Source organism: Pangasianodon hypophthalmus, chromosome 8 (genome assembly GCF_027358585.1).
Source record: "Pangasianodon hypophthalmus isolate fPanHyp1 chromosome 8, fPanHyp1.pri, whole genome shotgun sequence".
In the NCBI taxonomy this organism is placed as follows: domain Eukaryota; kingdom Metazoa; phylum Chordata; class Actinopteri; order Siluriformes; family Pangasiidae; genus Pangasianodon; species Pangasianodon hypophthalmus.
In genome coordinates this window covers 17,475,879-17,542,885 of record NC_069717.1, presented here as the reverse complement: position 1 = coordinate 17,542,885, position 67,007 = coordinate 17,475,879, and the positions used below count along the sequence as shown (strand labels likewise).

Sequence of the window (67,007 nt, the reverse complement as noted above, 5' to 3'; positions counted from 1 at the left end):
TCAATGTAAAATGCTTTACATAGCAACATGATAGTTAATAGAACCAGTTCACAACTTTATAAATTTATAAATTTTATACTCTAGCTCCCTGGGTTAGCACCAGGATTTTCCAAATTCTGCATCACTAATTGATAGAAATCACATCTTTAATTTCATCTATTGCAACTTGCTGGACCATTTTATTTACATTTATACCACAGCACAACAGCACACCCTGCCATGTTCTATTCTATATATGAGTAACGCACATAGTCACACACATACTCAAATGCACATACTTTTGGTTAACACATATAGGCAAAAACTATGCGTCTTAATATAACCTTAATGTTTTGATACACATAGTAAGCTATCTGTCTAATTTGGAGTAACATTTTATATGTTCATAATTTTGCTTGCTTCCACCTCTCCTAAGCAAGTCAGTAGGTGGCTTGGCAACACTAGATTGACCCTCGGTGTGAAAGTGTATGTGGGTGGGTGTGAGTGTGAGTTTGTATGATGCCTTTGTAATGGACTAGCATCCCATTCAGTGTTTATTCCTGCCCAATAAACCTTGCCCATTGTTTCCAGAGGAAACTCTGGATCTGCTGAGACTTTTATAGCAGTTAAAGAAAAAAAAAAGAATGAACATCATTAAGGTTCACATTAACATCTCTATTTTTGTTTTATTTTATTTCTATAGTGAGACTAAATTGCAGTAAAAATTACTGATAAATCTCCTGATAAGTTTACAGTAACGTCTACAATTTTGTTTCACTTAGTTTTGTTGTTTTTCCACCTGATTTTTTTTCTTTTTTTAAAATTTACAACTAGACTATATTAGGCTACTTCTCAGTACCTGAGGAGGGTGTCAGTAGAGTCTAGCCAGAACTGGGAAAAATGTATTGGTATACTAATTATACACCTTCACAAATTTCAATAGGTTGTTCTTAATGTCATCCAAAAGCATGTTACATTACTTTTATCTTTTCATATTTATGAGATTTGTTTTGTGTTGTTTTGACATACATTCAAAAATCATTTGTTTGCTTCTACTGTAACTTCTGAACCATATACATATGCTCTTTAAGGTCTTTAAGTGTTTATTGTGACATAAATGAACTGTTTTGATAGTTCAGTTTGTACAGGAGCAACTTATCTTCAAAATCTGTCTGAATTTGTCGTCAGTTTGACTGCTATTAATACATACCCTTTTATATACCCTGAGCATATTTTTTCTAGATTCACCAACCATATGCTGATTAAGCATTGTTTTCAAAGATCAGATTATCAAATGGGACCAAATGTTACATATTCACCACATTGTTGTTCCCATGGAATATAAAACTATGCCATGTGTATGTTGTAAGTCTGAGTTTACAGTTGCAATAAGTGTCTAATGTAGGCTTTCAGTTTATCCGAGTGTTCATCCAAGTAATACAGAGAATCGTCTGTATCTTTATGCTGGAAAGAGAGAATCGTCTGTATCTTTATGCTGGAAAGAGAGACACGGCCTGATGCAGGGCACAGGAGCCCAAACCAGGCAACTGGCTTTAGTTGCAACAGAACGCAAACCAGACGGCAAGATTCCTGAGCAGTGCCTCCAATCCTGGAGTCTTCAGGAGTTGCATCCTGGTCACCCCCATCATCACCACTTATCACTGCTGTTTGACCTACAGTGACTGCCACACATGCTCTCAGGCCAATAAATGGCTCTGCATTCAGATGTCCTGGAGGAGGAATTGTAGCAGATTTATAAACTGTGGCAGTAGGCTGATTCTGGACTGGTCAGATTAAAATAATCAAGAATGTGAGTCAGAGAGACCACGCGAATTAATACTGGTCATTTAAAATATACTTAGCCACAATATTACTCAGGGCATATAATATATAAATATAAATTTAATCCATATATCATGATGAACAATGTGGTGATATTAAAAGTATTGTACATGTTTAGGAAATAACATTTACAAAATATGGTTTTATACTTACAGAATTATACAATGTCTAATTCTCCCCCTCATACACACACCCATCTGCATATTGGGGCCACCTAGTCTACATAGGGGACCTTTTGCCATTGTTTCCCAAATTATTTGCCAAGAACTGAATTAGCATACAACACCTTTGGGTGAGTTGGGGGTCCATCCTTCCATAAAATCCATTGTGTTTCTCCATCTGATCCTCCATTTGATTTTATATATATATATATATATATATATATATATATATATATATATATATATATATATATATATATATATATATATGACCCCAGTACATCATTCATAAGTAAAAGGGAAGATGAAGCTGTGATTAATTCAATATCCAGGCCTAGTCTGTATCAAACAGGTCTCTTGAGGCCAAGTGATACTCACCACACAACAGATGCTGGACAAAAAAAATCAGGCATTTTTAATGGGGACATAAAATATTAACATGGTTTGTAGTGTCTTGGCATGGGGTTTGCTGGGCTGAAGAAACCCAGCTTGCCTCTTTGTATGAGAGGGAATGTGTGTGTGTGTGTGAGAGAGAGAGAGAGAGAGTGTGAGTGAGAGAGTGAGAGAGCGTATCCTATGCAACATAAACAAGAGATATTGAAGAAACAATGCTGATAATTATTCAGGGTTTTACATAACTAATTGTTGTATCATGTAGTGTCAAAATCTTTTAAAATGCCAGTTTATAAAATTAAAGCATTTGACAAAGAGGGTGAATTTAAACAATAGCAATAGGTGAGACTATAATCTGAAACAAAAAAGGGAAGGAAGAGAGAGAGAGAGAGAGAGAGAGACTCATTATCCAAAGAATTTGTCATGTGTTTACAGCTTAGATTTGGTTTTGACAATGTTTTCAGACAATAATGAGGCAAGTTAAAAAAAAAAAAAAATTAAAAATGCTTACATTTCCTTGATTCCAAGCAGATCCAGGAAGATGAACAGGGAGCTTAACAGAGTTGCTGATTGTGAGCATTTGTGTAAAGATACAAAGGTGCTGAAAATGTCCTCCAAACTGTAATTCTTTCCTTCCCATGTTTCTTTGGGGCAACTGCAGCAGTTTATAACCACCATTTTGTGTCTCCCCAGACCCCAGAAGGTGCAGGGCCCAATTGCAATGAAATTTAATGTGGCCACAAGACATAAATCATCTTTTACGCATCCAGACGAGCAGGTAGGGATATTAAGAGTATCTTGGGCTGCTTCTGGCAGTGATATAAATAATTTATGGCTCCCTCACTCAAAGCCGGGTGTTTATTTTGTCCCATGCAGAGTGTATATTCCTCAGACAACGTTTTAGAGGAGGCCCTGTCACTTGCTGTAATGAACCCTCCTGTGAGAGCACAGACGGCTGTGGTCATCACTCCCTGACCAACACACACACACACACACACACACACATGCACAGTATCTCTCCAGAGAAGCTCTATACAAACACGTAAATTAACAATGTACAGTGTGCAATTTTATTTCATTATCCTTATAAACTCAAAATTGACACAATATGAAATGCATGAAATGTTCTTGGTTGTTAACATTTTATTATTCTTAGAGCTTATTTTATTCCATCTTTTTAGACACATTTTGAAAACCTTAAAATAAAGGTCAGTACAAGTGTGCAATGAACTTCCCTAAAATGCCAGAAGATCTGAAAGACTTTATTTTTTCATGTGCATTTTTAAAATTTTTCTTTTTTAAATTGCTGCTTTTGTAACACATTATTATTTTATGTAAAACCTTGAAATTTAACTGGAAATGAAAGTTTCAATTTAATGCTAAGTATAATATTAATGTACTTTAAAAAAAAGGCACCTACACAAACACCTGCTCACTCTAAGCTCATGAGGATTCTGTTCTTTGCTCTTTGACTAGCAGAGGCCCTCTCTGTCTCTTCCTCCACTCATCCATCATAGACAGATAGAAAGGATGTAATGAAAGGGACCAGCTGACAATCTCATAACAAATCTATACTGAACCTTTAAGGAAAACCTCTTTTGTAGCAAAATATACTACATACTATACTATATACTATACTCTTGGTAGCATAATATACTACTAAGATTTTTCTGTAAAGATTCACTTGATATTTAAGAGTTCCTAGCTTCCAAAAATGGGTTTTATTTGGAATGCCTTCTGTTTGGGAAACACACTATTGTTGGGTTCTACATAGAACCTTTATGGGTTCTGCCAGAGGGACAACCAATGAACCCTTAAGGGCTCTAAATTTTTTAGGAGTGTCCTACAGCAAGTTAAGATCTACAGTATGCAGTGCATTAATTCACTAACATACAGACATAAACAGTATTTTAAAATATCAAAAAAAAATATTAGAGTATTATTACAGGCATTGTGCAAATTAGTGCTTAATTCAATTAATGCTGTGAACAACAATTTAAAAGATATACTGTAAATGTATTTTCCTCTTCTATTGCTCTTTACTCAAAGTATTTTAAACTTTGACACCTTGATAAAAGCATCTAGAATTCCACCCATAGTGATTCAAATAAGGGCTGACCATCATCTTCCTGTCAATAACAAACTTATTGAGATTTTACAAAAAAAATAGTCTTTAACTGTCCTTTTTACAAATTAACTCAGTATTTAGTTTAATCTAATATCTATGACAGTGCTTGGATATGTATCACTATCTACAATTTCATTTTCCTATCCTTAATTTCCTAACCCTTAATATGTTATTTGCACATTTTAAGTGATGTGTGTTATTCTCTGGTGAGGTGTACCATCAGGATGTGTTACAAACCCATGTGACAACTTTGATACATGGTCTTCACTAGTTCCAGAGGAAACCACATCGGTAGTCTGGAACAAAAGAAAGTGGGATGGAAGGTTACATATGTAACTGTGGTTCTATGCCTGAGTGAACCACCTGGGTCGCTTGGCTTCATAATAATGGCCAGAGGACTAACATGACATAGTGGGAGCTTTTTATAGGCTGCATGAGTGAGTTGTTCTGTCATCCAACACAGAATGAACAAATGGAAAAACACCACTACTTGATGGAAATCTACCAAAATCATTGACACCAAATATTTTAAATAAATGCAAACAAACTGCCATTCTTGAAAAACATCTTATTGTTTTTCATTTGCTCTCAGTCCCCAGGAATTCTGTTTTTGCTTTAACCATGTCCTGTTTCTGTGGGACACAAATCTGCATCAAGATTTCTACATTGGCACTCCCTAAATGTAAAATTTCTAAATTAAAATTTTAATTAAACTTTAATAATCCCTTTGTCATACATTATCATGAGAAATACCAAAGAACAAAAATTAGTTGTGGACCTGCACAAGTCAACCGGCATTGTGTTGTGTGCTCAGATAAAACCAAAATGAAATTTTCTGGTTATGTACACTATAAGGATGTTTAGTGACAAAAGGAGTCTGGATACAAGGAAAAGCACCTCATAGTCACTGTAAAATGGACTGAAAACCTGTTGTCTGAAATGAAGAGAGAAGTCCACATACACAAAAATTTACTTTGTGAACTTAAATTGTTCTGCATGGAAGAGTGGACCAAGATACCTCAACAAGTGTCTATGACCTTGTTAGATTTGGCAGGAAGAAACTGAGTGATGTTATATACAGTCCCCAATGAGAGTATTGGAATGGCAAGGCCAATTCTTTTGTTTCTGCTATACAAGATTCAAGGTTCAAGATCCAAGGTTCTTTATTTGTCACATATATTATATACATGTGATGTATTAATGTAGTGAAATGTTTTTCCATAGTGCCTCATCCCACAATGCAACAGTGATACATAATAAAACACAATATAATAAAAAACAGAATATAATGAATAAAATAGAAAATAGAATAGAATAGAATAAAATCTATTAGACAAGATATAGATGTTATATGTAAAAATATGTTTAGCAGCTTGGAGGAATCCTTGCAGCTTTCAGAGGACGTAGTGTGCAAAAGAGTGCAAGAGTTTTTGTTTGTCCATAGTGCAATTGTTTGCGTATGTGTGTCTGTGTGTGAGGAGGTAGTATGCAGACTTCTCAAGTCTCCTCATTCAGTAGCCGGATTGTCTGAGGGCATGTGTGCCAATGTCCTTGGCCGTGGTGCTTCCGAACCAGGTGGTGATGCTACCGGTGAGAAGACTCTCCACAGCAACAGTGTAGAAGGCCTTCAGCACCCTGTGAGAGACCCTGAACCTGGCCAGACGTCGTAGATGGTAGAGACGCTGATGCGCTCTTGTGGCCAAGCTGTATGTGTGTGTAGTCCATGACAGGTCTTCTGTTAGATGGTATTTGACCCCATGGTATTTGAAGCTGCTCACCCTCTCGACCGTGGCCCCATTGATCAGCAGGGGGCTGTAGTTCCTCACCTGCTTCTTCCCGTAGTCAATAATCATCTCATTAGTCTTGGTGACATTCAGGGAGAGATTATTATTCCGACCCCATGTGGAGAGGATATTCACTTCCTCTATGTAGGCCTTCTCATCATTGTTGGTGATGAGGCCTACAACCACTGTGTTGTCGGTGAACTGCACCAGCCTGTTGGAGCTGTGTGTAGCCATGCAGTCACTGGTGTACAGGGAGTACAGCAGGGGCAGAGGATGCAGCCCTGAGGAGCTCCAGTGCTGAGGGTGAGCGTGGAGGAGGTGTGGTTTCCCATCCTGACCACCTGGGGGCGTCCGGTCAGGAAGTCCAGGATCCAGTAGTAGATGGAGGAGTTTAGTCCCAGATTCTGGAGCTTTCTGGAGTTTCCTTTCCTTTGGTCCAGGTGGGAGAGGGCAGTGTGTAGGGTGTAGTTAATGGCATCGTCAGTGGACCTGTAGGACTGGTATGCAAACTGTAATGGGTCTAGGCAGCTGGGGAGGAGTGAGCAGATGATGTTTCTAACCAGCTTTTCAAAGCACTTTATCACTATTGTAGTGAGTGCTATAGTATGGTACTCATTCAGGGAGGCAGGACGGGAGGTTTTGGGGACAGGAATGATGGTGGAGGACTTGAAACAAGTAGGGACAACACTCTGGCTGAGGGAGAGGTTAAAAATGGTGGTAAGGACTGGTGCTAGTTGGTTAGCCCAGACTTTTAGCACATGTCCAGGGATGTTGTCCGGACTCCATGCTTTTCTAATTAATTTAGAAAATTTTAATGTGTTAATTTTGTGTAGCACCTCCCTCACATCCATTTCTGAAATGACCAGTCTTTCCTCCTCTCCAGCTAGACCTGATGGTTCATACTCATGGTTGTCCTGGTCTGTGCTGGTAACCTCAAACCGTGAGTAGAAGATGTTCAATTCGTTGGCTAGGGAGGCACTGGCATTATTAATGGTGGGGATCTTGGGTTTGCAGTCTGTAACAGTTTGCAGGCTCTGCCACAAACGCCTGGAATCTGAAGGCATCTGTAGCAGAAGACATTTGTGTTTGAGATCAAAAGATGAATATGAGAGGATAGATCAGAATTTCAGCTTTCTTTTCCTGATATTTACATCTAGATGTGTTAAACAACTTAGAGCCATAGCACCTTTGTTGGGAGACCACCCAATTTTAGATGAGCAAAATTATTGGGAGGGATAGACTTAAATTAAATTAATGTAAGTAACACTTGGTTGCATATCCCTTGCTTGGAAAGGTTTGCTCTGTTTGATTTTTCCCTCTTTTCTCAGCTTTAAAATAGCTTGCTTCTCTCCCATAGAAAACTCTCTGGTCTTCATGTTGGTTTATCGCAAAAAAAAAAAGCTGTCTTCACAGGCAAAACCCAGGGCTCAAACCAAGAATAGACATTCAGAGCTAATAATTGTTTTAACAGTCAATCTAACAGGGCATACCTGGGCAGCAACACCTGTCAGTCACATGTTCCAATATTTTTGATCACTTGAAAAATGGGTGGGTTCAAATAAAAGGTACCATGTTCTAAGTTGTTTAACACATCTAGATGTAAATATCAGGAAATGAAAGCTGAAATTCTGATCTATTGGTATACACTTACACACGCACTCATACATAAACACACACACAAAACAGAACATTTCTGACAAAAGTCATTTGTCAGCTGTGCAAGCAGAATAGTACTTCTGACTACCTGTCTAATTTTCTCAGATAAAAATGGATATTAAAGAGAATTGAGAACCATTTAGCAAACTACATGAATCACATTTTAAATCCTGTCTCGTGGTTTGAACATGACCACTGTAGCTGTGATTTACTAGAAAAAATGATTCCACAGCAGTCACTATATGAATTAGAGGCTAGTAGAAGGTAAAGATACACCCCAAAGTGGCAGCACCCTTAAACAGCTACATTTAAACAGTGACTTTTTTTCTTCAGCATATTGTCTATATTCATTTAAAGAGCTAAAAAGTGCATTACTGAACAAAAGGAGGTGTAGAGAAAATCTTTACTTACTTTAAACTTACTTTAAAATGTATATGTACTTTTTTTACTTTGAAAATTGTATGTCCTTTAAGAAATAATGAAAAAATAATGTGTTGATAGGGACTAAAGAGTGTGGACTCTATTTTTTTTCTCCTTTTACTTTTATTTGATCTGTAGATGACGCCTATGGTTTAATTTCATATTTTATATGTGCTTGCTTTAGTTTTGTTTTTGTACAGTTTGTAATGTAGTTGTTCTGTGCAGCAGATGCATTATGAGCAGTGTACTGTACCACCAAGAACATATCCTTACTTATCTGTGTATGTTAAGACTATTCTTAAATACTTTATGATGTCTAAGCAGTTGAGAATGTGTAGCCAGGGGCATCCCAGAGTTCAGTGAGCTATCTGTTTCCTTCTGGGAACACTTAAAAGAGCCGTGGGTGCCACTACCAGGCAATGTGGGAACTCCCTGTCTCTTTTTCTCTCACTGTCTTTATGTCTCTCAGACTTCCTCCATTATTCCATCCATCCCCATAAGAATGAAACCACAGGAGTCTTAAACATTTTGTTCACAGAGCCTGGCACATCCACAGTGTAAGTGATTGGTTGTTCTTGGATTTTCGTGGAACTTTTTTTGATCTGTTGTGCAGTATAGTTTCAGCGAAATGTCTCCTGAGACAGAATGAGAGGAAAAAACAGAAAGAGCTGATTGTGGTATAAGCACACAGCAGCACATGCTTCCATCTTACAGGTAAGAGCAAGCTAGGATACACATAATCTATACTTACTCACAAAAGCTATGAATGGTTTTAAATAATTGTACATTGTACATTTACATGTAATAGTGGGGCAAGGGTGCTGTCCTAATTTTTTCAATTGTATCTATAAATATTGATGCAATATATAATAATGCAAAAAAAAAAAACCTCAGTTCTTAGATCAAGCTGGTAAGAGCTTTTGACCATGTAAACAGGGGTGAGGTTAGAAATCAACGTTAGAAAGAGGAAAATTGGTGCAATTGCATGAAAACACTGATTACAAAACATACAGTATGTTTATACAAACATATAGTATGTTTCATTTAAAAACACCTGAACAAGTAATTTAACAAAAAATTCATTCAAATATTAAAAATATGTGAAAGCTGCTTAGCGTGTTCAGTCTGTTGATATATTCCTCTTTTTATTTCACTTCAGGATGATTTAAATAATACATGTCCTAGAATACTAGATATTAAAGAAATCAATTAAATGAACACTGCTGTTTGTCCAGATGTTCTGTATCCATGGCACCCAGCAGTTAACTGATCAGTAGTTCTGATCATTAAAAGATGCTCACCATACGGTACATTTCAAGCCCGATTGCCCTCGCAACCTCCTCAAACCTTTTGACACATTCAGCTTTGTCCCATATGGCAGTTCTTTTTTGGTCTGGCTGACCAATCAGATACTCCTCCTTTGCCCTTATCTCCTAGTGGGAGTTGGTGGCAGAGCAGTGGGTTGCACTGGTAACAGAAGAACGGAGATGTCAGGACTTGGTCTCAATTGCAGGCATTTTGTTGTTCTTCATGCCAATACCTGAGGGACCATTAAGCTGAAAATAATTGGCTCCAGTTCTGCTCAGGCCATTGATTCTTTGTATCAGTGAACACTCTGACACAAGCACACACACGTTACATATATATATATATATATATATATATATATATATATATATATATATATATATATATATATATATATATATATTAGTCTCCTCTGAAATTATTGGAACAGCAAGGCCGATTCTTTTGTTTTTTCTATACACTGAAGACATTTGGATTTGAAATGAGTAGATGAATATGAGACAATCGGAATTAGATCAGAATTTCAGCATTGATTTTCTGATATTTACATCTAGATCGTTAAACAGCTTAAATCGTCTCATATTCATTATTCGATCTCAACCCAAATGTATTCAGTGTATAGCAAAACCAAAAGAATTGGCCTTGTCGTTACAATACTTTTAGAAGGGACTTATGTGTTCACTGACATTGTGATCTCAGTGACTTTGACAGTGGAATGGTTGTTGATGCCAGATGGGCTAGTTTGAGTATTTCAGTCTCTAGCATTTAAACATAATGGTAAGAAAAACAACAAAGATCAGCATGTTATCATCAGAATGGTAAGAAACACAATCTTTTTTGAATTTCACTGTGGCACAGTACTCGTGTGACTCATGAGTAGTTAACATTATTCATCATTCTTCACCAATAGAGGTCAGTCTTTCTCTGTCCCAGTCAGTGCCATATTCAGTTTATAGTGTATTAACTGATCTAAAAACCATTCTGCCCTTTATGAAAAGAATTAACTAACATGCAAAAAAAAAACAATAACAAAACAAGAAAAACCCTTACTATCCTGCATGCAGGCATGTCAAGTAATTATGGGTCGCTCTTTCCGCTTATTTAAGAATGGCATTAATAACCCTATCCCTGTGTGGACATAAAACAGGTCAGTGATAATTGAATGTGTTTTTTATATTTTCTTGCGTTATGTACAATTAGATGGCTTCCCAGATATTGGCCATGACAGAGCCTTCCAGGAGCAATGAATTGTCAGATTAATTGGAGTTAATCACATGTCATTGTACACAGTGGTGAGGAATAGAGGCCATGGTTAGTCATCTACTACCACAGAGAAGCCTTAAGTAGACAAGAATGAATGAAAAGTGCTCACATGGTGCCTTCATATTTGCCTGTTTATACATTATGTTACAATTTTTTTTTAATTAGAAATAATGAAACAAAGATACTGTCAAGCAATTATGTTTCCAATATTAAATTTGATACATCTATATCTTTATCTCTATATCTAATTTTTCCAATGTATATTTAGTACATGTTTTATGATAATACATAGTTCATGTCCATAATCTGTCTGGACTGTGTCCATGCTGCTAGGATATGCTTTTTTGTTGTTAATTACAAAGCTTCTGGGCATTGATATCTGCTGCTAATTGTGGCTGGAGAGAACTGAATTGAAAATGGACACTGTGGCTACACTGCACTCTTGTAATGGGGAGAAGCTGTATAATAGTTTAGACCTCTGACCCTTTGCGGTGACTACAGCTCATTATGATGATCTGTGAGTGTCACTGTAGTATCTCTGCATGTGTGGGTGTATGTATGCATGTGTGCTGGGGATGTGGAAGCCATGGGAGTCTGTGCTGACACCTTAGCCCACATCTACACATAAAATACCCCTGTTTTTTTTGCTAATCTTTCTTCCTTTTCGATAGCACAGTCTATTCATGCCCAGTTATTCTCCAATGCCTTAACCACTCCCCCCCCACCAAACCCCTCCCCCCAACACCCCCCCCCTTTCTTGGGCCCTTTCTCATTCCCTCTGTAATCTCTCCTGGGCATTTCTTGGTGTGCTTCACAAGCAGCATTGAGACACTTCTCTCTCTTCATCCCTCCATTTGAATGCCCCACTCTGCATAGGGCTGAACCCCTCATTCCATCTCTTTTCTTCTCTTCTCTTACCCCCTATACCAGTCTCTGTACCTCTTTGTCAATGGCCCTTTGTCCATGTTCTTACCTTTATCCTATTCTTTGTCTTACTCCTCCTTTCTCTCTGTCTCACTCTGTATAACAACGAACTTCATATTTTTTAGTTAACTGTTGCCAGTTCTGAGTGTTTTAGAACTCTCACATATCTCACATTACCACTGCTCTAGAGCCAATATTTCCTGCTCCAGTACATACAAAGTCTGCCATTAAAAGATGCCAGATTCAAGGTTTCAAGGTAAAACCAGCCACTCTCTACTTATAGAGATTTATCAAATATGAGAGATGCATCATGAGACTGCAATGTATTGATGAGTTTTGCTGTGTGACTGACATTTCAGCATTTCAACATTTATTCAAGTATTGATTAGGTAAGGTACACCATGACAAAACTATGTGTGTGTTATACATAAGCTAAATAACACACTAAATATAGTTCAGGAGTTTATTTCTCATTTCAGTTTTAAGGTCAATTGCAGGTAAATGTTCACACCATATAGGGCATTCTGTACCTAATTTAAAGTTCATAGTTATAACTATCACTTTGGGAATTACACTAACATATAATAACAAATTCATAATTACTCTCCCATGCCATGACTTGAGAATGAAAATATTCATTATTTAGTGTATCTTATCCACAAAAAATTCAGTATGGATACAGCTTTTTAATTCAGCCCAAACAGGAGAACACCTGATGCAGCTTGCTTAATCGGTCAGTCTCAGGATAGCATTGATCCTAGAATATTAACATGAGTGTGCACCACAGACCTTTTTCATTTTAACCCCACAGGTAGAGATTAGTAGAAAGGGACTGTGCATTAGTGAGAGCAGTGTGTATAGAGCAGAGGCTAATTCTGCACAGTGAATAGAACAGTTTAGAATACAATATTAACTCAAATATGAAACAACAGGAAGTAAATACTGTTTTACAAATGTTTTACAAATTAAAAAAAATTAACAATCATACTTCATGTGACAAATGAGGATGAGTAATTTTTGAAAAAATGAAAATGCTGAGATGTTGACATAAGAGAGATTAGATAGCAAAAGATAATGGAATTGTTAACTGGATATGTATAAAGCATATTCCTTGACTAATAATCCCCTGTTTGTGGCATTTTCTTTCTTTCTGTGGGTCTATAGCACCTTGTGTGTAGAGTTTTCAAAAACTGATGTTTTGATTTAAAAAAAAAACTTAGAATAGCCAAAACATTTCCTTTAGGTTACTGAGGTTATGGCTAGGTTTAGATTTAGCTGTATTAATAATTTTGACAATGGAAGGTCCTCACAAGGATAGTAAAACAAATGTGTGTGTGTGTGTGTGTGTGTGTATATGTGTGTGTGTGTGTATATGTATGTGTATGTATGTGTGTATCCTGGTTCCTACTCCCTCTGCGCTACCATAGATTGTCTCAGCCCCTCATTGACAGATGGGATCCCAGTAACCTTTCCGTGTGTGTTACTGGGGATGCCCTTGCTGGTTAAGAGGGCTTGCTCCTTTCTACTCAACATGCTGCTGCCCCCTTACTCCCACCACAACAGAACATATGAGGCCGAAAGCCCCATTGCACAATAATATTGTGTGGACTGTACACATTTACCATTGAGGACTCAGGGCAGACTTTCCAGAAGTAAGTCCATTTATCTACAGTATATTCTTCATGTACGTTCACACTCTCATATACTGCTACTTATAATGTTTACATCTTACAGTGCATTCAGAAAGTATTAAGACCCCTTGTTTTTTTTTATTTTGTTATGTTGCAGCCTTATGCTAAAATGCTTTAAAAAAAATATTTCACTTTATTTTTTCATCAATCTACACACTATACCCCACAATGACAAAGCAGAAACCAGATTTGTGATAACTTTGCAAATTTATGAAAAAGAAAAAACTGAAATATCACATTGATATAAGTATTCAGACTCCTAACTTGGTTGAAGCACCTTTGACTTGTGATTACAACCTCAAGTCTTTTTTGGGTATGATGCAACAAGCTTTGCACACCTGGATTTGGGAATTTTCTGCCATTCTTCTCTTCAGATCCTCTTAAGCTCTGTCAGGTTGGATGGGGACCATTGGTGGTCAGCCATTTTCAGATCTCTCCAGAGATGTTCGATTGGGTTCAGGTCTGGGCTCTGGCTGGGCCAATGAAGGATGTTCACAGAGTTGTCCCTATGCCACTCTTGCATTGTCTTGTCTGTGTGTTTAGGGTCATTGTCCTGTTGGAAGGTGAACTTTTGGACCAGTCTGAGGTCCTGAGTGCTCTGGAACAAGTTTTCATTAATAATATCTCTGTATTTTCACTGTTGGGAGGTTATTGTAAAGATGATGAGCAGTGCCTGGTTTCCTCCAGACTTGATGCTTGGACTCGAGGCCAAACAGTTCAATCTTCATTTCATCAGATCAGAGAATATTGTTTCTCACAGTCTGAGAGTCCTTTAAGTGCTTTTTTGCAAATTCCATTCAGAGAGGCTTCCATCTCACCACTCTGCCATAAAGCCCAGATTGGTGGAGTGTTGCAGTGGTGGTTGAACTTCTGCAAGTTTGTCCCATCTCCAGTTATGATCTCTGAAGCTCAACCAGAGTGACTATCGGGTTCTTGGTCACCCCTTTTACCAAGGCCCTTCTCCCCCGATTGCACAGTTTGGCTGGGCAGCTAGCTCTAGGAAGAGTCCTGGTTGTACGTCTTACATTTAAGAATTATGGAGGCTGTGCTCTAGGGTACCTTCAATGCAACAAAAAAGCATCTGTAGCCTTCCCTAGATCTGTGCTTCGACGCAATCCTGTCTCTGAGCTCTGCAGTCACTTCCTTTGACCTCATGGGTTGGTTTTTGCTCTGATATGAATCTTCAGCTGTTAGACCTTATATAGACAGGTGTGTGCCTTTCCAAATCATGTCCAATCAATTGAATTTGCACAGGTGGACTCCAATCAAAGTGTAGAAATATCTCAAAGCTGATCCAGAGAAATAGTATGCACCTGAGCTAAATTTCAAGTGTCATAGCAAAGGGTCTGAATACTTATGTCAATGTGATATTTCAGTTTTTTTCTTTTTAATAAATTTGCAAAGTTATCACAAATCTGGTTTTTGCTTTGTCATTACGGGGAGCGTAGATTGATGTGAAAAAAATCATTTTAGCATAAGGTTGCAACAAAACAAAAAATGAAGGGATCTGAATACTTTCTGAATGCACTGTATGTAATTTCATAGACAGTCTTTGCACAGTTGTGCATAACCTGATGCTGATCCTGTTATTCTGTGTTGCTAGTGTGTACTGTATTGTTACACTTGTGACATAATTTGCATTTAATAATATGCATTAGCTTCTATGTTGTCTAGTATTTTAGACCCTAGTTCTTGAGGAACGATATTTTAGAACATTTTGTGACAATGAAAATTGACTTGAATTTGCTAGACAGATAGAACAAACTGCATTTCTCTACCAAAATTGATGTTCTTTTATGCAGTGTGGCTCTGCCATGCTTTATACATAGGGACATTAGATGTAAATGGAAGAGTGAAAAAATAAAGTTTGCTGTAAACAGAAAGGTAATTGACTACTTTCGCTCATAGGGCTCAGAAGAACCAGATTCAAAGGATGCATGCACACAACAGCTGAGCACATCTCTCACATTCTCACTCCTTTTTTCTCCTCTTTTCCAGGACTGTGCATTAGTGTATTATTGATCTAAGGGGAGGGGCTAAATAAAACATAGTCCGCATCTCATTGCCAGTGAATGCATTGAGGCCGGTGCAAGCACAGTGAGCAGAACAGAACCAATGGAAGATTGGCTCCAATAAGCTATGCAGCGCAAGGCATGATGCACTACTTCATAAACAGGTTGCAAATGCCACAGATTACAGCCTGGTACAGGCCAAAAATCTGGTATCTGAAGCTTCAAGGCATTGGCACACACATACTGTAGCAGCCCTCACCTGCAGTGGGCATGTACACATTTTCCACACATTCTCTGCAAGTGATATTTATTGAAAGGGAACCAGGGTGTAAAGGGGAAAGAGAAAATCAATTCTGGTTTCCCCAGCTCTGGTCAGGGGAGTGCAAAGCAAAAATGCTGCTAAACTCCAACCTAAGCAGCAAGCCTCCTCTGCATTGATTTTTTATTTAGCTCCCAGCAGTAATGGCGTCTCTATGGACTAAAGCAGCCTGTCAACCTAGGAGACCAAGCCAGGAGAACAGGCTGTTAACAGAATTAAACTCTTATTTAGTCTCTGTGGCAAGGAATACACACAAATGCATCTCTCTTTCTCTCTCTCTCTCTCTCTCTCTCTCTCACACACACACACACACACACACATATAGATATGCAAGTACGCACCCCCCCACGCACACACAGCCTCCAGACAAGACATCCCATCCTCTATGCTGCAAGAGTAAATGCTGCCAAACAGCCTGAGTGTGTGCATATGTTCAGTCTGTGTGTGGCCTACAGGGGGATAGACGGTCTCAAACAAAACGCTAGATCCGAGCATTAATCCATTTGTGATCAAATTTGTCCATGTGATTCCATGCACTACTACTATTAAACTACTACTCTTGGGTGACCCATTTAAACTGGTTCAACATTTGTTTTCTCTAAATTTTTGTATGTCACAAAAGTCAGGACAAAACAGAATGTCACTTATGAAACTTTAAATGAAACTTTAACATGTTTATTTGGAGAAATGGATTATGATTCCCAACAAATATTTTAATGGAAAATTTGTATTAAATTTTCTAAAAAAAAAAAAAAGCATTATGAATGTTAATTAAGCAGGCAAGAACGCAAGAAGTGCAGATTGAGATTGATAGGTTTTTAATAATCTTAGCACTCAAAACAAAGACAAGACTCAAAAACAAGGTCAAGGTGCAGGCAAAGGTCAGGCAATCAACAAACAGAATTAACAAGATCAGACAAGAGCAAATTGAGGAAACCAGAAACAAGATCAAAACCACAAAAGCAATCAATAATCAAAAGGCTTGGTACCAACTGGTGAAAATCAACACAGAGTGTATACTTCGCAAAGTGAGTGTCAACTAAGAGTCCTTATATACTGTGTGCATGGCTGAGATTGTGATTGAGTCCAGGAGTGAGCAATCAGTAATCAGGTGAATGTGAAAGTGTTTGAGATGGAGGTGTGTTGTAGACAAACATGATCTTGGAGGTCATGTTTGTAGGCCACGCTCCGCTGTTTCAAAAGCTGAGGGTAAGCCAGGGAGGGGTATCAGATGGAGGGACTTGGAAAATCGGTCTATGATTACCAGGATAACTGTGTTGTGCTGGGTTGGTGGCAGGTCCAGGATGAAGTCGATGGCTAGGTGTGACCATGGTCATTGAGGTGTTGGTAGTGGCATGAGTTTATTTATTGACAGAATGTGAGGTACTTTGGCCTAGGCGCGAATGGAACAGGTTGAGACAAACTTGTGGGCATCTTTCAGCATGTTTGACCACCAGTATTTACCTCTAACTTCCTCCCCACTGGACACTGCCTGGGAATTCTTCCGTCTGACGCATTTTCAATCTCTTGGCCGAGGTCCCAGGTTAGAGCTTCTATGAAATGGGATTCAGGGAGGATACATTCATCTGAGGCCTCATGAGTCAAAGTGGGGTACAAGCGGGACAAAGAGTTAGCCTTGATATTTTTGGATCCAGGATGATAAGATAGGGTGAATTCAAAGTGAAAGAAGAAGAGCACCCAGTAAGCCTGAAGAGAGTTCAGTCTCTTCGCAGTTTTAATATACTTGAGGTTCTTGTGGTTGGTGTAGATAATGAATGGGTGCAGGGCCCCTTCTAACCAATGCTGGCATTCCACCAGAGCTAGTTTGACAGCAAGGGGCTCCCTGTGGTCCTGATGTCATAGTTTCATTCGGCAGGGGTTAGCTTCCAGGAGAAGAAGGCCACTGAATGGAGCTTGGGCTTCTCTTCAAACCACTGTGAGAGTAACCACTGTGTAGTAACCTCTACAACAAAAGGTTTGGATGGGTAAGGGTGTTTCAGTATTGGAGCTGAGGTGAATGCTTCCTTGAGCTTCATAAAGGCTTGCTCAGCTGACGGGGTCCACTGCAGCCATTTGCTTCTCTCTTTTAGCAAGGCAGTCACTGGTGAAGCTATGATGCTGAACCCTTAGATGAAATGACGATTGTAGCATTTTTAAACGAACAAGCAGCAAGAAAACAATAAAACAACGAATCCTCGCTCACAGACACTGAGGAGCCGAGTTAATTACCCCCTGCCTAATTTCAGCTATCCTGGGAACAACAGAGCAAACATTAGAACATCCCTGACCAGAGGATGAGCCATCTAAACCAAGAGGAACCCTGTCAAAACTATTGATTTAGGCCATTGGCCAAGACCGGTGGCTGGTCCACAGGATAACACCCAAGGATCCACAGCCATAAATCTAATAACTTAAGGCCAAAAGGGGGGCGACTCACCTGGGGATGCCTCAAGAAAGAATCAACACAGGCTGGCTTTCTGGACTGAGAACCTTTGTTCTTTCCCCTAGGAATACATTATCACCCTGTTCTCACCACCAGTCACATATTCCACAAAACCCATCTTTAACAGACTGCATCAGATTACTTTACATCTCCTACAATGGCAGTGAGTCTTAAAATGATGCACCATGGTTTGAAAACATGTTGTCTTTTAATGTCATACCTTACTTGTATCATGCTCATAGCCACAAGGTTGCCATTACTAATTTGATTGCTTAGCAGGCATTATAGTGGTTGAGTCTTAGTATGATTATTATGGCTGATTATTAGCAGTCTAGTAACCATCGCTTATAAATATCTTGTTTGGTATGTGTGTGATTGTTGTGTAATTTCCTAAGAGTTGGGATAAAGTAAATTGGAGTACAATGTAGTACATCCATGTTACAGAATTCATGACCAAAGTTCTAACTTTACCTTGTGGAAAGTGAGAATAATCACATTACTAAGAGCCCTGTATGCTACTTAGTTTCAGAGGAGGAGAATGCAGTTTACACCCTGCCCCCAGATCCTGCTGATTGGAGCAAGTACTTTGGGTTCAGCCCAGCTGGAAAGGGTTAAAACCAGCCTGACACAAAGGAAACTCTGAGTCTCTTCCAACAACATCACCAGGAGTACTCTCCACATGAGTCTCTACCAACGACACCAGAAGCTATGTTCAATTAACATCTGCAGGATCTCTCTTCCATCAACATCTGCAGGAGTCTCTTCCAACAAGTCACCAGAAGTTTTCGCTCCTCAAAGTCACAAGGTGATCACGCTTGCTCCAAGACTCCTCATCCAGACTGGTTCTTGCAAAGCCTCCAACTCCCGCCTTTGCACCACTGGGAATTACATTTTCTCTCAACACTCCTTTACAACCCGCCTAAGAGACCGGGTGCACTCCTCACTCCAGTCATCATCCTGATTGGTCTTCTGAGACACCACTCAAAAGCAACCAGACTGCTGACGAGCTCACATCGCTGGGAAAGCCATCTGACATGATGCAACAAGGGAAACTTAAACACAAGTAAAGTACCTCCATTCTAACTGAACTGGTGCATTTAATATAAAGTTGAAAGCCCTTCTAAACAAAGCAAAAGTTAAGTTGATGGTTTGTTCAGGTCATAGTCTGAAATATAGAAACTTGGGAATTCATTAATTTTCTGTTCAAAACCCTTCTCCATTTGACCTTTGTGTGTATGTGTGTGCGTGTGTTTATGTGTTAGATTAGTTTCTGTGTCTTAGAATATTAATAAAGTCTCGTCTGATTTTAAAGACAAGTGTATTGTGTCTTTGTGCTTATTATTTACTGCCTTAAACTGCTTATCCTGTTACTGTGCTCTTAATATAGTGTTTCACTATATTTAGGATATTATTGCCAGTGGCCGCGGAGGTAAATATCCCAGGCACAATTAATGAATACATTAATTTCAACTTATTGCTGGATGAATAGTATGGATGAACTATTAAAATATTAAGTTTGCAAAATTTCCCTTCTGAGCTGATCTTACCTACATATTTTGTTGGAGAATGTGGGCAGCTTAACCTAAACAGCTAATTTCCTACATGATAGAAATTCACAAAGCCCAGGGGGAGTTGCAGCTCCTTTACTGTGGTGGGGACTGGCCACTTGGTGACTGCAGACACTTTATCCTGGTCCTTAAGCAGCCCTTCTTGCCCATTGATATATCCTAGGAATGCCACCATGTGCACATGAAATTCACATTTATCTCCCTTGACATAAACTGATTAGCAAGGAGCCAGGACAGTACCCTTTTGACGTGCTGGGTATGGGTAGCTTGGCCAGCCATTTGACCAGAACCCCAAACTGGGTGGCCAGCTCAATGTCCAGAAAGTTATTGTCGGCGCTGGAGTCATCCAGCATGAGGAGGGATACGGAGAGCTGGTTGTGACAGTGTGGCTGGAATTTGGAGATGGAGTAAGGGGGCAGATGAATTTGATGTTCTGCTCACTAATGGCCCCCTCTCTAAGGGTGAGCCCTGCGCCGCTTCCGCATGCGGTTATCCAGACTAATGGCAAGAAATATCGTTGCATCGAGGGAGTCTGACTCATCCTTAAGGGCTAGTTTGTCCTTCAACTGGCCATTAAGTCCACTCAAGAACACTCCCTAGAGCACCTCCTCAGCAGCCAGGACCTGGAACACCACAGAATACTCCACCACACTGCAGGGTCCCTGGCAGAGGGAGAGCAGGTGTTTGTCGGCCTCCTTCCCTTGGACAGAATGGTCGAAAACCCTTGGCAGTGAAGGAAGAGAGGGAGGACCACAGGGCCGGCTGCCTGTCCCAAATGGCATTGGCTCAAGCCAGGGCATCTCCCCTTAGCAGCTCCATGATGTAGGCTACCTTGGCCTCATCAGTGGCATAGGTCAATGGGCGCTGAGCGAATACAAGGGTGCACTGGAGGAGAAAGGACTTATACTTGCCTAGGTCACCTGAATAGGTTTCAGGATTTGGGACATGTGCTTGACACTGGGGAGGACTGGGAGAGGAAACAGAGGGAGCCACAGTAGCAGACTGACTGGGCTGGGGGCCAGGACACACCTGGACCAGTTGGGAGAGAACTAGTTTGAGTTACTGGCCAAGGAGCTCAATCTGACTCATAATGGCACAGTGATCTCACGAAGCTGCTGCTCATGCCGACCCAGGAGGGCACTGTGATTGGACAGAGCTGAATGAAAGGGATCTGGTTCTCCTGGGTCCATGATGGGCAGATCATTCTGTTATAACCACAGGAGAAAGGGGACCCAGAAGCAGAACACAGACTCAAGGATAAATGGGTTTTTATTGAAGGTTGGGGTAGGTAGGATTGTGTGGGAGAGAAGTGTGGCCAAGGCTGTGATTCGAATACGGGTCAGCAGCATGCTGGTCAGATGCTCAGAGAACTTACAGAGTCAATGGACAGAGTCACGGGCATAGGATGCTTGATGGTAAATGCATCTCTCACCATTGTATAATGCATACCTTTTTATACGCCTGAGCCTCTTTGAAATGTATAATGAACAGAGTATCAAATGGAAGAGACACAGTATATTTTATGGCAGGATGGACCCCCAGCTGGGTAGCTCACCCTAGTGTACTGTATAGAAAGTAAAGAAAGCAGCATATTACATAAGAGACCACTTTTCATACAAAAAAACATAACGAAGGCTGATGGGTTTTGAGCAAGTGTGACAGTCAAAGTCTTCAGAAGAACTGTGGCTGGTTCTGCAAGATGTTCAGTAAAACTTACCAGCTAATTTCCTTATAAAACTCACAAATTGTACCTGAGACTACTATTTTTTTTTTAAACGAAGGATTGTCACACCAAATATTGACTTTGTTTCATTTATTACTGTTTACAGCTCTTTATAGTATTTTTTAAATATAGAAACATTGAGTTTCATTATTTTTGAAGGCATCTTTGCTCTACAGCATTTCTTTGCATGTGCATAAGACATTCGCACAGTACTATATATGTGTGGGTGTAGGGGTATGTGTGTGTGTGTGTGTGTGAAGAACAAACACACATTGCAAGATGTGTGCCTCTAAACATGTATGATAGTTATGATGTCACCACATTGCTCATGAAATATGGATTAGATTGATACCAAACAGGGGGCAGTTTGCATGGAATTTGCATGTTCTCCTCATGCTTTGGGAGTTTCCTCCCCAGTCGAAAGACATGCGTTGTAGTCTGACTGGCATTTCCAAAATTACCCATAGTGTGTGGATGGGTGTGTGAGTGTGTGTGTGCGATTGTGCCCTGCAATGGGTTGGCACCCCATCCAGGGTGTCCCCCCTCGTGCCCCAAGTCCCCTGGGATAGGCTCCAGGCTACCCCGTGACCATGTGTAGGATAATCGGTACAAACAATGGATGGATGGATTGATACCAAATAGGCCCTGAAGAATATTTTAGTTTAGATGACCAGGTACAGTTCACATGGTTTCTCTGACCCACATTCCTGATCACTTTAACCTTAATCAAATTACTGCCACTGTTTATAAATCTACTACACTAGAGCATGTAGCATTATCTCAAGCTAAGAAGGGACTATGGTGTGGAATGCTGAGCTGTAATCCACAACCATCAATCTCACATTTGCAATGCGGGTCCTCTGGCATTCCTGGCCCTGCAACTGTTTATTCAAGGATCTGCAAACATAATCTGGTCTCATAAGCAGTGGGTGCTCTCTCAGCAGGAAAGTGAGGTTTGGCCTCAAAGCAAGTGTAGAAGATATTTAATTCAGTGGAATGGAGACAGTTGTGTTTGCTAACTGGTTTTCCCCTTAAAGTATGTCTATGTTTAGCCACTACCACATGCTTCTTTTGCCTGTCATGGCTGCTTTTATGGAAGGCTTTTTTATTCTCCATCAGTTTGTTTTTATGACTGCATGAATTTCGCTGTTGAGCCACTCACTGTTGGGGTAAATTTGGATTGTGTTTGTGGGCAAAACAAAGTCTATGCACTTGCTGATAAATCCAGTGACTAAGTCTGTATACAGGCCAGTGTTGTTATCAGAGGTTACCCACAACATCTCTTAGTCTACACAATTTATTTTTTTTGGTTTGGGGAATTTAGCAGTCTCATGCAGTCAGCTCTGTATCAAAAACAATAATTTCACTGAACTCTCTTAGTTCATCACATGATCATGAGGTACTCCAGGTTGGGGGAACAGAAAGACTCTAGGGAGAGTATGCTGTTCTGATTGCACAAAGAACTGTATACCATAAAACATAAACCCCACTTACTTTACCACTAGAGGTCCTTTGTCCTGTCTGTGTGGTTCATGAAGAAATCCAAGGGCATAACTGCTAGCTTTAGTACCTAAAGCCAGGTTTCTGAGAAGCAGACTATGTGACTAAAATCTGCCAAAACTGCTTATTGGTCCCCGTTCATTATATATACTGTATATATATATATATATATATATATATATATATATATATATATATATATATATATATATGTGTGTGATTTCTGGGTAGATATTGATGGTATTCCTTTCAAATCTTCTCACCCTGTTAGGAATCTTGGCGTTACTTTTGATCCCATCCTCTCATTTGAACGACACATTAGCTCCATTGTTAAAACTGCTTTTTATCACCTCTGCAACATAGCTCACCTCCATCATATTCTTGGTTTTGAAGATGCAGTTGTCCATGCAGTTGTCCATGCATTTGTCACATCCCATTTTGACTATTGCAATGCCCTTTTTATTGGACTACCATTAAATGCCATAACCAGATTACAATATATTCAAAATTCAGCTGCTAGAGTTCTCACCCACTCCTCTAGGGCCACTCAAATTACACCCGTATTACATAGTCTGCACTGGCTACCTGTAATTTCTACTTTAAATTCCTCCATAGCCTTGCCCCTCCTTATCTATCTGAGCTCCTTCATCCCTACAACCCAGCTCAGAATCTTAGGTCCTCTGATTCTGGCCTACTCATTGTATACACATTTTCACTTTTCCACCATGGGTGACAGATCATTTGCTGTCATGGCTCCAAAACTTTGGAATTCATTCCCTCAAAATCTCTGAAATATTACTTTTTTCAACTTTCAAATCACACACATTTATAAATAAACACATTTATTTATTCAGTACTTTGTCTCTTTACCTAACAGTTGAAATATTTATATCATTGCTCTTTCTTTGTTCTTCTCTTGTGTTTTTCAAATGTAAAGTGTCCTTGAGCTGTGGCACTAAATAAATAAAATACATTATTATTATTATTATTATTATTATTATTATTATTATTATTATTTCTCCGGTCTCATTGAAATGAGATCCATGCCATCAGTTCACAGAATGAGCACATTAGCTCTCCTCCCCTTTCTCAGGACTCACTATCTCATGCTGGTGGCCCAAACAAATGGAGTTACTTCATTGTTGCCAAACAATGGATCTATGCTGACAAACTCAAAGCCTAGTTTTCTGTAAACGATTGTCCATCTGATTTCCAATACTGTTTTACTGTCATAAGCAAAAGTGCTGATGACATTCAATGCAAAAAAAGAAACAGATAAAAATAAAATATACAAAATACTACAAAGAGTGGAGAGAGCTTGCAACATGACAGCCATCCATAGCACTATGTTGGATCAAGGTGATATATATAGGTGTGTATTTTCATACATCATCATTCATATAAAAATGGAATTTATATGATTTTAATCAAATGTGCTTTTAGACTATGATTACTGTACATTGTGTAATTCAGTAGGTGGATAAACCAACAAGCTCCAGGTTTGCCCTTCAACATCACAAGGAGATCACACTCACTCTGAGACTCTGACATCAAGACTGGTTCCTGCAAAGCCTTCGACGCCTGCGTTCGCACCACCAGGAACCAATGTTTCACTCATCAACCCACCTATCCATTTATTCAATCCATTTATTTCTGTAAAGCTGCTTTGTGACAATGTCCATTGTTAAAAGCGCCATACAAATAAAATTGTATTGAAATGAACCTATGAGATTCCACCAGGTACGCCCTCACTCTTTTCACCATCTGGAAGGGTCTCCTGGAAGGCTTCTCAAAAGCCATCCAGACCGCTGGTGAGTCCACATCGCCGGGAGTCCAGACAATGTAAACACAAGTACAGTACCTCCTGATTCTCGCCGAACTGGTGCTTTTAATACAAAGTTTAAAGCCCTTCTAAAGAAAGGAAAGAAGGTTAAAATGATAAGTTGATGGTTAGTTCAAATCATGGTCTGAGAAACAGCAGTCCTAGAAACTCAGGATTTCATTCATTCTCTGTTAAAAACCCTTCTCTGTTTGACCTTTGTGTGTGTGTGCATGTGTGTATCTATTTATGTGTTAATTAGTTTCTGTGTTTTAGAATGGTTTAGTAAAGACTCGTCTGATTTTAAATGCAAGTGTCTTGTGTCTCTGTGCTTGTAATTTATTGCCTTAAACTGCTGATCTTGTTACTGTGCTCTTATTGTTGTTTCACTATATCATTAACCTGCAGTAAATGAGAATTAAAGTCACCCCTGTTAGGATGAAGAAATCTCCTCACAGTGTGGTAGGGATAGAATTGAACATGTTCCTAAGTTTCTTCCTAAAAGGCCTTATGTTATAGCTAGATTGATGCATTGTGTGTTCCAGTGTTATTCAAATAGCTATCTGACTCCCTGTTCTGACTGAGAAATATCAGTCACAGTTAAACTGCAGTAATTAAAAGTGCCTCATAGTATGGTAAAGATAGAGTTGAGTGTGTTACTCAATTTCTTCTTAAAAGGCTTTATGTTATAGCTAAGTTGATGCCATTGCGTGTTCCAATGCCATTCAAATAGCTATTTTACTCCCCAGCGTTAACCATTAGAGTAGTGAACTTATGCTTGTCCTTTTGTGTCTGCTCGCAGAGTAGTTTTTGAAAGATATGTCTCTCAGTGTAACACTGTGTCAGTGTCTAAGTGTGTTTTGAATGTGAAGTTTTGTTTTAAAACTTGATCAGGTAAAGTTAGAGTAAATTTGTGTAACCAAGAGTGAAGAAACCCTGGTGTGTTTAAGATCTGCTCAGATAACATGAAATTACTGTATTAGTTGCAGTGTACCTGTAGCTTAGGTAAGTTTTATCTTACACTAAACAAACTGAGATTTTAAGCACCACACCTTAAAGTGGGCTACAAGTGGTGTTTGTTATGTGCATAGTGTTGAAAGGCACCAATATTTCATGTGAAGTGCTTAAATTGTGTGCCTCAAAGCAGTGTGTAAATGAACTACTGTTTGTGTTAGACGCCATAGCAACAATCGGGCCAAGAAGTCCTAGAAAACCGGGGCAACTCTGAACTGCGCATGTACAGTCTGCCAATGCCATATTGTAAACAAACTCTCAGGTGTAGCTAAGCTTATCTGAAGCAGTAGTGTTTACACTGAAGTCTATGCTAAAACCATTAGTCATGAAAGTTAGCGGTAAAGCTATTAAATTTAACTGAAAACAGTCTACAGTGTAGATACCTCTCCATCAAATTACCATCAAGTAGATGCCATCACACAATCATTATTTCACCTTTAAGCCATTTTGACACCCTAGTGTCCTTGCTTTGCAAGTTCCACTTGGATAGGAATAACTCTATACTCATAGTTAAGCATTATGGCAGCAGGGCCTATTAGTGGACTTGATCCACTTGTCAATTGAGCCAGTCTCCTTCCCTTAATCATACTCAGGCCATTCCTGTCCTTGCCTGCCTTCTTCTATCTCACCTGTTCTATTTTAGACATCAAGCCTGTGGGAACCATCAACAGACTGTAAAAAAAGAGAAGAGAGTCTCATGAAAAGTTTAAACTTTAATCAACACATCCTTTATTTACCCTGAATCTATTTCCTTTGATTTTGTTTTCCCTTATTAAACAGGAACATTTCTTCTTTCATCAAGGAAATTTTTGTTGTTTCAGTTTTATTCTCTAGTCATTTGTTTTGACTTGTGTTGCAGGAAGAAAGACTCCACCCCACTAGTTATTCTCTCTCAGTGAGACCACAAGTCATCAACACACCCCACTAGAGGTTCACAATCACAATCGCTGAAACAAAACTTCCCTGTCCCACTACACCTAGGGCCCACTACACTGTAAAGATCTGTGTCAGTCTCTCCAACGGCAGGTTCCCCCACAGTGTACCAACATGCCTCATACTACAGAACCCATCGCCCACTGGGAAAACTTAGAGGCATGGCTGAGCATTATGACAAGCAGCCTTCAAGCTATTATATTATTGATAACAATCATAATTCTAAGAATACGCCTGACACATGATCCAAGACAGAGCTACAGCCACCAGGAGCGAGCCAAAATCACTAGCTACCTAAGCCACATCCTTAAAGCTACAAGAAACCCTGGAAGCTACCCAGAATGTAAAGGAGGAAGCAAAGGCTACCCAGAAGGACCCAGCAGACAAAGTGAAATACGTCAAACAGCTACTGGAGAAAGCCAAGTCTGAAGTCAAAGACAAGATTGCCAAAATCAATGCCTTAGAAGGCCACCTGGAGAAATCCAGAAATGAAATTGAAAGTCTGACCCAGCAGCTCAACTGCGCCAGAGAAGAGGCCGACGCACTCAAAGAGGAGATCAAGCATGCCTATTAGCTGCAACCAGAGCCAAGAATGGTGAGACACCTGCTAGCATCACCACTGTCCAGCAAAGCAAGGTCCCCCATTATGGGCTGACACAAGACATAAGAAGTGAGGGCGTACAACCCAGAACCTCACCAGCCCTCACTTAAGAATTCCTTCCTGCTGACAGAAGTAAGGGACCCATCCCCACAGACCTTGAAGCTGTACCTGGCCTTGCCCTAAAAGACCTTGACCATCTGGTCAGGAACATTAACAAGTTCACACCGAATGCCACTAGAGGATACAATGTACAGGCCAACCTGCAAGATATTGACTTCCACCAGGAAATGAGGCCTCAGGTGACCGATGAAGACAGGCTCTTTCTACTGAGGAAAACTTCCACTCCAGATGTGTGAAGCTTCCTATACCAACAGCCTGTTCACACAAAATCAAACTATCAGCTACTCTGTCAGAAACCAAACAAGGTCAGCGAGACAATCCCCAAGCCCATTACAACTGGCTCTGACAAGCCTACTTTGAGGCACATAACGAACGGGAAGAGGACATGAACTTCAAAATCCTCTTCCTAAGAAATCTGCATCCTAGAGTAAGCTATTACCAAGGTGTCATGGCCTGCCGTCGCATGATGATGATCCAACAGCCACGTGATCTAACACAGAAGGCCTATAACAAACAAAAAGAAGATGGCCTGAAGAAAAGGTGACAAATCATCTACAGTCTCGAACCTCATTATCCAAGATACAGGCCTGGCACTGGAAGACACCAACTGTCATGACAATGCCAGATTCCTCCATGAAGAATGGAGAGAACGTGTAACCAGCAAAGAATGGTACCCCCATGCCAGCGCCAAACCCAAGAACTGAATATAATACTGGGAAAAGTCAGGAAGGAGGAGAAGAAGGACAAGAGCAAGAGAGAGAGAGAGAGAGGGAGAGAGAGAGAGAGAGACAGACAGAGAGAAGGCAAGAGCTTGCCTGCCCCAGGATACGCTGCCATGTGATCCTTTGCCAGGTGGACCGCCTCATTGAACGACACAAATCAGGTGTGCATTCAAACCAGTGCTCGAGCATGCCCCTGCTTCCACAAAAACACACAATTGTCTTCCTGATAGGTAGAGCATCCCACATCAGATAAACATACACACACTTAAAAATCAACTTACACTACTGTATAGAAGTTACACTCCCATCATTGTAGGGAAACCCTATTTATTATCAAGAGTTATTTTTCTTTCTTCCTTTTGTGATCACAGTCATTATCATTCCTTTCTCTTGCTTTCCTCTTTTCTTTTAGTAGGCCAAACAACCTAGAGAAAAAGAAAGAGACAAATGCCCAATAATCATAGGATCACAAGTGTCATAAAGATATCCCATAGACTGCCAAATAATTTTAAATAATTCTAAATAATTTCCCCCACCAATACTTAGCCAGTAATGGAGGTGCTGTCATGTTGTTTGTATGCGTGTATGCTTTGCCTGCCTGTTTTTTGTGTTTTCCAGCGCTCTTTGCCTTAAACAGAAAGTAGAGATGCTGATGAGCTGATCTCACTACTGAGTCTGTGTAGAGGCTCCAGGAGAGATCTTCAGAGATGTGGACACCAAGGAACTTGTAGCTCGTAACTCTCTCCACCTCAACCCCATTGATATAGATAGGAGCATGACTCCTTTTTTGTGACTTCGTATAATCCATAAAAATCTTTTTGGTCTTGCTGACATTCAGAGATAGATTGTTGTCATCACACCATGTTGAAAGTGCTCTGACCTCCTCTCTGTAAGATGCCTCATTACCATTGGTGGTTAGTCCCAGGATGGTTGTATCGTCAGAAAACTTTTATAGATGATGTTGGAACTGTGATTAGCCGAGTAGTCATAGGTGAACAGGGATTACAACAGGGGCCTGAGCACAAATCCCCGTGGGTCACCAGTGTTGACTGTGAGTGGATGTGTGGCTCCCAGTCCTGACCGCCTAGGGTCTGCCCATCAGGAAGTCCAGAATCCAGTTACCCATGTGACTGTTAAGTCCCAGATCCTTCAGCTTGACTATGAGCTTGGTAGGGATGATGGTATTGAATACAGAACTATAATCAATAAACAGCATCTGCACATAGGTGTCTCTTTCCTCCAGGTCATTCAGGGCAGAGTGCATGGCCATTGCAATGACATTATCAGTGGATCTATTCCAGCGGTAAGCAAACTGGAAGGGATCCAAAGTGTCTGGTAGAGAGGAGCAGATGTAGGATTAGATGAGACACTCAAAGCACTTCATGGTCACTGTTGTCAGTGCTACAGGGCAGTAGACATTTGGGAAGGATACAGTAGTTTTCTTGGAGACAGGGATGATGGTCTGCTTGAAGCATGTGGGGATCACAGTCAGGCTCAAAGAGAGGTTAAAAATGTTAGTGAAACTGGTCAGCACAGGCCCTCAGGACATGTTCATGGAGGCCATCAGGTGCTGGTGCCCTCTGAGTGTTGACTCTCTTAATGGCCCTGCTCATCTTGGGTGTAGTTGGAGCCAGAGGGCATGGTCAGCAGGTATTTTCACAGCAGGGAATAAATTGCCTGCCTCAAACTGAGTGTAGAATGTGTTGAGTTCATCTGGTAATATGGCAGACATAGGCGTATCACTGCTTTTCCTGCCTTTGTAGTCTGTTATAGTGCACAGTCTGCTCCACATGCATTTGGGGTCAGAGCCATGATAATCTGACTCCACTCTGTCCCTGAAGTCTCTTTTGGCAGACCTGAAAGCCTTTCGAAGGTCATACCTGGAATTCTTATAGGCAGTCAGGTCCCCAGAGTTGAAGGCTGCAGTTTATGTTCTCAGCCTGGCATGCACCTCTCCACTGATCCATGGTTTCTGGTTGGGAAATGACTTTGACTGTTGGGTCAACGTCTTCCATACATTTGTTGACATAGCTTATCACAGAATCTGTGTATTCATTTATGTTGTCTCCTGCTGCATCGTGAAACATTTGCCAGTTTGTTGATTCAAAGCAGTCCTGGAGTCTAGAGCTGGTATCCTCACTCCATTTGTGAACTGCTCTAAAACTCCTCGCAACCTGAAGGTGAACCTGAAGGTCGTGGGTTCAAGTCTCGGGTCCGGCAGGGATTGTAGGTGGGGGGAGTGAATGACCAGTTTCATTTGTAGCAAACTAATTGCAATCTTTGCAAAAAAAAACAAAGAAAAAAAAAAACAGCCACATTCCAGAAAAGTTAAAGGAAGTTAAAAGAAGCTTCCATTAAAAAATGTATTGAGATCTCTTATTTGGATCATAAATCATAAATAATCATGAATAGGCTGTACAACCCAAAAATAAGGGTAAAAATGACCCCTTAATGAACCAGGCTGGGTCCTAATGAACTAGCTTTCAGTTAATAAAAGCAACTCAGCATGTTGGGGTCTACACATAACCTAATGGTCTGTAGTCAGCCGAACAATTGTTCTGTTACAGAGTGACCCAACACTGGGTTGCAGAAATTAAGCTAAGTAATTAGAACAGCATTTTTAGAGTATAGGAATTTACATGACCCTCCTGCTTTGAAAAATTATGAATGGTTAAGAGTAGGGTTAGTTTAAGGTATTTGTAGGTTTTGTTATGACTTCATTTACATGAATTCCAGTGAAACAGTTCTTCTCCGTTATAGCATATGAGTTTTTCTTGATATCGGGCTACTCTTCTCAGTCTACTCTTATATTAACTGCATTATGCTTACAAGCACTGACATGCTGCTAAAAAAACAATGAATGGTAATGAGACCATCACAAGTGTGTCTGAATACATGCATGGATACACAAACACACCCACAAGACATGGTTCGAAATAGTGCTGCACTGCCAATACATGTCACGCTGAGATGCATTAAAAGTTGCATTCTCCCTAAGGATTATGCATATAGCTAGCTGAACTGCTTTTTGGCATAAAGCTAGCATTGTGCACAGAATAGCACATATCAGGAAACATGAATTTGCATTCACACAGCTAATGTATACAGGTCACTGACCCACAGTGTGCAGGGTTAGAGCACAATGTGTGTATGTGAGTGTGTACAGCTTGTTAAGGAACTGCACACATGCGTGCCTACCAACTGTCTGCATCCCATTGCAGCCACACACGCACACACACACACACACACGTTTTGTCCTCTCAGGATTAGCGATAACAAGCAAGCCAAGTGTATTTTTTTTCTATTTTCAGATTAAAAAGTGTAAAACATTCAGACAGAGCCAATTAACTCACAGCCTGCATGCATATCTGCTGCTGAGTGTTCATTGTACAATAGTATGAATTGATTTTGAGTGTGGGTGTGTTTTCATTCAATTAATGACATTCAATAAGGATTTTTTGTGTTGACATATTCTATGTAGGATGCTAAAACATGCATGGTGATTGCTGTAGTGATATGCACTTCACCGAATGACTAATAAGAAGCTAATTAACAACAAGTAGGCAAGAGAGTCAACCATTATTATTATACATTAAATGCATTTTGGTCCACAGTGTCCATCTGAGCAGAACAAAAAAAGTATGGAGGAGCTCTGAGAGTGACCTTTTAGAAATTCAGCAGATTTCAATGCAGCGCACCTGTAAAGCTGAATAATATCCACTATAAAGAACCAGTGAGAAAGAAGTGAGAAATAGTATTTTGTATGCTGCTTATGATGATTTCTATGTATTATTACTGAGGTACTAATAAATCATACATGTTCATAAAAACATTTTGACTATCATTAATAATCCATAAACATATGATAATTTAGTCTATAATCTTTGTAGTCAACCAGACAACCCCTAATAGAATATATATATATATGGAAATGGAGAGAAAAAATGTGAGAGTCCCTCTGTCATTGCTCTTGGAAGACCCAGTGGTGTGTTGCAGTGAGGACTGTTCTCTGCTGCTCAATAAAGAAAATAGAGAGAAAAGCAAGGGAGTTAATTCAGAGAAGGCACAAGTGTGCAGGCTTAAACCCCTCTGTGAGCCAGCCTGCCTGGGGCATATAGACGGCTAATCCTGCCCCATGAGACCACCAACAGCAGTACTGTTGCTCTTCACAGACAGATAGACAAAGACACACACACACACACACTATGATTTCCTGTATTACGCACAAGAATATTGACAATATGATACAGTTTTATAATAATGAGTGGTTATCAGGAGAAATAAAATAAACATCTGGAATTATGCACTACTGCTTTTCCTGTAGACCTTCTGCATCTTTGTAAAAGATCTGAAATCTGTATGTCTGAAATGTACATACCCAGGTACTCAGCTGAGTAAGCACTTCACTGTACAGATTTGTCAGACATGTGTATAACTCCATGGAGGGGAGAGGGTAAGACAGTACTGACATGCTCACACACTTGATTGACCAGCCTCCCCAGTGACACATGCATTATGGACAAGGACCACAGTAGTAAAGGAGTTTGTAGTTATATGCGGCTCTTCTGTATGTGTGTGTGTGTGTGTGTGTGTGTGTGTGTGGGTGTGTGTGTGGGTGGGCGGGTGGGTGGGTATACACTAGCTTGCAGCAATATAAAATGTAATACTTTCCATAGAAGATACACTGTCAGTGTGTGTTAAAAAAATTTATGGCATAGTCTGCACTGAGCTCTCTCCAGCCACTTTTGTTTGAGATTAACCAAAAAAAAAAGGTCTTTGTATACAATAGCTCAAAAGCAGTGCGGTAAGTAATGAACTACACATACTCTCATTACAGTACTTGAGTACGTGGTTCAGTGTAATTGTGCTATTTTGAGTATAATTAAACCATAGTACTTTACTTGAGTTGTTTAACAATAAAATATTCAATTTTGGTATTAACTACTAAGCACTACTAGTTACTTACTCAGTAATTATTTTAGGAGGAGTTCACTATTAACTTAGAGCTACTTACTTACTTACTTAGAGTTAATTACTGAGTCTTACTTATCAACTGCAGAACTATTATCTAACTATGGATCTTTTACTGATTAATCACTGATCACATCAACACTAATTCCCAATAGCTAAGTCTTACCTTCCTCATCAAGATCTACTAGCCTCCCTCATATACCTCAACTATTCTAATACCTCAATGTCTAAAATGTAAATGCCTATATGATTTATTATTGTCCATAGAAACAGGTCTCCTCAGAGGAGCACGGGGTGTGTTGTTATTATTTATCCAGTCAAGGTCTAAAGAGAGAAATGGACAAAAATAACCTACAAAAGGACAAGGCTGTAATGAGTAAAAAAATCTATTAACTTACTTTCAAAAGTGTTTTAAGTGATAACACTCATATCCATATATTTATAATACATGAAAGTAACATTCTTAAGTAATTGAAACTGTTATAATGGTACCAAGCAGGGCTGATAAATTAATTTAAAAGTTACATTCTAAATATGTAAAACAATAAAATAAAACAATAAAAAGTTGATCAAACATTAACATTAGCATACTGTTTGCTCATATCAAAAACCACAGACGGTGAACGGAAGTTAAGCAAAGAAAATCATGGGGAAGCAATGTAATAATTTTTATCATTTTCAGTGAATTTATATTAATTTCACTGTCCGTACAGTAATGTTTTTGCTAGATTCTCACTTCTTGCTACTCAAAACTACAGAATCTCAAATTACTTCCTCTTTACTACCACTTCTCACTAAATATGGCATGTTTTAATTATGTCGTAGAACGTACATAGTGCACTATATTGCCACTAGAATGTCATTTCAGATTCAATCACAGAAACAGTGACTATAATTAGAAACTGATCAAACTTTATTATGATATACTAGTAATAGCAGTTTTGAATGTGCATTTATTTCTGTATTAATTTTATAACCATATATAAAATACTAACAGCTTGCATGTCCTAAAACAGATATTGCATATACATCATGCCCTATTCCCAATTCTGCAAAAAATCATTGAAGATTGCATGGTTTTACACAGATCCGACCGAATATATTACTGTAGGTGCATAAATAGAAATGAATATAAATAAAATGTTGATAAAATGATGACATTACAATGATACGTTTTTTCACCTTCTGTGTTATACGTGATATGAGCAAAACATATTTGTTCAGTTTATTATTATTTTATTGTATTGTTTTAAATAATTACAATGTAACTTTTAAATTACTTTGCCAGCCCTGCTTTATACTATTATAACAGCTCCAAGAATGTTGCTTTGAATGTGTTGTAAGTACATGGATATGAGTACAAACAATAAAGTGAAATCAGTTCCTAATGACGGAAGTGTTACTCTGTTGTTCTTCAGTAGTTTATCATGATCTAGAACAGTATTATAAAGTGAAATGCGTGATACATAGTGATACATTTCTAATTACTGAATCTAATGTTTCATCATGAAATATTATGACTTTATTCTCGAAATATTGTGATTTTTCTCATAATATCAGGTATTATTATGTAATTCTTAATTATAAAATCTTGTATTTTTACTTTTTCAACACTGGCCCTAAAATGCTGATGTATCGGTAGTGATACAGGCTTGTTGTGTTAAATATATCCAAGTGCTGCTACAGCCTATAGCACAAAAAAAAAAAAAAAAACAATAGTGCAAAAAATAATATTGAAATGACTTGTAGTACACTACTACTCAGCATTCTCACACTATCTAGAACTCAAACCAGACCCATAGCATAGTAACCCCATGCATTCCACACTATACAGCAGAGCATGTGCTCACATCTCACACAGGTTTAAATCAACAATCAATCAATCTGCTGCATTAAATGCAAGCCACACTCATGTCTAAAACATATTCAGAAATTGACTCCAAATCCTGAAATCTATCAATCAGTGTACAGACCTACAAATATGCTATAAAAAAGGTAGATGGAGTTAATCCTGTGTGAGTAGTTAAATTTCTTTCTGAACATAAATACAGTATATATATACGTATATGTGCCTTTTTTTTCAAAAAGTAAACCAACATTCAGAAACCAGGTGGGTAAATATGAGTACAACCTATAATTCAGGAACATGCAGAACCACCTTTAGCAAAAAATAACCTGAAGTAAATGTCTTCTGTAGGAGTTTATCAGTCTCTCACATCGTTTTTGAGAAATTTTGGCACACTCTTCTTTACAACATTGCTTTAGTTCATTGATGTTTGAGGGCATTCGCTTATGCGCAGCTCTCTTAAGATCCCATCACATTATTTCATTGGGGTTGAGGTCTAAACTTTGACTTGGCCATTCCAACACCTTGATTTTTTTCTTCTTCAGCCACTTAGATGTCGATTTCCTGGTGTGCTTGGGATTATTGTCCTGTTGCATGACCCAATTTTGGCCCAGCTTAAGCTGCTGGAAACATGGCTTCACTTTTGTCTCAAGAATATTCTGGAATAAAGTGGAGTTCATTGTTGTCTCAAGGACTGCAACTTTCCCAGATTGACAGTTGGTATGAGGTGTTTGTGGTGATGTGCTGTGTTCAGTTTTCACCAAACGTGGTGCTGTGCATGATGACCAAACAACTACATCTTGGTCTCACCAATCCAAAGGATATTGTTCCAGAACATGTGTGGTTTGTTCAAATGCAACTATGACAGTCATGCTTTTTCCTAGCCACCCTTCCATGAAAACCATATTTTTCAGCCTTTTTTTCTGATGTTTCTTGATTTTTTAAAAAATTATTTTTCTGTCCTTTCTTCTTGGCATGATGTAGACACACACCTGAGTGCTACAGAACACCAAACTGCAAAAAGTTCTTGATGATTGACTAATCTTTTGCATTTCATTAGTAACAACTGGCTGATAATTACTCTTTTAATGATTGTGGAAATAGGAATGGTGTACTTATTTTTTCCCCAACTGGTTTCTGAATTTTGGTTTGGGAAAATATGATTACATGTTGAAATCTGTTGTGTTTTTTATTGTCACCTGAGGTTATTTGTTGACCGCATATGGTGAGGACCACACAACACGCATACAGTTGAATAGTTTCTGTTGGCCCTTCTAGCCTAGAATCAATAATGTGTTTAAAAAAAAGAATAGCCTTACATTATAGCCTTTTAAGAACTCACAAAAATACTGATGTGGCCCAGGCAGAATTTAAGTTTGACACTCCTGGCCTAGGTTAGGATAAATTGTAAGGGCATCTTTAGTAGATAGCTAACAATATAGCCAAAAACATATATTAATTACCATGGCATAGCTAACTAGCTAATGTACCTAGCAAACTATTGATACCCTGACAATATTTGTTAGCTAGTGAGCTAACGATACCTCTCTTCATACACTGTTAATAGTAGATGTGGCATTCTTTGTGGTGATAATGGAGTTGGTGTTCCATGTTCATATGTATACGTGTAATTTGTAAAGAAATTACTCAAGTACTTTTATTTTATTATGTATTTACTCTTACTTGAATAATTTTCTTGAGGATTACTTTTATTTTTACTCAAGTGAATTATTTCTAGAATAGCATTACTTTTATTCAAGTCATTGTGTTTTGTACTATTTCCACCACTGCTCAAGAATAGTTAGCTAATGTTTACCTCAGTTTAATGCACATTGTTGCCTCATGCCTCATGCAGATTATTCCATGTGTGTGCTGTCATATCAGCTGTTTTCGGAACAGTTTCAAGAGGAAAAATTAAGAACAATTTATAACCAGACAACACATAACACAAAAGCCTAAATCCTTAGACCAAGTAAACTGAAATTTAAGGCCTCTAACTTTTTAAATGTCTGTCAACTTAAGACTTTTTACAGACCCAAATGACCAGAGCTAGATCAGTTTGCAAATGTTGAAGAAAACAATGACCATTATAATTTCTCGATTCATAAGGTTGCTAGCCTTGATCTTCATCATGAAGTTATAACAGGATGAAAGTTGTTCTTTGTGCCCTTTACACTGGAAAAGTTGGCCCTCAGTATGTAAGGTCACTACTGCTTAATGTCTCTGAGCGGCTCTAAGGTAGGGAAAGTTTACATTTACATTTACATATTTGGGAAAATGCTTTTTTATCCAAAGTGACTTACAAGTGGAGATCCAAATACAGAGCTGTTAAAGATTTTACAATGAGGATTGCCTAATATGTATCCAATATTGACACCTGCTTAGTAAACAAACTGATTTCTGCAGGCTTTTGTTGTCATATCATGTGAGCATGATGCTTTAGGGTGAGTTGTATCTACTGTTTAATGCAACATCAGATACATTTTACACCATTGCTTTATACAGTGGAACAGACATATTAGAAATATGTCAAATCCTATGTGATACCAATCCAGAGTTTCAGTCTAGTATCAAAGTCTAGTCTAGTCTAGTATCAATTCAGTCTAGTCACAAAGTTGTCACTTAAATAAAAAAAGGACTGTCTAGTTCTACATACCAAAAAGCAAGCAATAGTCGTGAAAAAAAAACATACCAGGTCTTAAAAAATGTTATATTACCTTGAATCTTTTGTCCTACCCTTAAGAACAGAGGGAGCTCCAGAGCTGAGAAGGATCAGTGAAAAGACATCAGACAGCCTGGGCTTACTCTGCTGGGGGCATCACTCCAGGCTATCCCCTTCCTCTCTAGCACTGACTTTGGCTTTGTTTGGCCATCTGATCCAATTGAATGAAGTATACAGGCAGTATTTAGTGATTAGACTGTCTTGCATACTAAATCTAGTGGGGCAGTCTGCACAGTGGTGAGGAAACAGCTGAAAACAGATATAAAAAAAGAAATGAAAGAAAACAGAGAGTCTAAGGGAATGAAGAGAGTAACTGTGGGCAAGGTGGTGAAATGTGTGATCTTGTAGGGTAAAACAAAGATTTTTACAGACATTAGGTAACTGCTTTAATTTCTGATGCCTGGCAAAACCGGGCATCATCGATTTTGTGTTCAGGTTTGATTTGTGTGATTTGCCTCCATAGATAACTTTGTATACACTGTTTGCCAACATCTGTAATGACTAAAGAGGGCTGGAAGGTGACAAAAAGTGAGAGAAAGGTGATGAAAGGTAGAGAAAGAGAGTGAGAGAGAGAGAGAGAGAGAGAGAGTGGGAGAGAGATTGAGATTTTTAGACAGTTATATAGAATATAGAGAATGTATTCAAAGCTTTCCTGTATACATCGTTAACCTCTTAAATTCCAGGGAACTGTTGATGATTCCACACGTCTATCTCAGTCATATAAAGTATACAGTGGATATAAAGTCTACACACCCCTGTTAAAATGGCAGGTTTTTATGAGGTAAAAAAAATGAAACCAAGATAAATTATGTCAGAACTTTTTCTACTCTCAATGTGAAATTGCAACATATAAAATTAATTTGAGAAACAATCAAAAACATTCTAAGTAAAAATAAAAAAAAATAAAAAATAAAAAAAACTTACAATAACCTGATTGCATAAGTGTGCACACTAAACTAAACTAATACATTGTTGAAGCACCTTTTGATTATATTACACCACTCAGTCTTTTTGGCTAAGAGTCTATCCATGTGGTACATCTTGACTTGGCAATATTTTCTCACTCTTTCCTGCAAAACCATTTTAGATCCATCAAACTGTAAGGGCCTCTCCTGTGCACAGCCCACTTCAGGTCAACCCACAGATTTTTAGTTGGATTCAGGTCTGGGCTCTGGCAAGGCCATTCAAAAACACTGATCTTCTTTTGGTTAAGCCATTCCTTTGTTGATTTCCTTTGTTAACTTTGGGACACTGTCATGCTAAAATGAGAAATTCCTTTTAATATTCACCTTACTTGCAGACACCCGAATGTTTTTCATTAAAATCGGCTGGTATTTGTAGCTATTCATGATTCTCTCCACTTTGTTAAAGCAGCCCTAATGCATGATGCTGCCTACACCATGCTTCACCTTGGGTGTGGTGTTCTTTTGGTGATGTGCTTTTTTTGCCCCAAACATACAGTTTATGGAATTATTATACCTTTTGGAATTGGTCATCAGGCCATACACATTTTGCCACATAGGTTGGGATGATTTAGTTGGGCTTGGATGTTTTTTTTTTTTTTTTTTTTTTTTTTGTGAGAAAGGGCTTTTGTCTGGCCACCTTACCTCATAGCCCAGACAAGTTACTAATATGAGAGTTTGTTGTCACATGCAGAGAGTAATCAGCACTTGTCAGATATTCCTGTAGCTCCTTTAATATTGCCATAGGTGTCTTGGTTTCTTAGGTATCTTGGTTTCATTTTTTTTACATTACAAAAACCTGCAATTTTAACAGGGGTGTGTAGACTTTTTATATCCACTGTAACTATCTTCATCATTTTGGTCTGGAAATATAACATACACAGCCAAAAATCTGATTTCTTGCCAAGAAAAAAAAAACAGCTCTGATTTCATGCAAATAATATATTACTTATTATTAGCCTCTAAATGTTATGTAGGCAGCAAACATGAAGAGCCTATTCATATTTTCACTAATTAAAAGGAATGTTTTTGGCTCTTCTATTATTTTCAAATAAAAGCAAAGGAAAAAATCTTTGTAAGGGTAATCATCATAAGGATATACCAACAGGAATAAATAAATGTATGTGCATACACATGGGCACTAGCCAGTCCATCCAGAGTTGGATTCAACCATCAGGATTCAATTATTGGTGATTTAAAAGGGTGACTGCAGTATGATAAATGTTGAAAATAACAGGAGCCAGGACACATCATTGCTTTACTCCCACATCCACTTTAAAGGGTTCAGACTTGTTCCCATCTATTGACACACAAGCATTCATGTTGTCATGAAGACTCTTAAGGATGTTAAGAAATTTACAATGCCCTCTTTGAGAAGTTGAGATGGAAAGCCATCAGGGCTAGGGCTTTTGTTATTTTTCAGATGTTGGAAAGCCTGAACAGTCACTGCAAATGTGGGTGGGATGTCAAAGTCTGCAGCTAGAGAAACATTTGTGATGTTATCAGGAATATTGTGCACTGCAGGGTTTGTTTGATTCAACAAGGTAGTATTGAAGTGTTGTGCCCACCTTTCTAGGCTTGCTTGCTTAACTTTCAGAAGCTGTTTATCAGCTGATCAAATAGGAGCTATATTGCATTTGCATGGTTAATGGATGGCTTTTATGGACTTGTTAACTGTCCCATTGTGCTTTTATTGACTCATGTTAATTGTCAATATCAGCTAGCCTTTGCAGTTCTTTTCCTTGCTCAATCCGTCATTTGTTCTCTATTTCATGTATTTTCCCTGGGTTTTGCTTTTGAGATTCTAGAATGCAGTTTTTAAAGTTAAAGAGCTGGGGTGTGTGCTGGCAGTTGTTGTGTGTTCTATTCTTCATTGCAAGAAGATCATACATGCCCTCAGAATTTTCATCAAATCAGTCTTTGTTGTGGTGAGTGGACAAGTCACACATCTGTGATCTGTGATCACATCTGTGAGATCTGTGATGTCAGATCAGTGGAAAAGTCACAGAGGGTAAAAGCTCAGCTGTTTACAAACTGCTTCTTCTCTGGCTGGGCTGTCTCTTCATTATACAAACACACACGTATTCAGATCCATTATACATTCATATAAAACACACACACACAGCAGTGATAGGTAGCAGATGGAGAGCTATTGATCTGACAAGTTATTAAATATGAGAGATGGATCAAGAGCCTGACACTGATACATACACTGACTCTCTCCCTCTCTCTGCTGTGCTAACAACCTGCACACAGCCTCTCACTCCTATAACACGCTCAGTCTCTCCAGTTCCTCTCCATCCCATATGCAGACATTCTGACAGTAACTTGTGTTTTATTAGCATGTCATCGTTACAGTATCAACACATCTGCCTTGTCCCTGACACACACATGCACACACAGACACACACACTGATATTTTGTATGTAAATCACTTCTAATATGTCTAAAACTCCCCAAACATTATATGGCCCTGTGTGCAGTAACATGACACTGTATCATTTCAGAGCTGAGAGACAGACTCTACACAGCTCAGCCTGAGAGAGAAAAGTGTGCATGCACATGCACGCACACACACACACACACACGCACACACACACACACACACACACACACGCGTACATGCGTACATACTTCCTGAAGTAGCAAGCAAAGGTTAGCATCAATCATGCCAGGTTGTTGTTGTGTGTGTGTGTGTGAGACAGAGACAGAGAGAGAGAGAGAGAGAGAGAGAGAGAGAGAGAGAGAGGAGAGACAGAGAGAGAGAGCACTGTGGCTTGTACTGCTGTAATGTGTCATCAGAGGAAAAGGTCAGCGGTGAGTTACTAAGAGATTTCCCATCTGTCTCTCTTTTTCCTGCCTATGTATCAAACGATAACAGATACCAAACAGTAAGCCTGACAAACACACACACACAATTTTTGGAGCTTTTCAAAACCACCCTCCAAAGTGAAGAAATATGTTTTGAAAATGCTGACATCACTGTAACCCTATGCATGCCCATTTTGGTTTTGCATGCATTATGAATGTGCTCCTTTATCATGACTGCTGACAAGGTTGTTACTTTGTGGTCTGTAATTACTTATTGATGTGTTTATAATTTAATTGTCACTTTGTGTGTAGGCGACAGAATATGATACTGTACTGCTCCTGAATCCACTGTTCACTACAAACCTCACTGCAAACAGAGATTTTGCATAAGCCCTGGGGAACCACTTTGTATTTAAGTGTATCATTAAGCAGTAGTTCCACAGTCCACACATATGAATTCTTGTGTTTGTCTTTTTTTTTTTTTTGTTTTAGAACTTATAGTCAACCAAAACCCTGACCAGGATGTAGCTGTTACTGAAGAATGAGCTTTTGAGCATGTTGGTATTTTTCCACATTCTTCTATTGCTCAGTATGCATGCTACTAACATTATTCTTGAGGAGTATGACATGAGTTTACAAATACTAAATTAGCAAATACTGCAAATAAATTAAATTAGCAGATAGCAAATAAATTAGCAAATACTGTATTTTCAAAAACACTATTCATGTAGACAGGTTTTTTTTTTTTCAAAATGGAAGGCTATAGACTGTTTTCAAACACACCCATATACAGGTGGACAGGGCCTATCTGGAATGAACAAATAATGTACTCTAAACAGATACAAACTAAGATATGAATAGGAGGTGCACTATTGTTTTTTTTTTTCTTCAGAAAGTTTGACAGAAAGGTTAACAGGGCATCTAGATGATAGTAGAGGTGTGCCTGGGATTGGGATACCACCACTGGAAGTCATGTGAGTTGGAGGTTTTTACCTTCATGCATTTTTACTTTTGTGAATGGCCAGTTATGAAATTTGTTGTTGCAAGATAATGCCTATTTAAAAAAGAAGAAGAAAAATATAGCGATGACGGGCCAAAGCAGTACGGTGCCATTGCCACCCGGTGGGTGTATGAAAAGAATGCATAGTGAAGTGAGTGCTGTAGAGAAACATGTTTTGCGTTGATCTGTTAGGTTAAGCCCAGGTCTAAGGCTTCACAACAGCTTACATTGCCAAACATACAGCTGAGATTTGGTGATATAATGCATGAACAAAATAAGAGATGTATGTTGTTTTCGTTATTAGCCATTAATTAATTGTAGTGAAGTAATGTGTAGTGGGCACATGCATTTAAGGGGGTGCAATATAGCCCCCATGACCAAACATACAACACCAATTTGATCCAAATCAGACAATGCTCTTCCCCCCATACCCGTATCTTAGGTTTTGTCTATGCCTAACGGCCAACAACTCTGTGTGTCCTGAATTACCTAAAATTTTAAGCATGCTAAGAGCCTCAAAAACACCGGAAACGAATATTAATGTTGATGCGTTACCATAGCAACACTATTTAAAATATCAAAAATCCTTTCACAATTTTACATGAGCCGTGTCTTGACATTATTCTGACCAAGTTTTAGGCAATCAGGGTAAATATTAGAGGATTATTGCAAAGTCACACACTTCCTCCCACACATTGTGACTCAAAATAGCCACATCCATGTGATCAGACCCCAGTATCAAACATACAGCCCAAGTTTCATCTAAATCACTGAGTGCACTCAGAACATATGAGACACTTCCTGTTTCCCTTTTTTCACCAAAAATTTATTGCCTCGCCATCACAAAACCATTCGAGATATCAAAAATCCCTTTGCAATTAGCATCCTCAATGTCTTGGAATAATGTTGACCAGGTTTGGTGACAATCACCAAATCACCTAGGATCACCTATTTCCCTAGGAAGAGTATTTAAAAGTTCATTGCATGCACTTTTCACATAATCCAAAATGGGCAGCTTCCTGCTGGATGGAGCTAATGATTATCAGTGCGAAAGTTGTTCAGGTTGATGAGAACAATGTGTACTCAGTTTAGTACACATAAGTTCAAGAATGTACGATATGTACACCAAGCCCCCCCCCCCCACCACGCCCATGTGCTACCCTTTGCGTGGGCCTAATGGCTGACGACTGGTGTGTGTGCCGAATTTCACAAGTTTTTGAGCATGTTAAGGGCCCCAACAGCCCCCAAAACCTTGAAAAGAAAATAATAATAATAAAAATGTAATAATCCTTAGGACCCTGAGGAAAAACAATAGGACCCTTTGCACTTTCAGTGCTTGGGCCCTAAAAAAAACCCTTTTGGTTTAAGCCATGCCCACTTCAGGTTTAAATATGAACACAGATAGAGATAAGAATATTCATCTGCACTAAACAGATGCAGATCGAGGCATTGTGTTATACCACTAGAGTGTGGGCAGGCGTGTATTAATCAAACAGTGTCTCTAACAGACCAACTCTAATGATTAATGATAAGAGGCAATAAGAAAGGGAAGAGAAGGAAGAGGCTAATCCGGGTCATTGCATGTGGAAATGCACAGCTGTTCAAATGTCACAGTCACACAGATCATTGTGTGACTACATTAATTTTGACATGCCAGGTATGTGTCCAAGACCATGACAATATAGACATATACATACAGTATGTGTCTCATTTATTGTGGATTGGTGCACAAATGCCAGACCTATATAATATTTTTTAACTTGCTGAGCAAACAGATATGATAGTGCTATTTTTCCTATGGAAATGCAGCATTTTTATTGTACAACACAATGGAGGTATTTGGAACTTCACAAACAGTGTTCATAAGGTTTCAAATAGGTCTGGCATTTGTGCGCCAATCCACAATGAATGAGACACATTATATATGTCTGTATATATGTATATGCCTATATATATATATATATATATATATATATATATGCCTGTGACGGATTGGCACCCCTTCCAGAGTGTCCCTGCCTTGTGCCCCGAGTCCCCTGGAATAGGCTCCAGGCTTTCCATGACCCTGTGTAGGATAAGCAGTACAGAAAATGGTTAAATAAATGGATGTATATATATATAATACACACACACACACACACACACACACACACATATATATATATATATATATATATATATATATATATATATATATATATATATATATATATATATGAATATAAAAAGTCTATATAGTCCTGTTAAAATGGCAGATTTTCATGATGTAAAAAATGAAACCCAGATAAATCATGTCAGAACATTTTCCACCTTCAATGAAATTATTACAACGTATAAAAATTAAGTAAAAAACAATCAGAAACATTTTTAGGGAAAAAAGGAAAAATAAAAAACTTACAACAATGTAGTTGCATAAGTGTGCACACCCATAAACTAATACTTTGTTGAAGCACCTTTGGATTTTATTACACCACACAGTGCTTTTCGGTAAGAGTCACTTTTAGTGCTTCTTTTTGCACCAAACATACCTTTTGGAATTATGAAATTATTATACGTTTTGGAATTGTTCTCATCAGACTATAACACATTTTACCATATGGCTTAGGGTGGTTTAGTTTGGATGTTTTTTGTAAGAAAGGGCTTCCATCTAGCCACCCTACCCCATAGCCCAGGCAAGAATGAAAGAATGAAAGGTTGTTGTCAAATGCACAGAGTAATCATTATTTGTCAGATATTCCTGCAGATACTTTAATGTTGTCGTAGGTCTCTTAACAGCCTCCTTGTTAAGTTTTTATCTTGTCCTTTTATAAATTTTGGAGGGACATCCTGTTCTTGGTGATGTCACTGTGGTGCTTCATTTTCTCTGTTTTATGATGATGGCCTTTATTGTGTTCCATGGTACATCTAATGTTTTGGAAATTTTTTATACCCCTTTCCTGATTGATAGCTTTCAACAAGTGAAATACCATGCATGCTTTGTAAGCTCTTTGCGGACCATGGCTTCAGAAGTCAGATGAAACCAAGAAGATGTGAAGAAAATCCCATAGAAACAGCTGATCTTTATTTGGGATTAATCAAATAATTTAAATTCAATTCAATTTTATTTGTATAGTCCTTTTAACAATGGACATTGTCACAAAGCAGCTTTACAGAAATAAATACATTCAAAGTAAATTAAATAAAAATAAATTGTAAATATGTGAATTTATCCCTAATGAGTAGGTCAGAGGTGACAGTTGCAAGGAAAAACTCCCTGAGATGATATGAGGAAGAAACCTTGAGAGGAACCAGACTCTAAAGGGAACCCATGATAACGGATAGTGCAATTATATATAAATCCCTTCTATAACTGTGTAATACATGGATAAATAGTGCAATTGTGCAACCAATAAATTCATTACAGTTTTCACAAGAAGTCTGGTTTGTTGAACCTATCCACTATTTCATTGATGACATCTGTCTAATAATTAGTTTATGTTTAGTTTAGTTTATTCATTTATAAAGCACATTTAAAAACAGCTAAAGTTGAAACTAAAGTGCTGTACAAGTTGTATAAAACAAATCTATACACAAAAACATTTAACAATACAAAATACTGAGAGACAAATGGACATTTTCAAGGCTCAGACTGAATTAAAAGATAGAGAATAACAGTGAGTCTTCAAGGAGGATTTAAACATAGCAGGAGGGTACATACCATAGAGGAGGATGATCTTATATGAATAGGGAGACTATTCCAAAGCCTGGGAGCAGCCACAGAGAAAGCCTGGTCAACCTTGGTTTTGGAACGTGAACGTGGTACTGAAAGGAATAATTGAATTGATGATCGAAGAGATCTTGGGGTAGTGTACAGACTAAGGAGATCACATATGTATGGTGGAGCAAGCCCATGCAAAGCTTTAAAAACAAATAATAAAATTTTAAACTCAATGCGGAAATTGACTGGCAGCCAGTGAAGAGAGGCAAGCACAGGAGCAATGTGCTCACACTTCCTAGTGCCAGTCAAAAGTCTGGCTGATGCATTTTGCACCATTTGCAGGCGATCTAGAGCAGTCTTAGGCAACCTGAAATAAAGGAACTTACAGTAGTCCAACCTTGATGTTATAAATGCATGAATAACAGTTTCCAGATCCTGCTTAGATAGCATCTTCTTGATTTTAGCAATTGATCTCAACTGAAAGAAGCTGCTCTTGACAACAGCATTTATCTGCTTATCAAAACATAATGAAGGATCTAGAATAACACCAAGGTTTTTGACGTAATCATGCACATTGGAAGACAGCGTACCTAGCTGATTAACGATACCAGCGGATGAGACTGATGGACCAAAGATAATTATTTCAGTTTTATCACTGTTCAGCTGCAAAAAATTCGTGTCCATCCAGCATTTAATGTCACCGAGACAAACAAATAGATTTTGCACTGAACAGCTGTCGTTTGTACTAACAGGAAAATAAAGTTGAGTGTCGTCAGCATAAAAATGATATGATAAATTATGCTTCTGGAAAATGTGGCCCAAGGGGAGCATGTATAGAGCAAATAGAAGAAGTTCCAAAATGGAACCCTGGGGAACACCATAAGATATTTGTGCATGTGGTGAGGAACAATTCCCTATATTAACTGAAAAGGTTCTCCCCTTAAGATAAGAGGCAAACCACTTCAACACAGATCCCTGAAACCCAACGACATGATTCAGTCTTTTCAAAAGGATCTCATGGTCCACTGTGTCAAACGCTGCACTTAGATCAAGCAGGATTAAAAGACAGCAGGAGCCAGATTCAAGAGAAAGTAAAACATTGTTGGTGACCTTTAGCAAAGCAGATTCAGTACTGCGGAGTTCTCTAAAACCAGACTGAAATGTATCAAAGATGTTGAACGTATTCAAGTACAAAAAAATCTGAGAATAAACAGCTTTTTCCAAGACTTCTGAAATAGTCGGCCCGTAATTATTCAGATCATGTTGATCAAGATTCTGCCTCTTCAACAGTGGCTGAACCACAGCATGTTTAAAAGTGGCTGGTACAATTCCATTTTCTAGGGGGCTATTAATAATAGCAGTAACAACCACAAATATCTGAAGGTGGAACATCTGTAGGACAGTTTGTAGACTTCACATTTGAAACAATGTCAAAAAGTTGTGAAGGTGAGACAAGTTGAAACTGAGATAAATAGCTCTCATAACACAGTGTCTCTAACAGAACAGAACTATGAGATGGTACGTTAGATCTGATGTCCTCAACTTTCTGGATGAAATGATTCAAGAATTGATCAGGCGGTGGAACTCTCTAAAGGGCCCCTAGGAGTAGGGCTTAAAAAAGCATTAATTTTACTAAAAAGTACCTTCAGCCTTTGTGCATTTTGTTCAATTATATTAGACATATATCTAAACTGTGCTTCCTTAACAGAGCTCTGATTCAATTCAATTCAATTTTATTTGTATAGAGCTTTTAACAATGGACATTGTCACAAAGCAGCTTTACAGAAATAAATGGATTCACAAAAATATATTGTAAATATTTGAATTTATCACTGTAAATTTATCCCTAATGAGCAAGCCAGTGGCGACGGTGGCAAAGAAAAACTCCCCGAGATGATATGAGGAAGAAACCTTGAGAGGAACCAGGCTCAAAAGGGAACCCATCCTCATCTGGATGCAATGGATAGTGCGATTATAAATAAATCCCTTCTATTATTGTGTACTATATGGACAAATAGTGCAATTGTGCAACCAATAAATTCATCACAGTTTTTGCAAGAAGTCCGGCTGGTTAAAATCTATCCACAGTCCACTGATGGAGTCCTGAGTACGAAGCTGCTCATGGCAACTGCAGCCCCAAAGCCACTACAGCAATCGCAGTCCCAAGCCATTACAGTACAGCTCCCCATATGTGATCCCCATGCCATCTCCACAGCCCCAGGTGGCGCCATCCCCAGCAATCCAAACAGTTCTTCAGGCCATCCATATGGGGCCACCCACAGCAGCAGCGAGCGAACTCAACCGATGAGAACTCCAACCAGAAGTAGGGCATCAGGATGGGTCAGGCAGCGAGGAGGAGCAGAAGGGGTCAGGATCGCTGGCATCTCTGGCATCTCAGAAGTAGCATGTGTAGCTCGACAGAGAGTGAGGGAGAGAGAGAGATGGAGAGAAAGGAAGAGATTGTTAGGTGAGCTTTTGTCCTCTATTGGTTAAGCACGATGTACTTTGCATGCAGAGTGCAAGCAGGGACTCCGGCAAGACTAGCTATGACAGCATAACTAAAAGGGAGAGCCAGAAGCTAACACAGACATGAGGGCACCCTGGGACATAAAGCAGCCAGCCACTCCACCGTCAACAAACCTGAGTGAACGTGTGAGAGTGGGGGGGCGACAGCATCCAAACATCCCAGTTCACCACAACACTTTATGCCTGTGAAACCCTCCAGACCTGCCCCTGTACCTAAGAAAACTATTCACAAAAGGCTTGACTAAACAAATATGTTTTCAGCCTAGACTTAAACACTAAGACTGTGTCTGAGCCCCGAACACTAAGTGGAAGGCTGTTCCGTAACTGTGGGGCTTTGTAAGAGAAAGCTCTTCCCCCAGCTGTAGCCCGCATTATTCGAGGTACCAACAAATAGCCTGCACCTTTTGATCTGAGTAGGCGTGGCGGATCATAAAAGACCAAAAGTTCGCTCAGGTACTGTGGCACGATACTCGATACTGTGGCTCTGATACTGCAAAGACACTCCCTAACAGTTTCATAAAATATCTGCAGTTTATCTTTCTTCCATTTACGCTCAGCGTACTTACACTCCTGTCTGAGAGCACGAATGGATTCATCTAGCCAGGGCTAAGCTTTATGCATCACTTTGGATCTTTGTAACCTAAAGGGAGCAACTGAGTCCAAGGTAGTTATGCAAGTACTGTTAAAAAAGATCAACCAGATCATCAGGGTTGGCACAAATGGATAAAACTTCCACAACATTTGGCAATTGGGAAGCTATGTAGACATCATTGAAAAACCTGGCAGTGGAGGAATTAATACATCTAGAATAGCATGGTGGGTCATAGGATTTGAACAATTGACATGACAGCACAGATTCAAAAACAACTGGGCAATGATCGGAAATAGCAACATCACATATTTCAAGGTTTGCCACAGAAAAACCAAATGATAGCACCAAATCAAGAGTATGACCCTTCTGATGTGTAGGTCCAGAGACAGATTGAACAAGATTAAGAGTCAATGAGGCATAAAAACTCTTTTACCAGGGGTTTTGACTGGCAACAAACATGTATGTTAAAATCGCCCATAACCAGAAGTCTATCAGTGCGTCACACCACAGATGACAAAAAGTCAGAAAATTCCTGGATGAAGTCCTTATTAAATCTAGGTGGTCTGTAGACCAGTGCACATAGCAAGGGAGTAGAGAAATCAAACTTGAAAAGCTGCACGTCAAAGCTTGAAAATTCAACAGTAGGCAAAAGTCTACAGTCGAAGCAGTTCTTGAAAATTGTTGATATTCCACCTCCACGACCTGCAGTTCTTGGAGTATTAAAAAACAGGCAGTCTGAAGGAGTGAGTTCCTTTAGGGCCATAGAGTCACCAGGGCTGAGCCAGGTCTCCGTCACAAATAAAAAGTCCAGAGCACGAGTGGTGAAAAAGTCATTCAAGATAAATGATTTACTGGACAAGGACTTAGCATTTATTAGAGCAAATTTAACAGGGTGGTCCATAGTTGTAACGCGGAGTCAACAGAATGGGGATCCATTAGCAGCGTTTTAATAAAAGGCAGACACAGTCGTACAGGCGTGGTCGAGCAACAGCGAAACAGGGTAATCAGAGGCTAAACAAAGGCAGAGTGATCAAACAGGCAGATGGTCAGGGCAGGCAGCAAAGAATCCAGAAACGAGAAGAAACAGTCCAAGGTCAAACACGGTAATCCAACAAAGAAGATATAAACGCTCAGAAATGTCAGCCGGGGCAAAACAAGACTTCGCAATGAGTGAGCGAGAGGCGGAGGCTTAAGTAGTCCCGGTAATAGGCTGCAGGTGAGCTCGTAATCAGTGCTGGGTGCGGGGTGATGGGAAATGTAGTTTCGAGGGGAAAGTCAATACTCGGGTGATGGTGACCTCTGGTGACGATCAGGGGGAACCACAGAGGCCGGATTCGTTACAATAGTACACACAGGATCTGACACAGTATTATTTGTTGGTAGATATTCCAACGATCTGAGGTTATTGAAGTTCGCTCCTCCATTCCCAGTACTTGATCTAGAGCAAAAGCGGCGAAAAGGAGACCAGATGTCCAGTATTTGATCATCAATTGATGTGTCGGAGAGAATGGCAGAAAAATGTTTGCGTTTAAGAGCCGCGATGTACATAGCGTGGGCAACGAGCAATTCCTAAGTCGACACAGGTTTTATAAACTCCAGCAGGCAGGCGTGATAAAGAATTCTAACGATAAAGGTCCGCAGATGAGTAGCGATAAACCATTGCGATAAAAACGCACAACCATAAACAATGCATCTTTCTGCCCCGTCTATACAACCATACTAAGAAACGCATTAGCCTAAACACCACAGGACCACCTAGAAAACCATCAGGTAGGAAAAAGAGCAAACAGGTAAAGGATGCCCCAAATGTTTAAGACCAAACGGAGAATAATAAGCAATAAACCAGGAGGAAAGTGGAAACTTACCCACAGATCTATATGCAACAGACTAGGGGTAACCAGGGTGCAGAAGGCTTGCGGTAGGCCAGTGCAGGACAGGGAAAAAAGATCACGAGAAAAACAAATATGTCCATACGAACATGAGCTATGTAATCCTTGCAGACAGAGTGCAAATTCGCAGTGTCCAGGGGTATAATTCCAAAGATGAACACAAACAAGTAACAACAAAACACCGGAGCAGTAGACAGACATGCCAGCGTTCACCCAAACTGGAAGTTCACCTGTACCTGAAAAGGGAAAACATTACTTTTATATAATTACTTTTGAACATGAGATTGAATGTGATTGGTTCATTCTGAACTGTGATGAGGAGGAGGGAGGGGCCAGGCTGTGCCTGGCACTGATAAAGGATCGCTTCCTGGCTGGCCAAGGACCCCTATGTAACCAAATTAACTGATGGGCAAGGAGGAAGCAGGAACTGAACCCCCAACCCTGGAGGCACAAGGCAAACAGGCCTCTCTCCCACCTTGGCATCTCCAGCCACTCCTTTATCCCTCTCTCCCACTGATTAGACAACTCAGTGCCAGGTGTGCGTCCTCACATCCTGGCCCCTCCCTCCTCCTTGTCACACTCCTCCACGGGCAGATTCAGGCCTCCAGCCTGATGTACACCCCCTTCCCCCCCTCTCAAGAGGAGTAGTGCTGCCTTTCTGGCTATGTCCTTTGGCTGGTCAGCCACGCATCCTGCGAGTGAGGAGAGACGAGAGGAGGAAGAGAGAGAAGAGAGAGAAAAAAGAAAAAAACTGGTTCCCCTGTCCCCAGACACGCTGTCATTTTGTCCTCGGCCAGCCGGGAAGTGATCCCCACGACGCTTCATGCTGGCACTGTCCCTCATGGCGGATGGCTTCGGCTCCCCCCTTGTCAGGTGGACGGCAGCCGAACCTCCACCTCCTGGCAGGCTGCAGCAGGTCCTTTGTCCCCAAGCGGATGACAGCCACTCTTCCCCTTTCAGGCGGATGGCAGGGGTTCCTCCTCTTTTCAGGCCGACGGCAGTGACTCCTCCGTCCAACCAGGTTATTATAACTTCTTTATTTTTCCTATTTTCTCTAAAATGTTTCTGATTGTTTTTCACTTAATTTTTATACTTTATAATTTCACATTGAAGGTGGAAAAACGTCTGACATGATTTATCTTGGTTTCATTTTTTTTACTTCACAAAAACCTGCCATTCCATACATTGGAATGAACAGATAATGTGTTCTAAATAGAAATACAGATATGAATAGGAGGCAGTGCAGGTTTCACTCTTGTTTTTGTTTGTGAATAATCCTTGTCCCCACTTTGTTTGTTTTCTTTTGTGTTTTCCCTCATAAAGCCCTGCACTTGCATCAGCTTACCCATATCAGACAAATTCCTTCATTCATAACATGAGGTTGAGGTGTTTCAAAATTAGGCTAGTTAATTTATATTTTGGGAAAATAGAACCAACTAAAATTGTTAGAAAATATTGAAAGCAATATATTATAAATTGGCTTTTAGAAATGTGTGTTCTGTAGAAACTGTATTTTCCTGAAGAGGAGATATGATGCAGCAGTTGCTAATTAGCTGCTATAAAATTGTAGTGGCCCTAAATGTAGGGGTGGCTGTGTTTTTCTAACTGATCTGAAAGAGTGCCTTTGTTAAAATGCACAGTAATTTTGAGCATGTTGCATTTTCATTGAAAAGGGTATTTTCAATGTATTTTAATGAAAAAGTAGCTAATATTACTTTGTATGTCTGTTCTGTCTGAAGAGATTATTAATGTTATTCACATTACAAGATTTGGTGCAACAGAGTGTAACTGCATGATTGGCTGTTAGAGCAGAAAGAAGGATGAGGGGAATTATTCAGTTTGAATGGATGTGGCTATGCTCTAGTTTACTTTTTTAGTTAGTTTTCTGAGCTAACTATCATGCGAGGCCACCAGGAAATCTCCTGGTGTTCCATGTGGAAAATGTGAGCCTGTGGATAATTAGTTAAACCCCAGAGCATGTTTTTATTGAGGGGCAGGATGTAGGTATAGTGAGAGAGAAAGTAAATGTTCTTCATCCAGAAAATGGGTGATGGTATGGTGAAATTCCTGTCAGTCACATGTTCCAATATTTTTGATCACTTGAAAAATGGGTAGATTCATGTTCTAAGTTGGTTAAGTTTAGATGTAGATATAAGGAAATGAAAGCTGAAATTCTGATCCATCATCTCATTTTCACCTTTTGAATGCAACAGTTTGGTGATGTCAATGTATCACCAGCTTGATGCAGTAATTGAAAGCAAAGGATGTGCAACCAAATATTAAGTGTTATATAGTTTAAGACTATACTTTAAGACAGTACTTTTGCTCACCTAAAATTAGGGTGGTCTGCCACCAAAGGTGCCATATTTCCTGATGTAAATATCAGGAAATGAAAGCTGAAATTCTGATCGTCTCATATTCATCTTTTGATCTCAAACCCAAATGTTTTCAGTGTACAGCAAAAACAAAAGAACTGGATTTGCCATTCCCATTTTGGTAAATAGAACCATCTATATTCAGGTGCAAACAAAAATAATAACTGATAACAGGATAAAAAAAAAATGTGTAATTGAGATCACCATGAACTGGAGTGATGTAGATTTCTATCTCTTAGGGATGTAACCGAATATAGATACGTTTGGATTGAACACATGTATTCTAAATAATACAAACACAGTTATGAATAGGAAGAGCACTATTCTTTTTTTTTTTTTTTTTTTTTTTTTTTTTAGAAAACTTGCCAGAAAGTTTAATTGGTCCTGCAGGATGAAACAAAGAAATCACACTAGTGGGAGGCTTTTACTTTCAGGGTGTTGCTTGAAGGGCGCAAGCATGATCCTCATGGGACAAAGACCAAGTTTATATGAATAAGAAGCACATACGTTTTTTTGTCTATAATGAGTGGTTTGCACCAGTAGCCTGATATAAACCCTGCCCTATTTAGCTCCTAAATAAAATATTTCTACCACATTTCTAGACAAACTGGCCTGAAATACACAAACGAAATATCTATAGACACATATATTTATTTATAGAGACATATAACCCACGCAGAACATCTGCTATGCATAGGGTAGCAAATATCTTCTAGGGTCTCAAAAAAGGAATTTAATTAATTGAAAATATTAACTTTTTTACTTTCCTTTCTGCCGTATTTTCATTTTTTCGAAGAGCGCTTTTTGTTTTTTTTTTGTCAAGATAGTGGTCCATGCCGTCTAAAATAATATCAACTAACCTTCAACTAAGGTAAAACATGTCAATCTTTCAGCTTGTTCAGTGCGTTGATTGCAGGATGTTTAGTGCCTCTTCCTCTGTCGTTAGTAATAGCTTTATCTGTGCTAAGAGTATATTAGTTAGTTCTCTGGTGGAGAAGATTGCAACATTAGAGGTGCACATCCAGACTCTAGAGAGGGTTAGTGAGAGTGAGTGCAGCATAGTTTCCATAGGGGAAATCTGGATGCCTTAGGTGGAGTTAACAATTCCCCAACTCCGGCAATAGAGCCCTCACAGCGGGGCAAATGGGAGACTACTCCACGACATAATTGCAAAGCCAAAGCTAACGCTAAGGCTCGCCCATGGGAGCACCACTTCTTTCTGCTTCACGTGTCTAACAGGTTTGCTCTCCTCTGCAAAGGGCCTGCTGAGAAACCTGAAAGAGCTGTGGTTATAGGAGACTCTATCTTGTGGCACGTGAAATTAGCTAGGGGCACCAGTAGCACTAGTTAGGTGTATACTGGGAGCCAGGGCGCCAGACATAGCAGGTAATCTTAGGGTCTTAGGCAAGCACAGCTTTTCAAAGATAGTTATTCATGTAGAAGCTAATGATATACACCTTCGTCAGTCTGAGGTGTAAATTAGCGAAGGTGATGTCCAATGCTGTAGTATGCTCTGGCCCAATCCCAATGCAGCGGGGCGATGTAACTTACAACAGGTTATGGTAGCTGAAATGCTGGACGCCCAGGTGATGCTCTGAAAACAATGTGGGCTTTATAGATAATTGGAATAGTTTTGAGGGCAAGACTGGCCTGTTAGGGCGGGACAGTGTCCATCCCATTCGGGAAGGCGCTGCTCTCATTTCTTGCAACATAGCACAGTCTCAAAACAGGCCTAGTAAATCGGTGACAATCCAGAGCCAAGGCCAGCGAGCAGACAAGCTGGCTAAACCAACCATCTGCTAGCTGCACTGAGTCATCACTCAGGTTCCACTATATTGAGACTGTGTCTGTTCCCTGAGCTAAACAAAAATGTAGGAATACTCAGAAAGTTTGTTTTAATAACCTAATTAACATAAAAATAAATCATACCTAATGCACAGCCAGCACTTCTGATCTGAAGCTAGGACTATTGAATATTAGATCACTTCCGTCTAAAGCACTTATTGTTAATGAAACTATTACTGATCAGGAGTTTAATGTACTGTGTTTAATAGAAATGTGGATTAAACCAAATAAGTATGTAGCATTAAATGAAGCTAGTCCTCCCGGATACAGTTACATACATCAGCCCCGTCTAACTGGCAGAGGAGGAGGTGTCGCAGGTATTTATAATGTTAATCTAGGTGTCACACAAAAACCTAGTCAAAAATTCAACACGTTTGAAGTTCTTAATATCAACATAATATACGTAGCCACAAAAAAATAAATCTACCCAGACAATTGCTCTAATTATTATTTACAGACTCCCAGGGCCATATTCTGAATTCCTTTGGGGATTTTTTGGATTTCATCTCTAACCTGGTTGTTTCTTTAGACAAAGCATTAATTGTTGGAGACTTTAATATTCATTTTGATAACCCAGAAGACCCTCTGAGAAGAGTGGTTGTGTCCATTCTTGATTCAGTAGGGGTTAATCAGAATGTAATAGGACCCACTCATAGTGGTAGTTGTTCAGATTCAGATTCAGATTAATTCAGATTAAATATAGAAAATATAGTCACATTTCTGCAGTATGAAGCTACATCAGATCATTATCTCATCTCATTTAAAATATGACTTAATCAAAATATATGCACCTTGCCATGCTACTGTGTAAATTGTTCATTCGCATCAGCAACTGCACAGAGTTTTGTCAATAATCTCCCACAGGTACCAACCATGATTGGATCACTGTCTGATCCCGAAGAACTTGACCAGGCAACTGAATGCTTAGAATCAATGTTCTGCTACATGATAGATAAAGTAACTCCAATTAAAAGAAAAATAATTAGAGAAAAAAAGCTAGCACCCCGGTATAATGATCACACGCACCTTAAAACAGACCACTTGAAAATTAGAAAGTAAATGGCGTCAAACTAAATTGGTAGTATTTTGGATAGCATGGAAGGAGAGCCTTCTGAGCTATAGAAAAACTCTTAGTGCTGCTAGATCAATGTATCTCTCCACCTTAATTTAAGATAACAAAAATAATCCTAGATTCTTATTTAATACTGTAGCAAAATTTAATACTGTAAAAAATTAAGGCCACAACATAAACATGCACACAATCATATAGCAGTGATGACTTCATGGTTATTTTCAATGGTAAAACTGAAAATATCAGGCGAAAAATTCAGATTATTAATATAAAACCAGTTTTATAACTGTAGGAGCCAAATGATATTTTCTGTCTCTTGTGTCATTTGTTGTTCTGAGTTAAACCCCCTCTAGTGGCTGGAAGGTTGCTGCCCTGCCATTATAATGTAAGGCTGGTGATACTACCTGGGGGCATGACCAGAGCAGGAAGTCAATCCTTAGTTATCTTATTAATCCTTAGTTTTATTTTATTGTTTTAAAACCTCTGAGCTTTGGATTTACTTATTTGCAATAGATAGTGCTTCATTTTTGTATATCGTCTGTGGACTTTGGATTATTGTATGAGGGTGTGTGTGTCAGACCTCTTCACTCAGCCACCAGTGGAAAACAAAAGAAATTACCACTATATCAAGTTGAAGACTACTTACAACAAATGAAAGACTCCATCCAGCAGGTGTGTAAAGGACTAATGTCAAAGACTGGTTTAACTGAAATGAAAGAGCTTGATGGATGCAGACAAGCACATGGCCTGATTGTTTGAGAGCATAGTATGTATTCCCCTCTATCCATGGATAATGGAAATTAAGAAGTTTAGGATTAAGTCATATAGGAAGTCTACTATTGGAGTGGGTTGTGAACTCATTCAAATTTTAAAGAGTCTTCTATAGGAGTGGATTATTGGATGGTTTGGATGATTTCTTGATAATCAGTTAACAAACATGGCTACTGTGAAAGCAAGTGAGGAAGTGGGGGTCACATCTAGCTCCTCAAAAACAGGCCCAGAAAGGTTAGAGGAAGAACATATATCCAAATTAAGAAATGCCAGAAAGGAAACACTTGCCCACTTAACTAAAAGGAAGAATATAATGATTGAACTTCTGGAAGATGCATCATATGCACAAGAAGTTAAAGATAAGATAAGATAAGATAAGATAATCTTTATTGATCCCACAGTGGGGAAATTCACTTATCACAGCAGCTCACAGACAGTTAAATTGCAGGTATTAAAGACTATATAATATACCCCTTAGGAATAATAAAAGAAATAAAATTATATAAAATTATCAAATATTGCACATTTGAACATCACTGTAATGCGGTGTTGTAAGGTCTGACAGCCACTGGTATGAATGACCTGAGGTTGCGCTCCTTCCTACACTGGGGGTGTAGCAGTCTGCTGCTGAAAGAGCTACACAGGGTCTCCACAGTCCCATACAGGGGGTGAGAGGTGTTGTTCATTATAGATGTCAGCTTGGCTAACATCCTCCTCTCATCCACCTCCTCCACAGAGTCCAGTGGGCAGCCCAGTAGAGAGCTGGCTCTCCTAACCAGCTTGTTCAGTCTCTTCCTGTCCCACTCTGTACTGCCTCCCACCCAGCAGACTACAGTGTAGAGAAATGCGGAGGCCACCAAAGTATTGAAAAATGTCCTTAATAATGTCTTGCAAACTCCAAAGGACCCTAGTCTCCTCAGCAGGTGGAGGCGACTCTGGCCCTTCTTGTACAGAGCATCAGTGTTATCCAGTCAGTCCAGTCTATTGTTTAAGTGGACACCTAGGTACTTGAACCTATCCACCAACTCAATGTCCAAGCCCTGGATGGTCACTGGGATGTGGTGCGGTGTTCTCCTTCTCCGGAAGTCAATCATCTCCTTCGTCTTACTGGTGTTCAAGTGCAAGTGGTTACACTCACACCAGTCAACAAAGTCCTTGATGACGTCCTTGTATTCTTGTTCATTCCCATCAGATACACATCCAACAATGGCTGTATCATCTGAGAACTTTTGGAGGTGGCAGGTGTTAGTGTTATAACTGAAGTCCGAGGTGTACAGTGTGAAAGAAAATCTCCTTAAGTATATATCTTTGTTGGAGGACTTTACATCTATTCATAGAGAATACCATGAGTTTTTGACAGAGGAAGAGGCAAAGAAAGATGAATGTGAATGGTTTCAACTTAAAATGGCAGAGATTAATGATTTTCTTTCTTCTGTGTCTGAGTGCTGCAAGGGTGGCAGCACTAAAAGAAAAGTATGACCTAGAACAAAGGGAGGAGGCCCTAAACAAAGGAATACAAGCAGTAAAGAAAACACATGAGGCCCTGGAGCTGAAAACACAGTTGGCAGCCTCATCATCTAAACTGGCAGTTCTCATGTCTGCTGATGAACAACAGCCTGTGGTGGCCAATCCAACAGCTAAGCCGTCTATTGAGAAGTATCAATCCGGCCCAGTAGCAGACCCTCTACCTAAGCCACCTTCTGAAAACCTGCCAAATGACGGTAAAGATGCAATGAATGCTTACTTTACTGAGATATCAATGAAAAGTGATGCTTCTGAGAGCACATTTCTTTCCTTAGACAAAGTCTATAAAGGCCTTTCCATGGTACAAACCCCAAGTATTCACCCCAAAGATGGTGGTCACTTTCAGCCTGTCTCTGTGCATTCAGAAAGAGGTGATGTAGACATAAAGAAAAGCAGCTCAGTACAGACATCAAGTCCTTTCACCTCCTTTCATAGAAAGAGGTCCAGTCAAAACCTCACACATATCTGAAAAGGCCCCTGATCAACTCTTAAGAGCTCACAGACAAGTTTGAGCCATGATGGACTGATGAACATCCTCCAACGTCAAAATGATATAACATCTGTTCTCGTAAAGCAGCAACATCTCTCCATCTACCACAAAGAGAAGTCCCTGTCTTCAATGGTGATGCTTTGTTGTACAGGCCATTTATTAGAGCCTTTGAGCATGCAGTTGAGCTTAAGACTGATATCAGTGCAGATGTACTTCCTAGATCAGTACACTAGTGGCCTCCCTAGAGATCTCGTCAGGAGTTGTCTACACATGAGCCCAGACAGAGGTTATGAGAGGGCAAAACATTGTTACAGGAACACTATGGAGATGATTTCAAAATTTGTTCTGCTTACATGAAGAAAGCATTAGAGTGCCCTGTAATTAAGGCTGAGGAAGCATTACAAGCCCTTGCAATATATGAGGAGTTGCTGTGATGCAATGGAAGAGATAAGATACTCACACGAAATCAACATCAAACATGAAAATCTTAATTATGAAACTTCCTTACAAGCTTAGGGAAAGATGGCGGTCCTATGTGTGTGAATTCGAGGAGAGGCAAAAGAGTAGACCTCGATTAATAGATCTTGTTGCATTCCTTGAGAGACAAGTGAGTATAGCCTCTGACCCAGTGTTATGACCCAGTCTATGGTTGAGTCATACAGTGGTAGTGGCATGGGATTGTGTTAGCTGGAGGGCAGTATGAGGTGTTATCAGGAACACACACAAGGGACACACCAGATAACGTGGTATATTATACAAGATATATACAAGTGCTGTACAAGCAACAACTGGGTTGAGCTTCAGGGTGGACCAAGGCCAAAATAATAAACAAAAGACACTGTTTTAGGAAACTACCTGACCTACAAAGAAACACCAAAACAAAAATACAGCAAGACGTCCCTAACTCCCTAAGCAGAAACATGGATAAAACCCACTCCCAAAATAAATGGTGACCGCACCCCTACTACCGGTGAAAACTAGCAAAGAAGAATATTTACAAATATACAGCAGCTAGTAGCTATTTACAAAAACCAAAAGTCCCAAGGGGCAGTCCAAGTTCAGAGTTCAACAACAGTCAAGCAAGTCAAAACACAGATCATACAAATAGGAATGGCAACACACAAAACGAGCAATGCATCAAGGAAGCAAGCCGAAGCTCCTGAGCTGAGCCAAGCAGAGCTTTAAATACTGTTGCCTCTGGATGACGGCATTGTAGACAGCAGCCACAAAATCCAGGCGTGGAGCAGCAGGGCAAGGTGGGCCGGACCGGATTCCAGATTGGCCTACCTGCACAGATTGACACACACACAGGAGACACACAACCAAGGCATACAGCAGGGTACTGCGGGTCATAACACCCGGTATATGGGGACATTCAGGATAGGCCTGCCAGAGCTAAAGAAAAGCTGCCCATTAAAGCCAAGCTCAAGTCCAGTGGAAGCAGCTTTGCAAATAGTGTCTGTACTACTGTCTCTCAGCCCACTCAACCAAAGAGTAATAACAGTGAAGCCACTTGCTCCCTATGCAATGGCAATCACACACTGGAGCATTGTGTTTCATTCAGGAACAAGAAACACAGGGACAAAATAGAGTTCCTGAAGGAGAATCGAATCTGTTTTGGTTGTTTATGCCCAGGTCACATCAGCAAACATTGTAGACAAAGACAAAACTAGTACATCAGAAGCGGCGAACACTCTAGTAATGGACTCCACAATGTGTGGGCACATTGGGGCTAGTACTGGGGCCGGAAATGTACTTTCAGTAGTGACTGTGAAAGCCAAAGCTAGTAAAGTTGATAAGGTCATCCCAGTGTATGCTTTCATTGACCCAGGTAGCTCAGCTACTTTCTGCCCAGAACGCCTCATGTCTCAGTTACATATCAGGCAGAAGAACGAACATCTTATTACAAACAATGAGTCATGAGAGGTCAGTACCAACATATGTGATCTCAGGTCTAGAAGTTTCCGGATTGAATGGAAACAGTTTTTTGCAGCTACCTGATATGTTCACACAAAAGGAAATGCCAGTCACTGTTGACAACATCCCCACAAAACAGGTCTTGCCAGATGACCATACCTGCAAAACATTGAGCTGCTCATAAGATTCAATGCATCAAAGATCATAGAACCCTGGGAGATCTTAAACAGTCAGGGTGAGGGACCTTATGCAGTAAGGACTCTAGTGGGTTGGGTAGTCAATGGGCCATTAAGAGGGGGTGAGTCCAGTACCTCTAGTGACCCTCAGTCTGTCACCATGAACAGATTAGTCAGTATAATAATGACTTTAGTGAAAAGGCATCAGAGGAAAAGCATGAATTAATGAAAAAGGATAAAAAATTCCTCAAAATTGCAAATGAGTCAGTCTCATTAATGGATGGGCACTATACCCTTAACTTGCCATTCAGAAGAGATGACGTACAAATGCGTAACAACCGTCATGTTGTCATGCAACGTCTCCTGAACCTAAAAGGAAAGTTAAAAAAGAAATGAGTCTTTCCACAGAGTGGACACAGCCTTTCTAAATGATGTTATAACTGCAGGATATGCTGAGATGGTCCCACAGGAAGAGGTGGAAGGAGACAAGGGAAGAATCTGGTATATTCCGCAACAAGGAGTTTACCACCCCAAGAAGAACACGCTCAGGGTGGTCTTTGACTGTGGTGCGGTCTATCACAGTAGATCCCTGAACTCTGAGCTGTTGCAAGGCCCTAATCTTACCAACACACAAATTGGTGTCCTGCTCAGGTTTAGACTAGAACCCATAGCATTTATGGCAGATATCAAATCTATGTTCTATCAAGTAAGGGTCTCCAAGTGAAAAATAGATTTCCTCTGCTTTTTGTGGTGGCCAGATGGAGACATTTAACAGCATCCATTAGACCACCGTATGCTGGTACACCTATTTGGGGCAGTTTCCTCCCCAAGCTGTGCCAACTTTGCCCTGCCCAGGTGACTGATGCTATAATGAAAATTTTCTGTGTCGATGACTGTTTAACATCTGTGCCCACAGTACAGGAAGCAGTGCAGTTGACATCAGATCTGGTGGAGCTGTGCAGTAAGGGAGGATTTCAGCTCACCAAATGGGTAAGCAATAACAGAGCTATGCTGTCTACCATAAAGGAGGAAGAAAGTGGAAAAGACATCAGATTCCTGGACCTAGACAAAGACCAGTTACAAACTGACTGTGCTCTGGGACTTCAGTCGAGTGTGGAGGACGACACCTTCAAGTTTGACATTATAGTCCCCAAAAGACCCTACACAGGGAAAGGAAATCTGTCAATGGTAAGGTCTGTGTACGATCCACTCGGTTTTCTAGAGCCTCTTACTCTCCCAGCCAAACAGCTGCTATAACAGCTCTGTAAGCAGGACTATGGATGGGATGAGCCAATACCCACAGCTCAATCTAGGCAGTGGATTAGTTGGATCCAAGACCTTCCCGAATTAACAGACTTCAGTGTTCCATGCTGTATCAAACCTAGTGAATTTGGAAAGCCACAATCTCTCCAGCTGCAACATCTTGCTGATGCCAGCGAGATGGGGTATGGAACAGTAAGCTACCTTAGGATGACTAATGACCGAGGTGAGATACATGTTGCTTTCATGATTGGAAAGGCAACAGTTGCTCCTTTAAAACAAATGACTATACCTAGACTTGAACTGGCAGCTGCTGTGTTGTCTGATTAAGTAGAGGAGATGCTTAATTCAGAATTGCATCTCCCCTAAAGAATTCCCTGTTTTGGACAGATAGTCAGGCAGTATTGAAATACATTGCCAACAGTAGTGCAAGATTCTACACCTTTGTTGCAAATAGGGTCTCAGTTGTAAGAGAGAACACCAGTATCCAGCAGTGGACATTGACAGTAAAACCTCCAGAGGGCTGAGTATGCTTAAGTGTCTTGAGAATAGGTGATGGATTCAAGGCCCAAAATTCCTTTGGGAGCCAAACCACATCTGGCCAGCGGAAACTATCATCCCTAATTCTCTAGCAGATGATGACCAAGAGGTCAAAGGTTATCCTGTTACAGTTGAGGTCAAAAGTTTACATCACCCTTTCAGAATCTGCAAAATATTAATTATTTTACCAAAATAAGAGGGATCATACAAAATGCATGTTACTGTATATTTAGACCTGAATAAGACATTTCACATAAAAGATGTTTACATATAGTCCACAACAGAAAATAATAGCTGAATTTATAAAAATGACCCTGAGGGAAAAACTGAGGGACTCAATTATAATCATATGCAGATTACAGAAGGTGTAATCATATGCAGATTACAGAAGGTTCAAATGCTCACTGATGCCCCAGAAGGAAACCATGCATTAAGAGCCGGGGGGATGAAAACTTTTGAACAGAATGGAGACGTGTACATTTTTCTTATTTTGCCTAAATATCATATTTTTTCATTTAGTACTGCCCTTCAGAGGCTACAAAAGATAGTTACATGTTTCCCAGAATACAAAATAAGTTAAATTTACCCTGATCTTCAAATTCAAAAAGTTTTCACCCCCCCTCCCCGGGCTCTTAATGCATGGTTCCCCTTCAGGAACTCGAGCTGCATCGAAACGCTATGGGAACACCTTCAGCTTGACCATGCTCTGAATCACGTGTGTAATCAGTCCAATGGATGGGCGAGATGTCACGGGCGGGGTGACGTAGAGACCAGGAAGCTTAAAAACACGCACGGTGGATACAGCGGCAGCTTTCATTCATTCAGCGCGCGCTCTGTGTGTGGTCCTTTTTATGTGGTTTCGCTTTCGTCGCGGCATGCCTAAAGCTCAGCCATTTTGGCCTGCCACGCCCCCCCTCGGTGGTCAGTGTTTGGGCAGACACCCCCTAGTTACACATTTCCTCCGCGGTGCGCTAAGGCCTCTGGTACGATCTCGTTCCCTCCGTGGGACCTGGCTGGGTTGCTGGAGGCTCTCTGTAAACCTTCTTTCGATCCTATTGAGGAGATATCTGACTTTGAAGACATCCCATCTTCTGGCGATTTCCTCTCTCAAGAGAGTTGGGGATCTACAGGCCCTCTCAGTGGCCCCCTCTTATTTAGACTTTGCGCCCGGTCTGGCCAAAGCATTTCTTCACCCTTGAGCAGGGTATATTCCTAAAGTTCCCTCCTCTACACCACGGCCTGTCGTACTCCAGGCCTTCTGTCCCCCTCCCTTTTGGGAGCCCGACCTGCTACTAAGCAGACCCTCAGCTGGTGGATCGTGGATGCCGTCTGTCGGGCCTATGAGTCCTCTGATCTCCCCTCGTCTTTGGGAGTCAAGGCTCACTCCACTAGAAGTGTGGCAGCAAGGCCAAGGCCTTTCTGGCAGGTGTCCCTATGCAAGACATCTGCAACGCTGTGGGTTGGTACGTGCCCCTGATTTTCGTCAGGTTCTATGGCCTCGACATGCGAGCCACTCCCGGCTCTTTTGTTCTCTCGCCCTAGCTGTGCTCTTCCACACTAGGCAGGGATTTGTAAGACTGGTGGTGTGGGCATACTTGTTCCCATAGCGTTTTTTCCATAGCGACACAGCTCGAGTTCCTAAAGGGGAACGTCTCCAGGTTATGTAACCACGGTTCCCCGAGAGAACGAGATGCTGCGTCTCGGTGCCATACTTCCGGAATCCGTGCAAGCTTCCTGGTCACTACGTCACCCCGCCTGTGGCGTCTCACCCATCCATTGGACTGATTACACACGTGATTCAGAGTGTGGTCACTCTGAAGGCGTTCCCATAGCATTTTGACGCAGCGTCTTGTTCCCTCGGGGAACCATGGTTACATATGTAACCTGGAGACGTTTTTCCTTCTGGAGCATTAGTGAGCGTTTGAACCTTCTGTAGTAGTTGAGTCCCTCAGTTGTCCTCAGTGTGAAAAGATGAATCTCAAAATCATACAGTCATTGTTGGAAAGGGTTCAAATACACAAAAATGCTGGAAAACCAAAGAATTTGTGGGACCTGAAGGATTTTTCTGAAGAACAGCAGGCAGCAGACAACTGTTCAGGACAAACAAAGAACAACTATCACTAAACAAAAAAACACAGCTGTGGATCATTCAGGTAAGAATACAGTATTAAGAATGTGGATGTAAACTTTTGAACGGGGTCAGAGTAGATGTAAACTTTTGAACGGGGTCATTTTCATAAATTCAACTATTATTTTCTCTTGTGGACTATATGTAAACATCTTTTATGTGAAATATCTTGTTCAGGTCAGCACTAAATAAACAATAACATGCATTTTGTATGATCCCTTTTATTTTGGTAAAATAATTAACATTTTGCAGATTCTGAAAGGGGGATGTAAACTTTTGACCTCAACTGTACATGCAATACTGTACTGCAGGACATTTCAAGTCCAACTCATAAGCGTCTTTCTTTCTTCTCAGACTGGACCAGGTTACTGAAAGCCGTTGCTTGGTATCAAAAGTTTGGAGACAGTCTGTTAGCTCTGGCTGCCAAAAGGATCCAGTATTAAAGGGTGGGCTGCTGAGAGTAGGAGGACGATTGTCAAGAGCAGCCATGTCTGAGACCACGAAACATCCAATTATCCTTCCAAAACAGTCTCACATCTCCAGCCTGTTGCTGTGTCACATTCATGAGAGGTACGGACACTGTGGCAGAAATTACATCCTTGCTCAGTTACAAAAGAGATATTGGATCATAAATGGTAACAGTGCCGCAAGAAAGATGATCTCAAAATGTGTGGTCTGCAAGCGATTAAGAGGCATTGATTTGCCCCAAGAAAGAACACAACCAGATGTTGCACCATTCACTAATGTTGGCATGAACTATTTTGGGCCAATGGAAACAAAAAGAGGGAGAGGTCTGGTAAAAAGATATGCTGTGCTTTTTTACATGTATGTTTTGTAGGGCTGTTCATCTCAAGATGGCATGCTCCCTTGACACCGACACCTATATCCATGCCATAAGAAGGTTTGTATGTAGACAAGGCCAGGTAAAGCATATCTGGTCTGACAATGGCACCAACTTATTGGGTGCCCAAAAAGAACAAAGAAGGGCTCTATCTAATTTTAACAGCGGTAAGATCCAAAGTGTCCTGCTTGTCAAGGGTATAGACTGGAGCTTCAATCCACCAGGGGCATCCCACCATGGTGGGGTGTGGAAGAGACTGATGAGGTCAGTGAAATGGGCCTGAACACTCTTTTACATCAACAAACACTCGATGATGAAGGTCTCCAGACACTATTCTTTGAGGTGGAGGCAATTCTTAACAACCGCCCAATCACCACTACATCTCATGACTCTTTTGACTTGGAACCTCTTACCCCAAACCACATCCTTTCACTGAACTCCCAACCTGTTCTCCCTCCTGGTGAGTTTTCCAGGGCTGACTCATACACCAGGCACCGGTGGAGACAAGTAGAGTACCTGGCTGATTTGTTCTGGACTTAAGAGTAGGTAATGGCTCGTCTAATACCTTCTGGAGTAAATGTTTTATTTTAAGCTTAAAATATTTAGGGACCGGATGTATAGGAGCCAAATGATATTTTCTGTCTCTTGTGTCATTTGTTGTTCTGAGTTAAACCCTCTCTAGTGGCTGGAAGGTTGCTGCCCTGCCATTATGATGTAAGGCTTTTGATG

The 67,007-nt window shown here is 39.9% G+C and overlaps 1 pseudogene; it reads left to right on the top strand.

The window, feature by feature from the left end:
• The first annotated feature begins 26,824 nt into the window (after positions 1–26,824).
• LOC113533451 (uncharacterized) lies at positions 26,825–28,304 on the top strand (annotated as a pseudogene).
• Positions 28,305–67,007: the final 38,703 nt, after the last annotated feature.